At 42.0% G+C, this 61,823-nt stretch overlaps 2 protein-coding genes across 2 annotated transcripts; one reads left to right on the top strand and one right to left on the bottom strand.

Annotated features, from left to right (window-relative positions):
• The first annotated feature begins 13,543 nt into the window (after window positions 1-13,543).
• Window positions 13,544-15,247, top strand: STBD1 (starch binding domain 1). The gene is made up of 2 exons (XM_074588727.1): window positions 13,544-13,870; window positions 14,004-15,247. Exons 1-2 carry the CDS (start codon window positions 13,615-13,617, stop codon window positions 14,798-14,800), a joined length of 1,053 nt encoding a protein of 350 aa, XP_074444828.1. The 5' UTR covers window positions 13,544-13,614; the 3' UTR covers window positions 14,801-15,247.
• A 2,922-nt stretch (window positions 15,248-18,169) lies between these two features.
• CCDC158 (coiled-coil domain containing 158) lies at window positions 18,170-50,692 on the bottom strand. The gene is made up of 21 exons (XM_074588726.1): window positions 50,478-50,692; window positions 45,049-45,293; window positions 44,505-44,614; window positions 43,923-44,250; window positions 43,506-43,582; window positions 41,469-41,583; window positions 37,947-38,066; window positions 36,263-36,460; window positions 34,504-34,986; window positions 33,561-33,750; window positions 32,168-32,320; window positions 31,608-31,720; window positions 31,192-31,350; window positions 29,390-29,482; window positions 27,901-28,026; window positions 25,743-25,906; window positions 25,191-25,250; window positions 24,808-24,875; window positions 23,092-23,304; window positions 21,106-21,207; window positions 18,170-19,941 (listed from the first exon to the last, which is right to left on the bottom strand). Exons 2-21 carry the CDS (start codon window positions 45,229-45,231, stop codon window positions 19,865-19,867), a joined length of 3,132 nt encoding a protein of 1,043 aa, XP_074444827.1. The 5' UTR covers window positions 45,232-45,293; window positions 50,478-50,692; the 3' UTR covers window positions 18,170-19,864.
• Window positions 50,693-61,823: the final 11,131 nt, after the last annotated feature.

Genomic DNA, 61,823 nt, shown 5'->3' with positions numbered 1-61,823 from the left:
ATTCTTCCCACACAGTACAAATTAGCTGCTGGCAGGAAAGTAGTTCACTATAGGGCAGAGCTACTCTACAATTACTAGGTTTAACAGACCTCAGAAAGGCCTGTGAACAAAGTTACTGCGTGTGTGACGGCAGCCTTTGCTTTTAGTTTAGCTGCATAGGGATGCACACGAAGTGCGTGCATCGGACAGGCCACGCTGGGATTTGCGTTTAGAACACCGTTTGACTTCTAGATTTGGGACAGTGACTTTTTAGGAGATGAGAGATTTGTCTACAGAACTTGGTTTTGCTTCTGAGGAAATTACTACTTTTAGCTGTTACGAGAACAGCAGCAAAAATGTTCTTCCTTCTGAAATGTGGTCCTGCTTGACTCCCGTGTTTTTGACACTCTCCGGCTAAATAATCGCAGTCCTCATGAACTGTAAGCCATACATACACACACACCTCTACACGCACATCATAACTGTGATATAGATCATGTAGTACATTTTAAAATGACACATATACCGTATTCCTCATAATTTGACCTATACCCAAATTAGCAAGTGCAGCGACTCACACCCATCAGCTGCTTCTGGTTTGGTTTGCTGCTTCCCTGACTCATCAGCTGCTTCTGCATATAGAGCCTCATGACTCAGAGGCTCTACACTGTGCCACCTGCGGAGGAGGACACAGCATTGCTTCAGGCCACCTTTTCCTTATTGTTCTTTTCACCCAGATTTCTCTCCTCACTCAACTCCACTCTTCCAAGCTTCACCTTGGACCTAAACAAGCCCCCATCCTCTTCTCCACACCGCATCGAGCACGGATCCACCCCAAGTCCTCTTTGCTCAGTCGCACATCTCGTTTCCACCACTGCTGCAAAGCAATGCTAGAGCCCTCACTGCTGAGCCACCTGCTAAGGAACCATGCTAGGGGGTGGGCGAGGGAGGAAATACGTTGTGGGGTGGGAGAATGTTACTGGAGGCCGTGTAAAATAGGCTATGACATGCGCCAAGCTGTGAAACAGAGATCTTGCTAGGAAAGGAAGAAGAACAAGCTGCAGGGCATGCACTGGAATGTACGGGAGACTCTGGCATGTGGCACTGTCTGGATAACCTGAACAGCGTAACAAGTTTGCTGAGGACCTGGCTTGCAGTGCCAAGCCCATCTAATCACTACACCTACTGTCCAAGCTTTACTACCTGAAATCAAGTTATAGCTGCTAGACTGCATATTCCTCCAATGCGGATTGCAACAGCCAACAACCAAGTGCTTGATCTTACACTCTTGCGCATTAAATCCTACCCTCCACCCACTTTCTGCCCCGAGGACACCTCAGGAGCCATTCTGGGTTAGACAGCTAGAGCCCAGGGAGACTGACAGAACTTCTCCAAGCCCTCGGTTTTCTATACAGTCCTGAAGCAGCTCCAGGACCAACCAGGTTTGCTTGTTCCGTTGCTGATGAGCGCTGCAAACAGCCCTGGACTCCTGGGAACACCCTCTGCGTGCCAAGGGACAAGCACAACTGCAGCAGCACGCAGGGAGGAACCACTCTCAGTTATTTCACTCTCATTTGAGAGAGATCTTTCCAGAGTTAAAGACAATATAGTTACTGTTCTTCCTTGAAGCGAGCATCAATCCAGCACTTGAAATGCAAAACCAGTCCAGGACTGTGTGCCCTCTTGCTGTATAAACCTGCTGCCCCTCATTATTACTTACAAACAGAAAGCCAACAAAGCCTGTATCACCATGAAAATACATTTCCCATCTTATTCTAGGGAAAGCTATAAGGGGCTGGGAGGTTTCTGAGACACCTTGCTAACACGGTCAGATTAGTCACACGGGTCAGTTACCAGTCCCACACTTTCCCATCAGTACAAGACACTAGAGAGCAGAGGCTTTACCCTCTAGCCTTGAAAACATCTCATGATAACCCTGAACATGACAGAAGTAGTGAAGAATCTCACATTCAAACAGATTAAAGGGTGATCATACCCTTTTTCCTATATTACAATACATAGAGCTCCTAAAAAACTGAGGATTAGTCTACAACTGTCAGTGGGACTTCAGGGCCCAAATGCCGCAGCAGTGGATAAAAACTCAAGGCCTCTGATTTGACAGGAGCTTTGTACGTAGCGCGGAAGTGCAAAGCAAATCACAAGTCAATTTATTTTGTAGTGCTGCCAAGTTTACTTCGGCATTTGCTGGCGGGAAGGGAAGGGACAGCGCGAGAGACCTGTTATGTTTATTTGCCTTATTTTGGATTCAGCCTGACTGAGCACAGGTTGAACGATTCATACCCAGTTTTAAGTAAGTGAACTGTTCTACAGAGGGCGCATTTAAAATTAGCAAATCAATGGCACACATTTGAATGACCTGCGAGCCGTATTCCACATGAACACCACTCTGACATTACAAAGGTGAAGGGTGTTCCACTGGAACATGACAGGACAGACTCTGGGGAAGCGGATTTGGAATGTGTTGTTGCCACATCCGTGCTGAGCACTCCACAACATTCTTCTTTTGAAGTCAAAGACAAACTTTCCATATACTTCTGAGGGACCAGGTGACTCAGTACTTTTGCAAATCCCATTGCAATGCTCTAGGAGTCTTGTTTTTTTCTTTTCTTAGCCTATGCTCAACTTCTTATTGCTCTGAAAGAACTCAAGAGCAGATTCTGCAGCTTAAAATGTATGCTGCTGCATTAAAACCTAGATGCACGCTACCTCTACGTACTGTTTTACTGAGTAAAAGTGGAGGTCTTGCACAGTAAGCAAGGGATTTTTACAGTCTCTGCCAACTGCAGCTGACCGTGCCAGTGCATTTGAGGGAGGCTGCAGACCTGCAATCAGTGTCTGCTTTGTTTTGAGCCTGTCTTATGTCACAGGCTGGTATCTTCCCTCGTTCCTGAAATAAACATAGGTATTGAAGGCTGCAATTAGATGATTTTGCTAGCCTGCATTACATTATTATTTACTCAGGCAATCAACTAACTCTAATTAAAATGCTGAAATGTAAGTATCTTTTAGCAGGCAGCGTCAGTGGAGCGAGAGCAGCACAGCTGAGCTCTCTGGAGTCTTACCATGCACAAATCCTGCAGTCTCAGTCCTTAAGCACACTGCACTTATTGGCACAGATGAGGAAAGAGACTGAAATGCCTCACATTGGGAGTCTCTTCCTGATTCCCAGTGTCTACCGCACTTAAATGCACACTTGGTAGCCAGAAATAAGACTAGAATGAGTCATTCTTAGCCCCCAGCCCTCCTCCCAGCTAGTCGGCAGCAGCCTTTAGTAAACAAATGCTTTATATGTCAGGCTTGATACAAACAGCTCGTGTCTACCAGCTTATACAATGAGGCTGTGTGTGTGACAGCCCTCAGCTCCTGTCCCGGGGCAGGGCAACACTAGCTGAAGGCACGATAGGCACTAGCTTGCCTGGAAACATGCCGGACGGCAGAGGTCTTATGTGACCAGTGCAGGAAAAGGATGGAGGAAACGATGTTCAAAGAGCCCAGACCAGGGAGGTAAAGAAACGAAGGAGCTCCTAGGGGCTTAATCCTGGTAAGGAAGCCTATGGCATCTCCGTTCTGTGGTGCCCTTAGGAACAAACTGTCCCCTTCGGCGGATGTAGGCTGTCACCGAGCCCCACCAGAGGAGGTGCAGAGCCATGCAGAAGATCAGTGGCTCAGAATCACCGCCCCTCCGTCCGCCTGCTGAATGCAATGTTTTGGCACCACGATGTGACCGGCACCTGCGCTTATAGCAGGATTTTATTCTAGTACAGTAAACAAAGTTCACCAACTGGTTGGATGGGCAGGTCGCCAGCCTCGGTCTAGGAGTGCAGCTGTTCACAGCTGTTGAGGGCAATGCTGCCTTCAATTATTTGCACCATTTCTTCAACGCAAAAGTGGCACTGAGAAAAAAACATTGCTGGGGAAGGAGAGAGTGAATGCTGCCCAAGAACCTACTGCGCTGCCTGTCCACCTCCACCTTCCTCTGGAAGGCAAAGCACCCAGCACACTTTTGCTATTTCTAGGCCCGTGCATCTCACAGAATCTAGCTCATCTGTCCCCCATTCCTCGTGCAATGTTGCGCTTAGTTGTGCCTGCCTGCCTCAATTTTGAGTATTTAATATCTTGTAGCCAAAAGTAGCGCTGGTCCCTAGGATGGGAACCATTAAGCTGGACCTTCAGCGCAGTCTGCAATACCTTGTATAGGTAAGCTGTATCGCTTGACACTGCAGTCAGGGAAAAGCAGGGAATACTTTGGGGAAGCAAAAAAAAATCACACCCCTGGTTGGTTCTAGCATGTGACCCGGGTCTTAAGATGGTGTCACTGCATCAAGTGCTGCCTTATTAAGCACAAATTACTGTCTCATGTCTCGCCTTTTCCTCTAACATGAGTGGGTGAGAAAGGACTTCATGCTTTCTCCTGTCATCAGACCAAGCAGCACATGACTAAGGGACAAATGACCTCCTCCTTCAAACATTTAACTCAGGAAAGAGGAACTTGCGGGAACAGTTTCAGAATAGGGTGTGCAGATTTGATGTCAGCAAAACTGTATTTCAATGAAGATACTCCCATGCAACTCTGTGATACCAGATCTGTAATCAAGCCTGGTCGGGCTACCACCAGAGCTTATAGACCATTTGGGACAATCCTTTCCCAAGAGAGCTGTAGAGTGTGGTAAGCAGCAAGGCAAGCACAGAAGAAAAAAAAAGGCAAATTCAGGCAATTGAGAGCTTCATTTTGAATTGGATCATGTGATTTATAAAACGATCTAATCGCTTGCAGCTTTCAGGAACGCATCATCTAAACAAAGGGGGCATGAACACCCATATTCAGAAATTCTATAAAGGTTTGGCCATCTGCTGAAGACGAAAAATACCTTAACCTCCTGAGAATGAAATACTTGCACTCAGTGATACATGAAGAAATGTAGAAGAATATATAGCCAGGCTGGGGGTGAGAAAAGCGCTCGGCAAAAGAAAGCAAGCTCACCCGGAGCACTCTGTGACTTATTTCTGTTCCACTCCCCTACGTGTCCTTGGCTCATGGGATACTTCATTTAGATAAACTTCAGACGAAGCTTAACAAAATCTTTCTTTAGAAATGCAGATTGTTATGCCTGGCACTGAATCCAAGGGAATATTTAAGACGCTATATAAAAGCCATATTTCTATGAGCCTGCTGATGACACCAGTGGCATGGCTTTAAAGGCTCCTTCAATTATGACAAAAAGCTTAATTTCACCACAGTAAATAAACATCACAGCTAGGCTAAGAGAATACACGTGGGATGCTCCAGCTGAAAAAAGTAATTTGCCTGTAAAGCTTGCCAACACAGGTAATGCACTGTAAGAAAGAGTGTAAAACGATACCACACTCTACAGCAGCTCCCTGCTGAGTGTCCTCTCAAAAGCTGTTCTTTCCCAGGAGCTCAAAACGCATTTCTGGTATTTTCTCAGAATCAACTGTTTTCTGTCTCCAACTTAGAAGATAATACCGGCCAGCTACAAACACAGATCTCCTTTTTTTTTTTTTTATCACAAAACTCGAGCTTGTATTTGTCTTCTCAGTGCTCTTCAGACTTTGAACTTTGATAAATTTCTCTGTTAAAAGTTGTTTTGAAATAAATATTTGGATGTCTTTTATGCTGCATTTTTCTATGGGCCTGACAACTTAAAGAATCTACATGGAAGTCAAAGCATAATGTCTCTACGACATTAGACAACTATGACAGTCTAGCAGCATGAATTTGCTGGAACGTTTTATTTACGATTCAATTTCTACGAGCTACTGGGTACCACAACTTCAGCGAACCCTGAGATGAGCTTGAGACACTTAACATTTCACAGAATTTAGGCAAATGTATTATACGATGTTTTATGCTTTGGGCTCTGTGCTGCTCCCCATCACTTGCAAAATAACGTCATGTAACAGAATAATGTCCTATTATTGTTTCAGCCTGTTTCTGTACAGTACACTGGCCCTGCTACTCTGCCGCACGCAGAACTTCCACAGAAGAAAAAAGGCATTTGGGGGCATTTCACATTATCTCGAAAGAGTGCAGAGATTAAAATATTGTGCACAGGGAAATACTCAATTGAGCAAGATCTATAGATCTGCAACTCCGATCCCTTTCTACTGGGCTCCAAGAGGAGATTTCCAGTGGTTCGGTGTTTCTTTTCTCTGCCTCGCAGTATCTTGGTCTTTTCTCCCTCCTCCTTCAAATCCTCAGAAGGGATTTGCTTCTAAGCTGGGAGGAAGGTAAAAAGCATCAGGCACCAATCATGAAAGGGCATAGGAAATGCAACTGTACCAGCTACGGAAAAGGAGAACGGAGAACAACAAAACAGAAAGCACGACTTTCAAAGAGAGTGACCAATAAACTGGAAAAAAATGGCAAAAAATGGCTCACAGAAAACAAATGTACAAGGAAACGGGATTTAGGGAAAGGTGTCATTCCTTGATATTACTGGCACAGTACATGAGTTCAGAGAAAGCACAGGAAATGCAGGAAGAGAGTGGCCTGGGCAAGCAATAAGCTCTACCTCAAGAAGGAATTTCAAGTCAGATTACTATGGGTAAGTAGGAAAGAACAGCATTAGACCTGTTAGATGTTTTGAGTCAGCTAAACGAGGATGAAATGCATTATAATATGGAAAAACAGTAGAACAAACTCAGAATCACAAACTGTTTCCTTGAAAATTAATTGAAAACCTATGTACTTCCGAAGAATCTATTCAATTTGCAGATGACACACAGTTAGAAAACACTACAAAGGTGTTGAAGGGCTTCAAGTGGATTCAAAATGACCCCGACATGTTGGACAAAACCTGGAAAATAAGTGAAAAAAGCAGAGCCAAATGACTTCTCCCGAGCAGAACTTCTCAGCTGTGCAAATACAGAGTGAGGAACAACTGGCTAGGCAGGAGTTCAGCCAGGGAACGACACGGGGATTTTAGTAGATTGTCAATGTCAGCAACGTCCTGGTTGTGCAAAAAACAAAAGGAAGTATCCTGTCATAAGAATAAAGACGAACATGAGATAACCCCCTGTGCTGCTTAGTCTGGGTAAGACCACCTCTGGGGGTGATGTCTGCGTCCAGGTTTGGTTACTGTTCTTTAAGAAAGATGTAAACAAATTCAAAAGAAAAAGGGGAGAGCTACAGGGATGATTACACGCCGATGACCAACATGCCAAGATGGAGCAAACTGAGTTTCTAAAACAGGTAAGAGATAACTGAGGACATGCATGAGAAGGTCCAACCAAGTACAAGGGTGATAAAAAGAAACGGGAGATACTTTGCTTCCCATGTTTCTTTGGGACAAGTAAGCGAGTTCAGGGGGAGCAGACAGATTTAGATTAAAAACTAGCAATGATTTTCTAACAGAAAGGACAGTTAAATAATGAAATACATCGTCCTGAAGGCTCTGGCTTTTCCGTCTTTCAAGATCGGCTTACACATTTGTCAGCAGATTGATGTCGTCTTATGGCAGAAGGGTAAAACAGACCAGCGCTTCTTGATTGTTAAGGTAAAAAGTTTTTTTGAGGAGAATCCACAGACCCTCTTGTATTTTACAATTACTTTGGTGGCTATGGAGAACAAAGCCCTTAAGAGATATCTAAGCTTTACTGTCTTACAATACTTTGATTTTACTATTAGAATTATAAACATTCAAATTTGTAACTGGCAGCAGTTGCGAACCTGTGCCTGCTGACAGGCAGAAACACATTTGCCATCCATGTGGGTGTCGGAGGGGAGGAAGTTAAAAATAAATGCATTCGTGGGTGACCTCCAGGCCACCAGCAGCTTGCAGACACCAGCCTGAAACTGGGCTCCTGAGGTCCCTTTCAGCCTAGTGCCTTTGATTCCTTGGACACAAGGAAAGGCTCTGATGATGCCTGACTTCCCTTCACCGTGACCGTAAGCCACATGGACTCACACGCTGATTCACTATGAGAAACAACTTTCCCCACTCTTCCCTGGCTGCCTTCCAGATTTTAAGGGCTGATAATGTAAAGCAGGTCTGGATCTGAGGTATCCTCATTATTAACCGCTCTGAAGACCGGTTCTGAGGACGGCACTCCCATCGGTTCTAATCTGCCTGCTTCTCTGCTCTCCCTACGTTCTTCAGTGTACTACTGCAGAAAGCAACTTCTTGGTCACCAATCTAGGACAGAAGGTATGGAAAAGCTAATAGCAAGTGAGAGAAACCCTCTCTTCACTGTCTGGAAATGAAGAGGTTTTACTGTCAGACACACTCCTCACGTGCCCCCTGCTGGCTCCCGTGAAATGTTGCACAGAGAAGAGCCTTCAGCGTTCACAGACGAGCTACCGGCAATGAATAAAGGAAGAGGATGGTAGAGAAAGGCAGTCAGGGTTACGGTTTCTTCCCGGAGTGTGATGCAGGTCCGAAGTATATGAATACTTTGCCCCTCCCATTTTTCTACCTGGTTGGGTGGGGACCCAACGCAGAAAGTGTCAAGCAACTGCCAAAAAAAACCCCATGGCAGCTGAGTCTTGAATTTTAGATTTTAACCTGGCTTCTAGGGAAAGCTACTCTAGACTAAGCTTTGTGATCTACGGTTAAGATATCTATGAAATGATGTAGTTCCTTTTCCCATCTCCTTTTAGCTCTGCCTTTGGGCACATCTTCTCACTGGGGACAGGAAGGAGAGACGAACAAAACACCTTACTTCTGTTCTTGCTTCCACAGCTCCATCTGTGCTTCTCCCTTCCCACTATATCCCCTCCTTGCCTTCTCCACTCTACTGTGCATCCTCTTTTACTACAGAGATATATTCCCAGGCAAATCTGACCATTTCCAGTTAAATTGTCTACTCCTTTGGCTGCAAATGAAAAAACAACTCACTAGCAAATGGTCGGGTTAGAAAACAAGAATAGCAGACAGGACAGAAGTCTTCTATCAGGTATTCTTCACACTGAAAGAATCAATGGTGCTGAACATGATTATACATTACTGCTACTGCAAGGGGTAACTACCAAAGCACACTTAACGCAGCACTAGTATTTGGTGTCTACTCTATCAATAGGAAATATGATTAAGAGAGAGTTACTGCACATTTATTCTATATTTTTCAGGAATCACGCCAGCCCAAAGTTGTTAAGAGCAGATACGGCGCCTGATACCTTGACCCTAAAACATGGAAAAATCAAAATGTAAGCGAACTTCCGAAAGAAACAGGCTTGGTTTTTCACTCTGGGACAGCGAGAATCCACAGTGTAAGGCCTGGCCATGAGCAAACACCGACAGCTCCTATTATCAGAAAGCCGCTACCTGCTTCCAGCCTCACCTGTGACCTGTTCTCCTTTCCCCCCTCAACAGAGCTTCATAAAAACACCACGGGGCTTTTTACACACGCTGTCCTTATGCTCAGGGAGAGCTCTCTGCAAACCTCCATAGAGCTTCCCCTGCCACACTCTCATTCTCAAGTTGGCTGTGGAACTTCCAGGTGCCCCGACAGTACTGCCACAGGGAATAACAGGGCTCCTTAACTTGCATTATTTCTTTCGTGCTTGTTCATGTTTCCATTTTGTTCTGTTATAAAAGTAAAACTGGAAGAAGTACTGTACACACACAAGGCTTGTATAAGAGCAATACTCTCCAACATCCCTAATACAGCAGCTGTGGGTACCACGAATCCAGGTGGATCCTGGCCAGGATCCAGGCTCGAAAGCGCTCCCTAAATAGCATCCCCTACCGCCACTGTCAGAGCCAGAATAGCGGGATAGACGCACCACGGGTCTGATTCAGCGGGACGTTCCTCACTCGCTCTTAAGCTGCAGCTGAGATTCCCTGTCACCACGCTAGATGGCACAGCCTGCAGAATAAAATTCAGAAAGTTCATTTGAGATAGTGCACAACGGCCAGGACTTCCTAAAAACAGCTACGGCTGTAGAGTTGTTTGCAGAATTGTAATAGTAAATACCCACCCTACTGTTTTGCTTTTGAAATGTGAAAAGGGGCAGGTCTGAGGCTCCTGATCTTAGGCTAGTCAGCTGGCTCGTAGTTCTGCAAAGTCACATGTAGCTTTTCAAAATAGAGTCCAGCAACTGCTATCACATTTACTGAATAAACAATGGTGCAATGAAGCCTCGGTGTTCACAGAACACTAACTCCCAACCTAATGCCACATCAGAAACAACCGCATGAACAAACTAAAATTTTGAATTAATTAGAAAGAGAACCGGTAGCGTCCCTGAGACTTTGAGAAACTGTTTCCTTGCCCCTTTATTGTACTGTTGCTTTGTTTGGTTCAAATGAAAGCTTTAAAAAAATACAAGGTACGTTTTGAAGCATTTCCATTGATCTGCTTTGGAGGTTCTCTTAGGAGGCAGAGGTCTCCATGTTCTATGGGATGTGAGCATTTCAGGAATTCCCAGAGAGGACGGGCTACCAAAAACCAGGGGTAAGTTACCGTCTGCAATGGTCTCTGCATTTGCTTCTGAACAGGAACCTCAGTCCTCAGCATCCTGTGAGCTCTTGGGCCATGACTCTTCTCACTTCTGTTCAGCATCTCTGCTCCTGACACTTGATCAGTGATCAGTGACTCCGGAATTTCAGCCTTACTATTCACCAAGAACCCTGTTTTTAAAAAGGGAAATAGAAAATAAATTATAGACATGCTAAAAGGAGTTCCAAAGCACAAATTCACTGCTACTGGGACAGGGTGTCATTGTCACAATCCTAACCGAGCCACCTAAAACTAGTTACGTGCAGCATAAATCCACATTGCCTCTGAAAGGGAAAGGTGTGCCTTTCCTTTAGCCACCCATTCCTGCTTTCTCCCCTCTGTTGGCACAAGTATTTGTGTGGACGAAAAGAAACATTTTTTAAAAATTTTCTGCATTAATTTTCAGCTGGATGAAAGCGAAGGCCTGCACAAAGTGAGGACAGGGGAGCCGAAGGGTCAGACAACTTTTCTGCAACAGTGTGGATTTATGCTGGATTAAAGTGCAATCCTACCAGGAGGTTTGCAAATTATGAAGCCTTTTAAGGTCTGGCCGCCCCCATGCAGCCACTGCGATCATAATCATTGATTACTTGCTCACAAAAACCTCCCTCACCTCCACACTGTGGCTGTTCCGCAGCAGATGATTGCAAGGACGGCCCTGGTCTAGGAGCCCACAGCACTCAAAGTGCATTTGCATCAGTGGATGCTGATGGCCCCTGGAAGCGACTGGGCAAAAATAGCACATACCCTCTGGGGACCATGGAGGACTTGCGCTGGAATCTGGGTTACAAAACTGTCCTTCCCTGACTGGCTGTGCAGCAAACTTGTCTGTGGTGGGTCCTTTGTGACTCCTTCTTTTTGTAGTCATTCAAATGCGTTACTAGCAACAACAATTACTCTCCGAGTACTCACTCAAAGCAATCTGTTCTTTGCTTTAGTTTCTTCTGCAGATACTGGATGAAAAAGTGTCTGGCAACAGAAGAGACACGTATGAGCATGAAGATTAATAGAACCAGAGGAGACCTTTGCTCTTTTCTTGCTCGTTAAAGCAGCGCCCTGTCTTTCATCATGTGCATTTTTGTGTCGTCAAAATAAACTGTTCCTTCAGGATTTCTGTTATAATCACTTCTACATGTGTTAGTTTGGTGTCTTTTCCTTCCTAAGCTGTTTCATCAAACGTATTTAGGAAAAAAATACTGGGGTTAGCAGCTCCAAACACTACCTCTTCATCTGTGCTGAGGGCTGGCAGAAGGATGCTCTTTTAGCGTAATCATACAATAATTGATGATTTTTGTCTGCTCTGCTTCAGGGAGATGACTAGGAATCTTAAATTGCAGTACACACATACTACCTAAAGAACAGCAGCGTGTAGGTGCCTTAATTGATAATCCCGGCTGAGCAAGGTGGTGTACAAATACAGAGCATGGGACTGTCTCTGTTTTGAAGATGAGAAAAAAGGAATAGAAGTAAACGAAAATATCATATACTATGCAAAGAATTTCAGTAGTTAACACAACCCATTACAGTCAAGTGTCTGTTTTAAGTGGCAACGCTAAGCTGCACCTTGAAGCATCAACAGTGGTAAAAGAGAGTGCACCCAAAGCCACAGTCACTGCGAAAGCGCCCAGGCAGGTCCTAGATTCTCAGCTCTTCTCTTTCACTGTATTATTGAGCGGAAGATCTGAGCGGGGCATGTTTAGCACATGCCTGAACGCATCCCACACATCAAAGTACCAAAATAGATATTTTTACTTAAGCACAAGCTCAGTACTTTGTTGGAGGAGGGCTTCAGAGAGGGTGGCTTAGCTACTGTGGTAAGCAAAGAAAGGAAAAATATTTAGATCATGAACTCTGTGTATTCGCACAGGCCACTGTGCACTACATCAGTCAGGGAGACTGCACACTTGTGCTTCTATAAATTCGAATGACATTTACTGTCCTGTTAAGCTGAGGTAGCGCTGCTCTAAATGACACTGAAAGATTAAGAAGTTCACACACTGGAAATAGACTTATTGGGACATCCACTTAGCCATTCTCTTTTCTAATGAGATGGCGGATAAAATCTCATCAGTGGGCTTTGGAAATCAAGTAATGACAACACCTTTGTTCAGATAAAAAGAATGGATTGAAAAAAGACAGTAGTCAAAAATGAGTGGAACTGTCTACCCTAACTCCTTCTCTGGTGTTAATCTTTGGTGTTAATAGTCTACACTGATAAACATTTTCAGTTTGTCACTCCAGAATTACCAATTCAAAATACAAAGTCATAAGCTGCATTTACTAAATTTCTTTGTTTCCTAGTAAGATTTATCTGTATAACCTTTTAATTTTGAAACAGAATTTGACATCATCTCTTCAAAAGGAAACTCAGGTAGTAAAATGAGGGTAAATTAAAATAAACATCAAATACCCTCTGCGCTAATGGACTCTGAGGTCCCGGTAGTCCAAACAAGCTTCCTGAGCATAATACGGAAGACAGGAGAGCAGAACAATGTTAAGAAATCCAATTGTAGTCATTAGAGTATGATGCAGAAGTTACAAAATTAGTAATAAATTCATCTCACTTCTCAGGGATACCAGAGAAAGTCTGGATTTTCATCAGCACAAGCATTAAAAGTACAAGCAAATGAGTCACCCTCAGCACACCTGTTAGAGCATATAAATCTAAGCCCACTGGTTCTGCTGGGATGAAACTTCATAAACCTCCGCAGTTACTACAGCTCCAATGCTTGCTTTCATACAAAAATAGTTAAGAAACTCCAGCATTCGGTTCTCAACTTTTGCATGTCACCTCCCTTCATTTTTGCATTATCTGTGGTTCAAAACACTTGCAGCGCAGCGACCTTGTGCAGAGACAAAATGAGGACAGAGAAGGGAAAAAAGGGAGAGACGGCAAAGAGGAGGGGATGTGGAGGGAAGAGAAAGCAAGCCTTTCAACCTTTTCTCGCCTAACTTGCGACTTTTTTAACTCTGACCTGCCTCTTCTCTGCCTTTTAACTCTGACCAGCCAGGCGCCATGGGGAGCCCCCTCCCGCCCCGGCGGCGGCTCCTCCCCGGGGCCGGGACCCGCCTTAAAGCGGCTCCGGGCGTGGTGGTGGCGGCGGGGAGGGGGAAGGACGGGAACAGCGGTGGCCCCGCTGCCAGCACTCGGCCATGGCCCGCGACCGCGGCCCTCCCGTGCTGCGGCAGCCCGCCGCCCCGCCGCGCTTCCCACCGGCCGCCGCCGCCGCCGCCTCCCTCCCCGCCGAGGCCCGCGGCTGGGGCTGGCTGTGGCCGGGGCTGTGGCCGGCGCTGGTGGTGGGGCTGCTGGCCGCCCTGGTCGCCTGGCTGTGGTACGGTGACGGGCGAGGCGAGGAGGGAGGCGGCGAGGGGTCCCCGCAGGCGAGGGGCGAAGCGGCGGCGGCCACAGGTACCGGGCGGGGTGGTGCGGGGCGTTCGGTGTGTTTGGGTCTGCCCGAGCCTGCAAGTGAGGGCTTGGTTTGCTGCCGCTGGGCTTATCTGCCTTGTTTAAACCATTCCTGTTTGAATAATGTCGTTTTTAGAGGCGACCGGCGAGCAAGCGCTGCTGGAGACCAAGGCTGCTGCCGTGGCCAGCCCTCGGAAGGCAGGAGAGGATCTGGCGGCTGTTCCAAGGAAAGAGCTTAACCATGTTTCAAGCAGCCGAGACTCAGACAAACCTCTGGAGATGGAGCAGCTGCTCCCGAAGCAGGGTGCCACCGACACCAGGGAGCATCCAGCCAATGGGCACGGCAGCCAGGCAGGCAAGTTGAGAGGCCCGATGGGACAGGCAAGTGATGGATGGTGCATGATGAACTTGGCAGGAGCCTCTGATGGTGTTTGTAAGGGCAGAAGCGAGGAGCAGCCGGGTCAGCCAGCTGAGAGCATGGACCATGAAGAATGGGAAGTTCTTTCGGAGCACCTGGCCTGGGAGGAGGCTGGCAAGAACGGCAGCGTGGAAGACCCCGACAGCAAGGAATGGGAACAAGGAGACTGCCCCGATGGGGACTCGAGAGCAAAGAGAGTTGCGGCTGTGCCCCCCATGTTTCAAAATATCCACGTGACTTTCCGCGTACACTACATCACCCACTCTGACGCTCAGCTGATTGGTGTTACTGGTGACCACGAGTGTCTTGGCCAGTGGCACAGCTACGTTCCCCTCAAGTACGACAAGGATGGCTTCTGGTCCGAATCCATTAGTTTGCCAGTAGACACCAAAGTGGAGTGGAAGTTTATCTTGGTGGAGAACGGGAAGGTCAGACGTTGGGAAGAATGCGGTAATAGGACCCTGGTGACTGAACACGAAGATAAAATTGTTCATCGGTGGTGGGGACACCATTAATGGGATTTTGGAAGCCGCTTATCTGATGGCAAACCTGCTTAATCACAGAGCCCCTAAACTTTACCCCTTCTTCGGCAGGAGACCTCCTCAAACGCAGGGCTCTCCAAATTCCTTGTCAAACCTGGTGAAACTGCGTGCGCAGCAGATCTCTGCCATGCCCTTCAGGAAATCATTTGGCCACCTGAAAAATGAGCTTCAAACGTGTTCTGAAGGTGTGCAAGGTAGGCTATGAAGGCACGAGCAGCATTCCAAACAGCTGCCTGTCCGGGGAGATCTGGACCCTGGACGTGAGTTTGCGTTGCTTTGAGTGGGGCTAGGGGATGCATCTTTGTACCGACTGCTTAGGGCTTTTGAAGCACGCTAGGAAGTGTGGTTACCTACACTGTAGTACCAACTTAAGTGTTCTAACTTATGTATTAATAAACAATAAACACTTTCAGACTGACAGTCCGTTACAACTTGACCAGCGAACTGACTCATTTTAGTAACTTGTGATGGAAGCGAGTTACCTACCTGAGATCTTAGTGCTAAAGAATTCCTGAAAAGTGGCTGATGCTCTTTGGAATAACAAAGTGTTAACCCAAAAGCACATCATTCTCTACCCCCTACTATCCAGGCAGCACCAGACAGGTTTTCGGTCAGATCATCCTGCTGAGAGGAGAGCAAAGGTCAGAAAGGGCTGTCTGGGCTTAATGAATTACTTTGTCGGGGTGGGATCAGGCTTTACAAAAACCTGGACTAGGGAATAGGATTGTTTCTGAAACCGAGTTAGGTGGTATATTCTTCCTAGCTAGGAACAATACCACAGTATTGTAGGCAACTACTAAGCTTAAATTTGTATGTTTGGTTGGTTGTTTTTTTTCAAGACTAGGCTTTTCACCCAAAACTTATTTTAAATTGTGGCCTTCTGGTAAGCCAGATAAAGTAGAATACTTCCAGCTTCAACCAGTTGATATTTTTATATATGAGAGAAGCAGAAAGCTGCTCTGCTTTTCCTATTTTTGGTTACAAGTACACGCTGCTACTTCAGCAAGCTCCTCTTTCCATGGTGAGGAACCTAGCTCTAGCTTACAAATATCATTTCCCTAGAGTCAACTTAGTCTGAAGAGCACAGTTTTGTAGTTCTGGAAGTGCAGAACTTAGCGCTTTGGTTTGGAACGTTTACTTCAAAAGCACATCACCGATCTAATTGCCTCTGCTAATTCTTTCCTGCTTTGCACAGCGGAGCAGTCGTATGTGAAATAGAATGGGTTTTGGTGAGGGACTGGGAGATGAGCTTCAGAGGCTTACCTCCTGCATCTAATGGTTAACGGACATCCAGTTGGTGGGACAATACTAGAGCTGCTGCGAAGATCAAGTGTGAAAAGGTGTTATTGGGACTTCAGCACCAGCTGCTCCGTGAAACGAGTCCACTGAGAGTGGGCTGGGGTGCCTGTTTGTTCAGGCATAGCCACCAAATAGCAAAAGAAAATCTTGGGGGGGGGCATCAAGGAGAGGGTGAAGAGGGAGACTAAGGCAAATGAGTGCATCGCCAAGGCGGAGTTTTTGTGTTCTCATGTCAGCTCCATCCTCTCCTGATGGACGGAGCTGACAACTCCGCAGGTGGCTGATGCCTCTTCGATGGTATTAAACACAGGCAGACGTGCACACACTAGTCCTCGATTCTCTCAACAGGAAACTAATATGGGACTTAACTTACTACATGAGCTTAAAAGGAAAAGAGGACCTAGTCAGCATGCCCTGGGCTGAAAAATAAATATTAACACGAGGCTCATTTCATTTTAGGGGCTACTGCTTCACTCTAACAAATAATTCTACTGCCTATTATGACTGTTCTTACTGTGTATAAACAGAAAGCTCTGAAGTTCACTCCATGCCATCACCCCTGAGCACGCGCAACATTTGTGTGGGTTTCAGTCAGTAACAACTGAAAAGGTAAAATTGTGCTGGAACTAATGGTTCGGTACCTTAATTACATTTTTTTGCACTTAGCTTTTCTAACAATAAATTTAAGTGAACAATGTACCTAATAGACAGAGGTACCGTTGAAATAGAAGCTGATCTTCAGAAATCACTGAAGTCAAAGCAAAACATATTATTTCAAGCTGTTTACAATTCTTTTCCCCATTAATGCAAGCCCTTCAAATAGCGAGATACTGCCAACTTAAAAAGCAACTGTCCAACAGTCACTGCCATTTGAGTGTATTTATACACACATTGTCCGAGAAGATTAACTGTGGTATTGGATTAAGATATTCACTAGAAAGCCACTTAACCTACACCAGAATAGATTCTCTAATACAATGATCAACGTGTTTCAAACAAGCTAACCCTGAGAAGTCTCTCAAATTAAGAACAATTTTTTTTTTTTAATTAAACACACTGCGCTTGAATCCCACAGACAACGCATATAGTCCTCCTGATTGCATCACCTTGCTGAACGCTCAACCAAGGTTTCTACAAAGACCTGCACTGCGCTTTTGCTATAATCTCTAAATTGTTATGCCATTCACATCACTGCATGCCCAGCAGGGTCTGTGCTATGTAAATTTAATGTTATTTGTACGGTGAAAGCAAGAACTCCGGATTTCAGTATTACTGGAGAGGCTGATTAGGATTTTTCTCTACGGTTACAGAGGTGATTCCTCATTATTCAACAATCTGTTCACTCAGGCATGAAGGTGGATTTAAACAAAGTTGCCTTGATGCATAAAAGTGATTATGCTGGAATGGGCTGGTATCTGTCTAACGCAGTGTCCTGGCTGCGAGACCAGTGAAGCTCCATGTGAGAAACAAGTTCATGTTGACACTCCTACATGGATGTAACAGCCTAGCAGCCAGCAGCTCGGGATATCTAAAAGTAAATAACAAACCGTGTCGCTCCCAGCTTGCCAAAGCCAGAAAACTGCAAAAGGCAAAATCTGCCTTTTAAGTTCTCCTGCTCATACTGCCGACAACAAACTCCTGACCAATTAGACAATTTCATTACTTTTAGGTGAAATGCAATCTACTCCTATTTGTGAAGTAGTTCAGTGTACAAATGCTAAACGCTGCACCTGGATGTTAAGCTGAGCAGACAGCGCGAGGCTGGAATGGGTACTGGGCATAAACCAGTTTACAAGTCACATATAGAAACTTGCAGTGCAACTTGTTTGCTTCCTATTCCCTTGGCAGGTGCCTTTCCAAAAACCATGCCCATTCCACATTCTCTCGGGGAGTTAAACTTACTGTTCGGAGTCTCTCAACGTGATCCATTCAACAACAATATTAGGTTGTCGTTAGGTTTTCTCTCTAGGGGGCTGGCTGCCACCTGTGGTGTCCTGCTGTGGTCAAAATTTGCCTAACAGTCCTCCTGTCATCCACCTGTGTGACACGGAATAACAAAGTGCTATTTGTGCTGCAAAGTCCGGGATGTATATATGTGCTCTAGGGACACGAGACCCTTTTGCCTCCCCAGGCCAATTCTCTCCCTTCTGCTGGTGGCAGGGAGGAAGCCCAGACCTGTTCCCAAACCCGCTGGATTCCAGCACAAGGATGTTAAGCTGCCTTTTTGCTCGGCAGCTCTCTCTTCTCTCTTGGCTATTTGTACCTCTCCACCTGCTCCCTTCCGTTTTCACAGGGCTACAGCCTTTTGAAACTCTTTTTAGCTTGGCTCCTTGAACACGACTGAGAGCGCACTTTTCATTGACCTTTTCCAGCCTGCTGGGCTATGGGGTAAATACACGCTCTCATTCTCTACACCTCACCCTTTTCTTATGGAAACTTTGGTAGTCAAATATATACATATATATATATATACACACACACATATATATGTGTGTAGTGCCAAATACATATAACAAGTCCAAACTGTGGTACACAAGCCACCTGAAATGATCTTGTCAGTTTCAATGCAACCAATTCCTAGGAAAGCAGAGATGTCTTTATTAACGTTTTGACTCAGTTTGCAACACTGTTGCAAAAAATGACACAATCAGTATGAAAAAATGCCAGGAAATAGACAATTACCTGAATTAAACCAAACCAGTGTCCATAGTAACTGAAGACAGCTTAGGAACAACTCACTAATCTCTTCTTCCCCCACAACAACACCTCAAACTAAGAAAACACCAGCGATTTGATCTACTCTGAATATAGTTCTGTTGCTTGTGCTCATGAAGCTGCTTTTGCTGAGCCTGTAGCTCACCTTGTAGCTGTAGCTACAAATCATTCTGTTTGGACAAAATCACCAGGTAAGCTCCTTGAATTCAAGCATGGCATTCCATGCTGCCGCAAATCCAAGGCAATAATTGCTTTTCAAAAAGCAGATCATGAGGAAAAACACGAAAATACTCGTCAAAATATGAGTGCTATGCTTACAAAGGTAATCCCAAGGCAGACTGTGGACTCTCCATTTGTACTGTGGATCAAGCCAAACATGCCAATAAGCAGTGAAATTTATAGAAAAAATACCACTCGATGAGTCCATTCTGCTTAAAAGAATCACGGTATAGGATGAAAACGGTGCAGTCTTGCAGTTGCAAGTATGTGGTTCAACGCTTTATCTCAACATTACCAGGAGCTACGGGCAGGTTTCCTGATTCTATTGCAAATACATGGCAGTTCCGGGACATCTAGATGAATCAGAATTTATTGAAGTAATAACATGAAGTATGGAGGGAGGGGAAACCAAGTTGAATGAAACGAACAAACAAACAAACAACAAACCCAACAAATCATTTCAAAACCTAACTTCCTAAAAAACAGGACCTGAAATGGTGTGCAAGATCCAGAACACGTGGAAGAAATACTGGAACGTGAAGCAGTGAGCAGTGCCCTGGGGCCAGTGTCCCTCACAGCACGCAGCTATTGAAAATGTATGCCAGTGAGAGAGTCTGTATTTAGAATTATTTCTACTCCTCTGTACTTACCACTCATTTAAAAGTAAAAAAAATGTAAAGAGTGTCACGGTTCCAGGCAAGAATTACAAAACTGTAAGAACTTTTATTATTAATCTTTAAAAATATAACATATTTTAAACACAACGTACATACGTGAAAGTAATCACTAATGTATAAGGTGTCTTCACTTTGATAGCTTCTTCTTCTTTTCCTTTGCTTTCCCTGTCTTCATTTCCTGAGTTCTGGTCATCGATGACACGGCTGAAAATAGCAGCAAGAATGGATTATCTGAACACCACCTTACGTTAAAATGATTGGGGCCTCAGGTGCAGACACCCGAAGCTTTCTAATACCCTCCCGCACGTTATACTTATCAAGCCCTTACAAATGCAACTGTAGTTTGCAATTCTTTATATGCAGGGGCTTAACAGAAAAGAGAAACCCTAGTTATAAACAGGCACCGCCTCACCCGCTTTGTGAAGCCAAAGCGCCAAATGCTGGAGTAGGGGGACAATGCTGCTATTGATTTCAGAATCTCTCTTAGGGGACGGTGTGAAATCAATACCTTTGGTCCGACTCTCATGGAAACGAATCTCTTTTATATACTAACTCTTGATATATTACAGATATGAATATATATTTTTATGTGGATATAAAAAACAGGCAAACTGAAGATATTAATGGATGGCAAAGAAAAAAAAAACAGAACACTCACACCAAATAATTTTATTAGTTTTACTTCAATCAGGCCACTTGTATGTCCCTGACATGTGTGCACTGTATGATCTGGGGAAATAACAATTTCCCAAGTCTACGCAGCAAGACTTAAAGGGGCAAAGCGGACGCAACTGGAATGTGCAATAAGAAAAAGTGCAGAGAAAAGCAATTCCATCCCACTTGACATCCTGCCGCCACAGGAGTTCATGAGCATTTTACCAGTGACTTCAAAGAGAGCAGGAGGAGAACATGGAAAGTTCTCCATCGTCACTGTGGTCATCTCAGATTTAAAAAAAAAAAAAAATAGAGCAAGAAAGGACACGCTTCTGAGGGCACTGCTGAGAAACTATGTTTTTGGAGTCTACTGCTGTCAGAGTATCTGTCAGTTCCCACGAAAGAGTGATCAGCTTGTTAAAAATTTCATTTAATTGGATATGACAGCACACGAGGGCACCCGTGATTTGAAACGTTAAGGATCTTGAAGCTTATTAGAGTTAAGGGTCTGAGCAACCGTGCATTGTGGCGTTAATCTAATTACTCTCCTAGAAGCAGGATAATGTAGAAGTGGGTACTGCTAGTAAAACAGGCATATCTAAACGGACCTCATGCAAAACCACAGGTAGCGCGCTTTGGCAGGTAACAAGAACAGCTTCTGGACAGTATGGGTATTTCAAATAAAATAGGGATATTTTTGGTAAATTCTGGCACCTTGGTTTTTTATCTGCAATGATTCCACCAGGTTTTGCAGGCTTTTCATCTTGTCCTGTAGCCTCCTAGGTGTATTCTCACTAGTTTCCATGGGCTGAGAAGCTAGTGAGAAAATTATTCATCAATATGTTATCACAGATTTAAAAAAAAAGTCATTATAAACTATTTAAACATTCAATCTAAAGTAAAGTTCTTAGAAAACAAGATTTCAAACAATAAAACTTCCAATAGCAAAGAAAATGAGTAAGACAACAAGGTTATTAACTTAGCTGTATTTCTGTTCAAGTGAAAATACAATCGCATTTCTATTTTGCCTGTGAATTACCCCATTTGGGGAATGAAGAAGTGATTTATGTTATTAAAATAGTATTTATGTCCACAACCTCTAAGTCCCTCTTTGCCAGTAAAACTGCAAGGGTTGTACAAAGGAAAGCAGCAGCGTCAGTTGCATTTTACAGGCGGAAGACTAAGGTACAGAAAGATGTAACTTAACTAAAGCCAGGAATAAAACCAGAAATTCCAAGTCTTTGAAGATCCAGACCAGTGCAGAATTTATTAAGCATTGTGTTTGCCTGACTGAACACTAACACCCGTACACTGACAGTCACACCAGTACTTTACACACAATTAGTCTCCTGGAGCCTTTTCTGACCAGAACTTGGGACTGTTTCATTTTTGCTAACGGCATCAATTCTCAAATAAAAAGAGTCAAAGAAAAAAAAAGGGGGGGGGGAGGAGTCAGAGAAGGAGGTAACTGGCTGACCAAATGAACAAACAAATCAAAAACACCCCCAAAGACAACAACAAAAAAAGTGATGCCACTCGCCTCTCTCATTGAACTGAGCAACGACTCAGGTTGAAATTACAGAAAAAATTCCCACCTGAGAAGCAGGAAACATCAGTCCTTTTGAACTCCTTGGACCTACAGTTAGATTTTTGCCTGTACCAGAGCTAGCTTAGAGCTAGGCATGCAACGTCTCTATTACACTCCTACCTGCAGTGCTCGTCTGTCCTCTAAGAGAAATCATATTTTCAGACCTTGCAAAATAGAGAATCATACTGTTTAAAAATAGCATTCGGTAAGTATTATTTGAAAATGTAGTTGCTTACCTATTTTTCCTACCGCATCTCCTCATTTTAGAGTCTTTCTGACACTTACATGTAATAAAGCGGTCCTGACAGCCTGGCTCGCTGGCAAGTAATTAATAGACTACCTTGAAAACCTTCATCATCATCACATGTACCTTGTGATGCAGGAAAGGTTATTTTTATCACTTCAGAGCTACACAGACATAGCCTTACATCAATATTTTCAGTGAACCCCAGAACTTTTCTAAATGTGTTACAGGAACAACTGTTACAAATATGGCAATATTTGTAATATTTGGCAACTGCGTTGCCTGTTACTGCAAATATTGATGCTACACATCCCTACAGTCTCTTTACCTGAATAAAGCAATTTACCAGTTCTTAAATTTAGTGGTGTATGGAATTATCTTCTCTTCTCTTCGTACGATACATTCATTAGCTGCAACATTTTTACTCACAATTCGTTTACACAGAAAAACCCTTCTACTTGAAGACAATGGGGACAGGGCGAAGACAGTCTGATGTAAGCAAGAACAGGTTACTTTTAGGTAAGTGGGCCAGAACCACTAAAGCAGTGCTTTAAAATGAACCATCAGTAAATAATGTTTCAATAAATCTGCATACTGTAATCACACTTGCTGAAACCACAAATGGAAGATCAATCCCGTGTCAGCCCCGTACGTTTGAGAATCACTAGTGTTTAACTTCAGCAACACAAATGGGTTCTGTAAGTGATGCGTTACAAAGGTACATAAAAAAAATAAATGCCGTATGAAGTAGAGGTACCACAATCGTAACCTATAAAAGACTGTAAAGGGAGTATGTCACTCCCTCGCTGTGCTGGCTGGGAAGAGACCCAGCCAAGCTCTTTGGATCAGTGAATGGGACCAGACTTACTTATCTGGGGGACCGAGGCTGCACTCTCTGGAGACAAAACTTTCTTTGCAGACGGTCTGTGCTCTGGTGAAGCGCTGGGGCCAGCTGCAAGGTCGTCGGGTGGAGAAGTTAACAGCAAGTGTACTGGAGACCTTTCTCTGTATCTCTCCTCCTGAGAGACCTTCTTGGGGGAGACTGTATAACGAGGAGCTGCTGAGAAGGTGGATGTACCTCCTAGGAGGTAGCCAAGCAAAAAGCAGTGAGCGCATACCTGAAGAGAAACCCCCACACCAGCTTTGACGTTAGTTTTGTAACAGTTAAACAGTCGGGTTCCCTTCATCGCACTCTTTCGTCCTTTCCACTCCTTATTAGTAGTCAAGGTAGCAGGAGACTACAGCCTCTTTGCAAAACATGCTTGTTTCTGTCGAAGTGATTGTCATGTGAAGAATGGCCACTAAACCTGTCCAGGAGAAAGCAGGGCTCGCTTTTTTTCTGCTGGCTACTCACTCTATATTTGCTTCCAAAACAGTGCGATGGGAGCATCATAGCTGCTAACAACCCAAGACTCCCCATACACCACCTGACTTGGATCTCATTACTTAGGTCTAAGAAGCAGAAAAAACAATGCTTACGCAGGTCTGTCATTTCCCTCCTTTCCAAAAACTAATTGATAGGCTTTGAATTCCTGGCAGAGAGAGTCATAAGGAAGAGACTCAAGATATGCAGAGAAATATGCAATCAGACTACGTAACAGATTTTCACATACATGGCACACAATGTGTGTGTGTAAAAAAAAAAAAAAAATGTCACAAACGAGGGGAGGATTTACTACAATTCTTTTTTTCTTCCTGCAGTCTGCTTCCTTACTCCTAATGCCCCTTCTGAGACATCTTGAAAATAACTCAGGGAGTTTCTAATGAACTCCCCTTGTTCAACTACTTCTCGAATCTCCTACATAAAAAAATCATACTTGCAGCTATTTTGGAAGCTAGGAAAAATCCCTGGATGTTGCAGCAGGTTTGCTAGAAAGCTGCCAGTAAGTACCCAGGACATTTTCTTTAATACTCAGAAATATAAAAAGAGGACCCGTAGCACTTACTCCTCAAGACAAACAGAGGAGTTCCAGCCTATCTCCGAAGCACAGTGATTAAATAATAATAGAGAACAATTAAATGTATCAGCATCTGAAGGCAAATTTCACAGAAAATTCACAGAATGGATAATCTATGGTCAAGAAAACAGAAGGCGGCTAAAACTAGTAACTTCAAACCCTGATGCTCAAAGCCATATCCTTATATTTCTGTTTAAGTTGCTAAATTCATGTTACCACGTTTTAAAAGGTACTGGACCACCCAGTACTTGGAAGGAAATCAAGGGTATTTGCAACGAAACTCCTCTGAAAAGCACATCCGTATTTAGATACCTGAATACAGAATTCAGGAGCTTAAATTTAGGCGCCAAACTTTGACAATATTATCCATGCTAATTACAAAAGACTATTGCTATTCATGAGGAACTACCATGGAAGATACCCATTCTAGGGGTGCTGGTTATCAGCCTCCATGGAGCTGGAAGTGCAATAGAGACTTTGTTATACCACCTGCTAAGAGGTATCTGAGTAAATGACCTAAGAAAATATACTGTACCTGGACTAGATTTTTTTGTAATATTCTCTAATGTTCCAGTTTGACATCGATAGGGCACATTCATCCTTAAATGTGGCCAGTGAAAACTTACCAAGGGTTGCAAAGGGCAGGGTAACATCTTGGAAGTGAGAATCTCCAGTGTGTAAGCATGAAGGATCCCTGCAAAGAAAACGATGGCAAAACTTGCCTTCTGGATGTGTTATGCTAAGAACGTGAAGCTCTCATATGTAACCTCCAGATCTTATACATGTAAATTAAAAGCAAACAATGTAAAAGAGTTCCAGAGCTCATTCTTAGAGGGATCAAAGTAAGACCACAGCTTTGTTTTCTAATTCCCAGGAAGCTTTTAGCATTATGAATAAAACAATACAAACAAGCTCAGGACTGATGCTGTATTAAAAAAGCCTTAGAACCTGAATGGCAAATGAGTACTTTAATAAGCAGGTTACTCAGCCAAGTGAAAGCACTCCTCACCGTCCAAAGGAATCCTTTTCCACGATGCTTTCAGTAGCAGAGTCTCTAGCTGCAGTCTCCCTGCATGGGAAAACATATCGCAGTCAAAATCACAGCAAAAGCCACGCCAGTAGGATTGCTGCATTTCACATTTTTACAAAATAAGCTTGTTTTTCAAGCAGAGTGCAATGGCAGCCACATTCTAATAGTGAAGAAAAGGCATTGTAAAATTGTTATACCAGCTCACTAAAAAAAGTCTATTAGAGCAATTTACATAAGGCAGAAAACCAAGAATTCTAAATGAAAGAAAAAGCAGAAATGCCAAAAAACAAGCAATAAAGGCAAATGGTGTAATCGCCTTCTATTTCCCTACCACCTAAAGCATCTGAGGAACCCGGCAAACAGCAGAAGCTTTGTAAGCTTTCAGACTATCTCAAGCTAACTCAGAACCCCAACTTTCTTGCAAAAAGACATCCTATACTGCTCCTGAAGCACGTCGATGGCCAGACCCTAGTTTTAGAAGGCAATACAAGTACACAGCACACAACAGAAGTAATAGTCTATTACTCTTACACTGTATTCCTCCTGGTTGCTAAAGGTGATTTTCTCCCACCATCGCTGTATTCCTTGCCAAGATCCACAGCGGGAATGTCATTGTCTAAGCTTGTTAGTTCTTGAAGGATCCTCTTTAGATCCTGCAATGGTTCCTCTTCCAAAATGCCTGGCTTGGAAGGCATCTGAAAAAAAAAATTAAAAAAAAAATTAAAATCATTCAGTTACACGTAGTTCTAAAGGTACTCTCTTTTTCAATGCTTACCTATACTCATCCAAGGTCATATGTTTTTTCCTCCCTCTACTCTTGCCTTACCAGTTAGAAACAGGGCGGATTTTTTGTAATTTTAGTTAAGAAGTGGTAGAGGCTAGATCGTGATAACTTGACGACCGTCAAAATACTCTCTGAATGATTGCACTCTTGTCTGGAAAGTTATGTGACAGACGTGTAAAGCAACTAAACATGACTGAGGGAGAACATAGCTAACATCTACGTTTTGAATAAATGTAAAAAGGTTATGACTACTGTTTCAAGGTCAAAAACATTAAAATAAGCCTTTAATTACGAAAGCTTCCCCCCACCCAGTACAACCATGACCTTTGTCAGTACTCAGAACCAGTAATCTTTGCTTACGTGACAACTCTGTTTTCTCCTTTTTAACCTGCGATCCCAGGTATTACTCTTTAGTTCACAAACACAGCTCTAAGACAGAAATACTTGTATATCAGGGTGTTTTGCAGGCACTGATTTCTGTAACAGCTGAGTTGTCTGCAAATATAAACCACTTTATTATCACGGCCACACTCTGAGATGAAGTGCAATATTATTCTAATTTTACTGATGAGGACTTGAGGCAAAGGTCTCGTTCAGAGAATCATTCTTTCTGTGAAGAACCGGATTTTTCAGACTACTCAGCACTTCACATGTTCAAAGCGCTGGCTCCCACTGGCTTAGGCTTCACCCGTGGATGGAACTGGCTAGAAACATTTCGCTAACATGTTTTCACTGAAAAAAAAAATATGTCATTTTCAATGGAAACACCCCAGATTCAGCAAAGCTTATACAGAGAAGAAATCCTCAGCTTCATAATAGGTCAATGTGATACTGAGTCAGAGCAAATCCTTCTTCCCCACATCCCGGCTAAGAAAGGAAGCTACTGACCAGGTAGAGTCTCTGTCTCAAGTGTTGGAGCAGCTTCATTTTGTACAATAACTAATCGTGTAGGAACCAAAAAGATTCAAGTAGACCCTGAATCAAGCTCTCCTACAACCTGCTAGGTCATCACTGTGGCACGACATTAAAATCGGTCCTTTTTCCTACTTTCTCTTCAGAAGTATAAATTGATGAACTCAAAGAAAAGAGAACAGGAGTGCCTGATGCTGCAGGAATTTCACAGAATTAGCTGTCCTTTGTTCCTTGATGTAAATGTTTGTCACCACATCAGAAAGTAAACCAGAAAATATTACTGAAAAACATCTGCACTACCTTGTAGTCTCCTACAGATTTTGAGGTAAAAATGAATGAAAAGACCTCTAGTGCCTTGTGAAGAACTATACAAAATCTGTACAGAAAATACCAAAAGATTACTTTTTTTTTTGCACGAGAGATTTGAGTTGATGTTTTCTGTAATGAAAAATTAGAACGACACTAGCATCTAATTTAAATCTAAATGTAGACGTACAAAAACAAAAGGATGGAAGGGCATTTATGTGTCTTTTAGGATAAAATTGGTCAAAATCAGTGAAGGCCAGCTTGGAGAAAGATTTAAGTGTTGAAAGCTACTACAGGTCAGTCAGATCATGAAATTTATCAGGAACTATGTACAAGTCCACTGTCACTGCCAAATGCAAGTCATTTACTAGTTCCAGATCAGTACCTTGCATTTCAATAGTTTATAAATGCTATTGGTGATAAAAGTGATATAAATTCCTATTACAATCTATCGATTTTTTTATTGTCTGGTTGGTTTTTACACGTAGTTTGCAAACAGAAAAAAAGAAAATCTGAAGGCCATAATGTACGAGGAGCTACAGAAAATGATTTGGTCTTTGGTGTTAAGAATTCTCTCTTGGACACTACTAAATGAGATGCTCTCCCATTTAGGCATTCCACGTTGTTTTTCATTTTTGGAATATCCCCGTTTCCTGTGCAGTTTCCCATTTTGAGGCCAGTACTCACAGGAGGGGCACAGCTGGCCGAGTTCCAGGAAGGTGGCACAACAGCAGAGCGCAGGTGGGAAAGAGGCACCATGCGCCGCAGCTTGCCTGAAGCAGAAGCTGAGGAGTAGCCCGGGCCCTGCAGTTCCTGCAGAAAAACATTAGCCAAGCAGAATAACCAAGCATAGCTAAGCGGAATAAATGGGTATAGACAGCAGGCCCTCTGTAGCAGGGGATCTCTTTTAGTCAAATCTTTTATAACATGCAACATTCAATTCTCAAAAAACTTCCTGTTTTTTATTAGGTATGCTCAGACATAACCCTTTTAGTCACTGAACTGGGTGCAAGAGTGGCAGTTCCATTTATATCCAGAATTTTAACACATGCTCTGGAACCATTCCAGCGGAGGGCATCTCAGGGCCACCACAAAATTCAACTGTCCCACAGTTCCTGCACGTTTTTTTCCCCACTTGGGTGAGAATTTCTTTCCTTGGAATACAAGATTCCCCACCTTTGCTGTTGTTCACATAAAGTCATTTTTGTATGGCTTATGCAGACTTGTATTTTGAATATAACATCGCTTTTTACTCAAAACTAGCAACTGGGATGGGTCACTAAAATTAACGATAATTTCTTATGACAACTACTGTTCCAAGCGTACCATTTGTTTATAGTAGTAGTTTCATTGCAGCCTTAGTCTATGGTTATAACGTAAGGCAAAGATAAATAATATTCTCTATTAAACTCATTAGTAAAAATAGAGCTTGGACTATATCTATTGGGCAATAAAAATTCTGGGCTCTTTATAGAGATAATGGCTCTATATTACTGCACTAGTTTCTCTGTACCCTGTCTTTCACTAATGCTACATAGCTCCACAGATGTCAATTACATGTCTTCCTTTTCCTGTCCCAGATGCCTCATGACCGTATTTCCTTTCCCCTTGCCAACACCTCTCTCTGCTTCTTAAAAATTAATGATTTTTTTGTGCTAACTAATTAGCATAATCAAATTAAACTCCGAGCCCTTGTTTCCGGACTGTATGTTGTACCTTTAAGGTTGCTGGTTTCATTTCAGGCCTGAAGAAGGATGTGGGTGCCTGAAAGCTTGTTAGTGCTTTCTGTCTCTAACAGTTACGCTAGTAAAAGGCATCCCTACAGACCTTGTCTCTCCAATTAGTTTTTTCATAATAATGCCATGAACATTTCTAGGTTTTATTTGTCTAAGGCTGCAAGAAAATGCAAGAAAATGCTGAAACCAAAGCTTAGCAGCTGAAGCGTATGGTCCAATATTCCTGTGGCTGTTTTAATTTTTTTTTTTTGCACTTACTGTAAATACTGCTTCAAAGTAACTCAAATTACGCACATGACTTGCGCAGCAATGAGGTATTCCACGCAACAAAAGGTTTCAAAACACAAACTTTTTACAGTACTTTGCAATAAACAGGGTTAAACCTAAAGCAAAGTAAAGGCATCTAACTTCATACCCATGCTTCTCAGTAACGTGCTTACTTTTACATCTAGAGTATGCTGCAGTCTGAAGCGCATAGCTTCTTGTTGCTGACACTGGATTATGCACTGACATTCTGCAAACTGCACAGATGCCTGTAAGAGAGGAGCGAAGAGGGATAAATTAATTTTGCTTACTTTTCTGTGGATTACACTCTTTCCTGTTTTCTTTCCAATAAAGAAACAAACAAGGTACTCATACGGATGCTGTATTCATCTACCACGATCAGTACAGAAATACTGCAAGACGACCATTCTTGATAGGCTTACAAAAGCAACTGACTGGTTCTACGGTCCTCGCAGCCATAACATGCGCGCCATAATGTCAAAGAAGGGAGCTAATCCTGTCAGGGACAGTCCTAGACCTACCGAACACCTCTGGGATTAGCACATTCAACTGTGTTAACGAGGCAAAACTATACTCAATGTTTTTAAAAAGGATGGCTGGAACTTTATTGACTTCTCTTTGTTAAATTGTCATATGGTCTTTCTTCTTTAACGAGTTTACTCTGAAAAGGTGTAAGAAGATCTAATAATGTAGCTATTTTACACTGAGCGAAAGATAGCAAGAAGAAGAGAGGAAGCCCTAAGCCAGAGCACAAAACGAGCGAGAGGTATCTTTACAAACCGGACTGCTTTTATCACTCCAGCAGGAGTTCCCTCTTTGGTTTTAAAGCAAAAACCTGACTCTCTTTCTGTGCTTCTTTATGACTGGCATTGAGGCACGGGCAGGCTCCCCGAGGCACTGTGGGTATGCAGTTACAAGCAGCAGCTTTTTGAACACTTAATTCTGAACAATCCACGATAAGCAAGATGCCCAATTACACTTTTTGATGCTTATACAATAGATGCTCTGCAATGGAATATACTAGCATCCTGGGAGAGGACATACCACAAATTTTACAAATTTCTAAGAATTGTTATTTAGTGTACCATATGGGCTAGTTTTCAGGGAGCACCTGCCCCCACTGTGTCTCAGCTTCTCCGTCAGCCAGCTAGTACTGTGCACAATGACACATATTACAAAGTTAAGTTTCCGGCATCAGGCATTTAAAGTAAGAAATGCCACGCTTGGGAGGAGGTACCGCAATTACTTTTATTTTATTATTTTTTTTAAAGTAATAAAGGAATTTGAGAACACCACCTTACATGGAGATTTACATCCTGAAAAACTAGAATTCTGAGCAGCTGAAAAGGACTCTTCCTTCCGGAAAAGCAGCAGCATACCTGTAGGGCACCTGGGATTTACGTACTAGTCAGACCAAAATGTAGAGCCTAGCCTTATGAGTCCGGTGTATCAGCAACAGAAACCTCAACTAAAAAAGGCAAATCAAACAACACCGTGTTCTTAAAAATTTCCCTCACCCTGAGGGACCCACAGCTGGCTAACTAAGATCCCAGAAAGACCGAGCATGGACAAGTGTGTTGAGTCAGTGTGTGCTCACATTCGTTTCCAGTGGAGTCCCTGTTTTATTGAACAGTACTCTCTTGCCAGGGAAAGGAGCCGTGCCAAGAGCCAGAGGAAGGTCCGGAAGGTCAATCTGCTTTAAATTACCTGCAGTTTGTGTTTACCTGAGCTAGTAAGGAGTAAATCAAGAATTCTCTTAATGAAAATAGAAGTATTTTACCACTAAAAAACCAGAAGACAGTCTTAACTACAGACACCTCTTCAGGTATCTTACAGTACACGTGAACGGGACCTACTAAATACAACCTAGGTAAGAGGTCAGACATTCTCTCTTCCCCAGCGATTGTAGAAGAAAGCACCCCGAAGTGTCACTGAACTGAACGCTACCTAAAATTACCTTATCAAGGGCTGTCTCCATCTTAGCTATTTTTTCCTTCTGACGTTTGTCTTGTGATCTCAGGATGTCCAGCTCCCCAGCAATCTTGGTATTTTCTGCTGTAATATAGCTCAATTCTTGACTTAGTTTACTATTCTTTTCTCTGAGGTAATGCTTCTCCTGAATTCAAAATAAGGACAACAAAGTACAAGTCAAGAATTTGTAACTACTACATTATCAGCACTTGTCTTCTGCAACTTTTTTGGAAAGATTTGTATTAATCACCCATGCTACCAGGAGGACAGGGAACGAGGCCATTACGTCAAGTAAAATTCTCTTTGGTCCTTCTTTGGCCAATTGTGCTTTTGGACATGCATTTATCTGAAGAAAAATTTCTCTAGATACAGTTAAATACTTTTACACGGAGCTCTTGTGACCTTAGCTGCATTTGTCATTGCCTCTTCCAAGAACTTGATCTTGATCTGTAATGCATCTATCTGTCCTCTCTTGGCCGTGATCTGCTTCTGCATTCCCACTGCAACTTTCATGGCTGTAAAAGACAAGGTTAGTTCTCAATTAACAACATTGATGATGCATTCTGAGTTCTGCCAAAAAACTCTGCAAGTCAGTTATCAGCAATATATTAGAATAAGTTGAACCAGGATCCCATAGTCACTTATGTTTGGAAACCACCCATTAGAGTCAACTGGAGTTTTGTCCAAGGTGGTGGCACCAGACTCATCACGCACACAAGACGACAGCATTCCCTGGCAGCATGCATAAAGATCACCTGAGAAAACTCAACTCATGGTTTAAGTTTTACAGTATGCAGTAAATGGTAAAATAAAAATATGTTTTCATCTGCAATATTGTTTATTTACTTCAAAAAAATATGTGGAGTATTACTATACATCTACTGAGGGATCAATACTCACAAAAATCCTCTTGTTAAAAAGACAAACGCGTGTGATTTTTGGGAAGCGCAATCCCTAATTACCATGGCCATCAGATCCCTCCATAATCTTTAGAGCAGTCCTGGTCTGTTCCAGTTCAGCTTGGGCAGATTTCAACTGCATTTTCAGTCTGTTTGCAGTCTTTTCCATCTCCTCGATTTTATCCTGGTAATCTCTCTTCAAATCTTCCAAACCCTCTGGTGAAAGTAAGTAAAGATTGAAATTATAGTGACAAAAATCATCATTCTTTTAGACTAAGATTAGTGATCTGTTGCCTACTCTCTTTAAAGGAGCATTAGATGTGCAGATAGCTAAGACATAAAGCAAATAACATCCACTGATAACAAATGCGTGTCAGCAAAAGCTTCTGTTTCGCCAAAACCAAATGTGTTCTCTGGTTGCTTGCCAAAGCAACAGTTCAAGAAAGTGATATAAATCCACATTTCTGAGTTCCTGCTGCTAGAACCAACTGCCTATTGTGAAAGTTAACGGTATTAGTGAGGTGCATTTTGCCCTGGTCATTCTTCTCTCCAGCCACACTTATAACCAGACTTATGTCTGAACTGATCTGATTTCTCAAGCATTCTCCCGCAACTCCGCTTCTTAGATCTCCCTTCAACTCCTCCGCTACAAGTCAGCCAGCTTGGCCCTAATTCTGTGGTCATCTGCTCCAATAAGCCTTTCTTATACCTCATTCACCCTGACAGTACCATACAAATCTACGACAGACCTTCCATGTAAAATCACAGTATCTGTTTAATTCTTACAAAACTTCACGACTTTAGAAGTATAGCTGAGTTATAAAGTTACCAATGGCTGTTTTCTGAGAGCACAGGGAGCTGTAGAGAGCAAACGACGTGAAGAGTATCATCTGTCTGTCTGCAGCGCAGATTTCACAGAGGATCTCCCTGAATTTTCATGGTTGCCTTAGGTCCAGCCCCTGATTTTTTTTTTTTTTTTTTTTAAATATTATCTTGATCAGCTTCCCCACACATTAGGTAGGAAAACAGTGCTAGGAGCTAAAACATAAACTTTTAAATAACACTGTAGCAAAACTACAACAAAACACAAACAAAGTTCCACTGTAATTTGACCACAGATGGTTAAAGGGATCCACTAGTGCTCTTAAATGAAAAAGTGGTCAAGTTTCTATTTTGTAATTTACTAGATCTGCTCCGTTGGTCTCCAGAGTCAGGAGGTTTAAGTGTTTTTGCTCAGTGTAGTGAGGCCGCCATAAAGATTGTATTCCCATCACTCTGTGCCAGAATCCCAAACCATGACTTAGCTCCGGGAAGCAATCTGACCGCCCTGTGCTGGTAGAGACCCTTCTGCTGTATCAGCAACCTTATTTGGATTCAGCAAGCAAACTGCTCTTCTATTTTTAACATCCACCCGATTTAGCAGCTATCAGAGCTGAGCTAAGTTGAGGCTCCCTACCTGCAAGGCCTGCCAGCTCCCTCCGACCGGCCTGGAGTTCATTCATTAGTTGGTCTTTTTCCAGTTTCATATCATTAAGTGCATGGAGTCTCTCACCGCATGTGTTGACCAGTTTAACCTTTTCCAGTTCCAGCTCGCTCAGTCTGGCCTCCATTTCACGTATTCTGGCTTCCTTCTCATCCTTTGCAATCTACTTACACAAAAACCAAAAGTAATTATGTGTAATATATGTAATTATATAAAATAACCACAAAGATGCGCAGACATCGTCATTACTTTAAATCTCAGTTGCCAGAGTTTGGGGCAGGAAAGAGAGACAGACTAAAATAAACAAATCGTTTTTGTGAAAATTGCTAATCCAGGCAAAAAGGGGCACAACAGAATCTGATGCGATGGCTTCACAGCCTGTTTAACCTTACCAGGTGTACACAAAAATTCTTTCCATCCTCTTGTAGCGCTACCTCCATGTTCACCCCTAGCGCTCAATTATCTTCTCACAGAAGAGGATGCAGTTCCCTATCTGGAGTGAAGTCTTTCAGAAGATGTTGACCTGTGTAAGACTACCACAGCCTGTAATTCTTGTCTGAGAAATAACCAGCTCAGCTTGGAATTCCGAGTGCTCACTCTCTGTTATTTCTTGCTAACACTTCGTATTTCTGGTTCTGTTACTGGTGTGGACAATTCTATCGCTGAGGACGCACATTATATTCCAGCTTTCATAAGCCTTTTGGCAACTGCTTCACACCAGTGAATTATTCATTTTTGGTGGTAATGTGATAGCATTATTCTTCTCTGACCACTAACTCTTCTAGTGCTGTTGGGATTCAAGCTGCGTTGCCTGACCTGCTTTAAAACCACAGCACTAGCACATTAAGGTACAGATTTAAAAACAGAAAACATTTACTGTCTTACAGAGACATAAATATAGCATCATTTTGCACACCTTAAGTTCTTCTACTTTAAGTTTCCAGTCATTTATGTCTTTTATAAGCTGAGATTTCTCAACTGCCATTGCTCCAGCAGTTCGACTGTGCTGGCCCACGATCTGGGTCATGTTATCAATTTGCTTTTGGAAGATCTCAACAATCCTTTCCTTCTCTAACAGCTGCAGTTTCAACGTTTCACGCTCTGACTGTACATTGCGTAAACAGTCCTCTTCGTTCTTTACATGCTGGAGCTCCTGCATCCTACTGCCGAGCTGTGAATGCAGCTTCTTGATTTCCTCACTGGTAACTTCAAGGGCTCTCTCTTTCTCCTGCAGACGGGCCGTCAGATTTGACGCTGTTTTCTCAGCAGTCTCCAAATCGATCTGTTTGGCTGCAAGATCTTCTTTAACTTTACAGAGCGTTTCCTTGGCTGACTCCAGTTGCACAGTCAAAGATGAGATTCTTCCAACGCTTTCATTTTTTTCCTGAATTGCAGCCATCTGAATAACAGCAATACAAGGATCAACCAAGAGAAACGTTCATTTCTACCTTCAGAATTTCCTGTCACGTTTCTAGTTTTCTATAGCTCATCTTAAACATCTGACTTTTACAGAAAAATTAGGTCAGCATGGTCTGGTCTATAACAACGTGTGATTCTTCTGGTTTTCTTTCCTCTGTCTCCATTTTAAGAAATGAAGTATCGCTTAGAATATTGTTTTTCTAATCATAAAAAATTAAAAATGTTTAACTGATGTTAAAAAAAAATTAACAAACCGGCAATGTTAGTAAAAAATTTAGAGCAGTTGATGTTAAATAAACTCAAGTGTTAAAACTCAACTGACTGCACTATAAATTGGGAAAAAAAAAAAAAGAAACATGTATATGAATAAAATTTATTACTAATTTTCCTGCAGGCAGCCATGTGCGCCATTTAAAGCACCTAGTACAGTGACTCGAGAACCACTGACAGTACAAAATAGAAACAGAAGAAAAGAATGAACTTCCTGATGGTAAGATTTTAAAGGAAGAAGGAATGAATTGACAAAATGTAGAATGATGCGTGAGGTACCACAAGCCTGTGGTTTGCTAGAAAGTAAAGGAATTAACTTGATCTTTACTCACTATACAAACTGGGTTACCTAATTACAGCTCGTTTTTGAGGGGCTGATGTCTTAAAGAAAGGGGAATGTACTGTAAGTCACTGTTTAACAATCTACTCTGTCAGAAGTAGTTCTTTCTGACATAGCACTGCATTCAGCTTAGGGTTACAAACACAAACTTCATTATGTTTTCATTAAGCACTACATAAAGTAAGGCATTAGGAAGGCCTTTAATTCACTGATTATTCTTACAGAGGTGCTCGCTACTGAAAATAGGACCTTCAATAGTTTGTTTGTTATGTCTGGCAGCATCAAACTTTCTGGAAATTTACAAAATTGTTGTTTCGGAGGTTTACAGTCAAAATCAAACGCACTATCAGCAGAACACTCATTTTCTCCTAAGCCTAGTATGTCAAAAATAAAAATGGAAAATAATGCTTCTACTTCCTCATCAGTAAAGAGAAATGAAGGCTGGACAGGTCAGATTAATAGAAAAAAAATCTACAAATTCTGACTGTCTCATGTATCTGCATCTTTGGAAGGAAAATGTTGGCACATGAGCTCCAGAGGCCACCCAACCATGGTAACCGGAGTTAAAGTATTCCTGTCTGAAGTACAGCCCCCAGCGCGCGCATTTTCTATCCTGAACACCATCACGCTGCAGCTGCTCACCAACCTGGCACTCCATTTGTCTGTGACATTCAGTCCTCATTTCCTTCACCGTGTTTTCCATGCGCTGCAACTGCATGTTTTTGTTGTCCAGTTCTCTCCTTAGATGGTCAATGGTGACGCTGCTGTCCGTGTTCCGATCCCAAAATCGCTTGTTCTGCTCTTTTTCTAGACTTAGTTCTATCTCTTTTTTATGAAGCTCAGTCTACAAGACATTAAAGTCATCTCCCGCCTTCAATCACATTCAGGATTTTTTTGTTCTTTCTCTTCACGTTCGCAACATTCAATTACAGTCACCTATCTGAACAGGGACTACTGCGTGGATTTACACTTAGCAAAAGAGAGGAACATTGGCTAGACTAGTCTGATACCTCCTACAAGTTTTCTTCCAACAAAGCAGTAACTTTCAACTTTAGATATTGCTGCTACAACGCTATTGAAGCCTTTCATGTCATTTATATCTATCATAAAATCAGTACAAGCTAGAAAATGAAAAAAGATTATACTGTGTCTACATCAAATGAAAACCAATGAAGCACTACATTACATGCCAAGGAGAGCTGCTCTTTACCACTAATAACGATTGTTCATTGCTCGTTTCATTTCATCCAGTCATTTGTCACATCTGCTCCAGAGCTTATATCTTTTCCACACGAGACAGAATCGTAACAGTACATAATTTAAATCATAAACGACAACTTAAAATGTAAATAATATTAAAACTGATGAACATACACATTTCGGAGCTACTAATTTAAAAAATATGTATTTAGAATGTGCCCAAACTGAATTATCAATAGGTTAACTTCTAATCCTAACTTTTGCTATTGTTAACTAGCTGCATATTGTTAAAGTAGAGAACTAAGTAGGAAGCTCAGAGAATGGCTGAATGAAAACATGAGCCGACCACACAGCAAAAAAGGAATCCTAAAATTAGATCCCTAACCTTCAATTACGCAATGATTATTCTGACTTCAGTCTTCTCTAGAGCTACGTACAACCTGTAGGAAGAGATTTACACTAACATATCCTTGAATAGAACACCATAAGGAATGAAATCATTTCAACATCTCCTTCAAAAGCACCGTGACACTAACTGGCCAACAAATCTAATGAAACCACACAAACCAGTATCCCAAACTTCAGTCATTAAGGAATAATCTTATGTAAGAAGAAAGGCAAGGCTAATTATAGTACATTAAGCCAGTTGTGATGAAACCAGACCTGTGTGGCAATTTTTTTTTTTTTTTTTTTTTTTTTTTTATACTGTATGTTCATGTTGTGAATATTCTCAATCAGTTACAAAGGAATGTTTAGTGCTGTTAAGAAAATCTTGGACAGGTCTTGCAAAATATGTTAAAGGACCAAGGTTCCTTAACACAGCAATCTAAATTGTGCGGTTAAAGCGAAGGCGGTTCAGCATCTTTAATATGATTTGCATAGGATTCAAGGATTTTGAATTTATGACAAAGCTAATCTTAATTCTGAATGGCCAGTATTGCTAACGGCAAAGGCCTTTGGGGAAACTTTCTTCATAACTAATTCAAATTTTTAGTAAAAAATATTCCTCAAACTTAATTATAAGGAGGCTGCTGCCCTTTGGAAACAAGCCATGTGCAAATCTGAACATCAGCAGTAAGGAGAGGCTTTTAGAAAGCAAGATTTTTTTCAATACTATCACTTGTTTTTACCAACAATTGATGAATCCGGTCATTCAGGTTCCCAGATCCTTGGCTGAGTTGATCCTGTTCTGTCTGAGCTTCTGCTATTTCCGAATGAGCTAGGTGCAACTGCTTCTCAAGATCTTTGACCTAGAATCAAGACAAATATTCATTAAGAATTACCTTAACGTAATCTATTTTAAATAGTACATTGGATTTCTTCAGGTTCTACTTGAAAGAAGTCCAAACGTAATCTTCTAGCTCAGGAGAGTTATTCCCTAGGTGTACTTATAATCACATTGACTTCTTTTAGTGATTAAGTTCGATTTCATTGCAGAACTAATTGAGGTTCCCAAGAATGAACTGTCTTCCACCCTGATACACAGCTCTTCAAAAATTCCTTACCTACACGGTAAACATTGAACGGAATGGGACAAATGCCACTTTAGCAAAAAAGGCTCAAGCTCCTTGCTTGATTTGCAGTACTACTAGTTAGAAAAGCCAATATAAGTAAAAGTATAAGTAAAGTGCAATTTATATGTAATCATTCAATGAGAAAAAACACAAAATCTCCTACAGCGCTCTTCTAATAAACCCTTCAGGATCTGCAATCTCTCTTTTGGCTAACACCAAAATCTGGGCATTTTCCTTTCTACTTTCTTAAAAATGTTTCTTCAGTTTGTGACAAAAGCAATAATCTCTTCCCTTCCTCTTCTGCCCCCCACCCCCTCTTTCCTTCAGCTGATTATAACGATAACTTAATTCTTTTCAGTTAGTAAAGGAACATTTATGCAGGGCTAGTCCCAAAACCTCGTGTCTTTCACCAAATGGGGGCTGGGAACATTAGGATGGTATGACAGGATGTTTTCAAGGAAAAGTTCTGAAGATGTTCTTATGAAGTTTTTCTTACTCAAAATCAACTAAAATCAGTAATCTTCTCTTCCTAGAGCTCGAATGCCTAAGCAGAAGGACACTACCAGGGCCTTTTCTTCCTTATTTGCCTGAGGTCCTTTTAGAAAGGGGTTTCTCTCATCTTGTGGAGCCCTCCATCAGGAGAAGCAATCTCAGTAAATCCTAGATTACTTCTCCCTGAATCCCTCTTTACACAACTACTCTGTATTTCCACAGAAAATCTAAGCCTGAAGTACACCCTCTAGGGAGCTCGGTGACTGTGTACAACATTATCAATAGGGCTTTCAGAGACAGTGACAGAAAGAGCTGTCCTCACACAAGGCCTTTCCTGTACAACTAAGCTAATTTAGGGAGAATTTGGTCCCAAGCATATATTCAGCCATATTCGCTTTGTGCTTAATGATACAGTGAAGTTCTTCAGACACACCCAGGCCTAACAGCAGTTTTTATGTAGCTAAGGCAGGGAGGTATATTCCTTCCCTAGGAATACATTAAAAAAAAAAAAAAATCTACAGAAAACCATGTTTTGCTTGAAATAGTAATCACTTTCTCTGAAAGGATGCAACTTCTGGCAGCGTATGAGATGATGGACCCATCTACAACACATTTTAATAAAGATATTAACACAGACATATCCAAACAGAACACTTACGTATTTACATTTATATCCACTAAGACAAGTGCCAGATTTTCTGCCTGCTGTAACTATCTGGTACCAACAACTTACACTGGCCTTAGTTTTCACCTACTCCCTTGAAAATTTTAGTTGCTAAGGTGTTTTCCTACCACAGAAGCTGTGGAGGAGCGCTTGTTGTGAAAAAAAAAAAAGAGACATACAGTTGTAAAAGCTTTATTTAGATTCTCTCTCACACCTTCCCAGGAATGACTTCACATAACGGCCTGAGATCAAATGATCTCCCGCTACCAGCTTCTCTCTCGCTAATGTCTACCCCAGCAATTCAGTGTATTACACTTTCTGTTCAACAGCAAATTTTTATCGGACCAAGTAGTATATTTTCTTATAGATATACAAACCCAGCATTTTCTGGAGTCGGGAGACTGAAAAATAGCCTTAAATTGATCCCCAGTTTCCAATTTTACATCTGTTATGAGGTAAACAGTATGAAAGGGAATATGCCTAACAAATATACACTACAATTATCGCTATGCATGTGATATGACCCTATGCTGTGCACTGCATGATTCAAATCAAAAGAATTCAGGTAAATAGACCTAACATGAAAAGCATATCGTATATTGTACTCTTCCTTGAGCATGAAATACATTAATGGAGATTAATTTACAAATTCTCCATAGTTCGGTTATGATGCTGTGAAGTCACTTTTGGAATTGACTAGTGTGAGTTTTGATACACGTGAATCAATGGAATTGATAAATGTGGAAACCTACAGAAGTGATAAAACACACTGGCTTTCCTGCTCTGCTTTACGGTGCAAGCACACGTACAGCATGGCTCCACAAGGCTTGACCCGCACATCCCTGCCATTCCAGTCTCAGACCTTTTTGGATCAGAGACTATCAGCTCTGCCAAACTTCACGGCACTCCTGTGACCTTAACTTTCCCTTTCCAATAGTATTTAGAGAAGGATGCCTAAATCCTCATGACTTGTAATCTAAGATGGATTTGGATCCATCAAGCATTTCTGCATCGTCAGCTCCACTAATTTTCAAAGGGAATGGATAGCAACTGTTTTCAGGTCATTTTCTAAGGAAAACATGAATTACCTTTCCCCAAATGTCAGAAAGAATTTAAAGATATTCAAATTGTTTATAAAACTGGAATCCAAAGCAGTGAAATAAGTAAAAGACACAGCAGATGTGATATGGAAATGGGATATAAATGCTGCAGTTAGTAACATGGCAGAGATTCTGGGGTGGGACTGTAAGAAGTTCTCTCCATTTGTCTGCAGCAATTCCCTGCTGCAGTACCTGGAAAAAAGTCAGCCTTTGGAGAGAAGCGTGGTAAAAAAAGTTTGTCAAGACTAATGTTTTCTAGTGTGGCTAAGAAATGGCTGGAATACACAGGTGCTGGCCAGCCTGTCTTTTTCTGCCTGTATTATATCCTGAAGCCTTTCGATTTCAATGAAACATTAACGATTCTTAACTTACAATGGAGTACCTCTGTGCACCTGAGTGCTTCTCAAGCGCTGCTGTAATCTCCATGTTCTTCCATCCATCCTACCACTTACCAAAGCATTCTTCTGGGCAGTAAGACTTAAATAAGAAGCTATTTTTACTGCCTGTTTTTTTGCTGATATATTCTCCAGTGGTTAGTGAAACAATGGTTCTTGTCCTGCATGTGCGAGTGATCTATGTAGTACGGAATCATTCTATGCATTTCCAGAAGGCATCATTTGTGGTATGCTCTCTATACATTCGGCAAAATTATTCTGTGTTCAATAAGTTGTGCAAAGCAATTTTGTGTTACAGAAAGATAACCTGTTCTTAAAAATAATTCAAACAAATAGAGTTAAGGATAATGTAATTTATGTTATTGTCCAAAAGGTTCTTCTGAAGCAATTCCTTATCAAAAGACTTCCCTTATGTATCCAAAACATTTCAGATATCCACATATCCAGTTTCACTGGCACTAATGCTAACACGCAAATCCATACATACCTTGTCTTCATACATCCTCTTAGCTTCTCGTAATTCAGAACGCAGCTGAGAAACTGTAGATTCCAGGTGACTCACTTGATGTGCGTGCACTGAATTTTGGTTTCTAGTTTGCTCTCTAGGAAGAGTTTTAGGTGGAGAAATTATAAACTGTAAGAACCATGAAAGTGTGAAACATTTCTGGTTGTTTCCACTGCATTCAGTATCGCCACTGAAACTCACTGCTTTGAAGCATGATTAACATTCACAGTGGGATCACGTAAAAATTGCACCTTCTTACTGATTAGATCTGCTCTCTGAAACCTAGCTCATAAAATTAGATAAAGTGAAATCTTGATTATCTTTATTCCTGATGGTAACTCGTTTATTTTCAAGCAAGTTCTAAGAAGGCTAAGGCTGCTTTCAAATGCATCCCGACTATTCTACAAGCAGAACCCAGAAGCATTTTGCTATCACCTATTCGGCCTCAACTATGCAAGCCAAATGTCAATGCATATTGACATTTAAATCTCATCTTACGTTTGCAACACTGCATGGCACATCCTCATTACCAATATATTGAGCATCGGAGTCATCAAGTGGCTGCTGAGAATTAGTGTCTTTTTTTTCTCACACAGTTGTTACCAAAGTCAACAGTATCAACGCAGCTATTTATCCCAAATGAAAATTACCCTTTCTTTAAAATTACTCTTCGTTACTATGTGTACCCGCATGCAAACCACCCAACTGTTTAGCCATTCTTGTTTGTGATTCAACCAATAATGCTGCTGGAAACTAATTTTGTATCCAAACCCACAGAACATTTAGAAGGCAACGGTCACGGTGCAATGCAGCCACCTCAAACTGCACTCAGCCACAGCTCTTGTGGCTTACGTACTCTTCATCCCTTAACTCTAGCCACATACTCTACAGAAACCATTCACAACTCAGATAACAGAGATTGCTCATTGCAAAAGCTGGTAGCACGAACAGATCTGACGGCTCAAGCCAATTTAAGCTTCCACTGATTTCGCTGGCCTTACTCCTCTTCTGAACCGCAGCAGCCTGAGAATAGAACTGGCCTGAGTCTCCCAATTCTCAGAGTGTGCCTAACGCATGGCTATTTTGCCTCCACTCTATATAGCATGGTTTCATGATTTTTTGGTTTTTCCCTTTTTTAATTCACTCAATAATTTATGAAAGGACTGCTTAACTCTTTAGACAAAGACACTAAGAAACCAAAAGTGGAGGGCAGAGTATATACTAGCAGCATAAGCTTTCTCTACGATTAAGGTTACTCTTAACGTTTTCTACACTATCATCAAAAAACATACTGAATGATCTCCATCTGGCTTTGGATATTATTTGCATTGCTGCGTACACTGTTAGCTTTACCAGGCAGTGCTGCCACCTCCTGTTCATGCTCACTTATTAGCTACCCAATCCTGTTTTGAAAAGAAAATACTGGTTATAATTTAAGTCTCGGCAAACAATAACTTCTCCACTGAAGAGGTAATAAGATTTTCCAGTAGTCAGAAATGCAATCATTTTGATGTTCTATTGTGAATGAAATATTACGTATTGAGTTAATGACCCTTTTATTTTGAACAGATTACTGTATAATGCAGGTGGATAGCTGGGGAAACTACAACTTGAACAAGGAAGGACAAAGCTGTTAATGAAATTACTAAGAAAAAGCTGATGTAACCACCAAAGTGACCGCTTTCAGTCTTTTAACAATGGAACTAGCTTCCCAACAAATTCTAGATGTCCACTTAAGTGACCAATTACACTTACAAAAGTAAGGTGTACAGATTCTTCCAAAATAGTATTTTTTGAGGCAGCAAATAAAACATGAAATTGCCAGCGTGGAAGGAAAGAGCAGCACAAAGTCTAGAGCAAATAAACGTCTGGAATGGAACAATTATTAAGTCCTCAAAAACATCGCTCGCTGCCCCCTGGGCACTCCCCCCAGACATCATCATCAGAAAAGAATTATCTGTGGAATGTGAAAAAAATATCTATTTATGTTTTACGAATAAATAAATGGAGAACATGTACCTATGTTGATGTTGCTGAAGCAGTAGTTGGTTTTGCGTCTGTGAATCTTTTTTCAACGAGTCAAGTTCTTCTTCCACCTATTGTAAACAGATAATAATGCTAACCCCTAAAGAAAAGATGGTCTAAACAGTAGTTTTCAAAGCGTCATTCCTTCCTTATGCTTCCACCTTGAACTGTGAAAACATGCACAATGCAGGTTAAATCTCAGCAATAAACCCAATCTCAAGTTGGGGACCGTGTAAAAGGTTGGTGTACCAGCACCTGCCACCTCAGCTGCAAAGCAGCATTTGTGCCTCTTTATGCCATAACCATTTCCTTGAGGCCAGTTCAGATGGGAGCTCACAGAGTTTTCAAAAATATTTCCTAAAAAACAAACACAAGTGTGTTGGCAAGAAAAGTAGCACTGTCTTCACATACCAGGACAACCTTTTCTTTGAGGTATGACACCTCTGAGTCTAAATCTCGCAGAATGTCAGCAAATGCTGTGCTCAGGTTCTGGATGTGTAGGCTAGTAATATTCTCATGCGCACAGAGTTTCTTGCCTGTGCTGTCTTCATAGTCCATTAGGATGCCACGCAGTTCCAGAAGTACCTCCTCGTGGCTGTGTACCATCTTTTTCAGATGCTCAGTTTGACTGTCAGCCTCCCTCAGCATCTCTTCCTGCAGCTGGTTGGCAGCTTCCAGCTCCTGAATAGTATTTTTTAGCTGTATTTTCACATTCTCTTGGCTCTGGGATTCCTTTTGTCTGAATTGGGAAACCAAAGAAACAATTTAAAAAACAGGATTCACAACATGGATTTTTATCCTGACCAATACATGTAATGCTTACGTTGACTAACTGCTGTTTTTTACAACTACGTAATAAACCATTTTCTAAACCAAGTCCCATCACCTCATTGCTTTCATTCCTGAGGGCAAGTTTCTCACTTAGGAGACGTGGTGTGCCTCTCCAAGGCCATAGACACACTCTCCGTAATACATCTGCTTTGGCTGTCGTACCTGGTATCCTGAAGCACATCCCTTTCCAATTGCACTTCCATCAGTTTGGTCTGCAAATCAGCAATGATCAGTCTTAAATTGATTTCCTGTTGTTCATGTAGCTCAGTGGTCTAAAGGACAAAAAAAAACAAAAACCAAAACACACCAAGATAAACCAACCAAAATACTGAATACAGATACCACCACCCTGCCCTCCCAAAAAAAATAAGGCTGAGAGCAGCACGGGTATGTGAATTAAGAGATTATTTTTGGTTTGGTTTTTTTTTTATAAAATATTTCTTAATTAACCAGATAGTCACATTGTGCTGTGGTAGACTGATTATGCACGGAACACTGTTACAGGGATCGTGCCAACAACATTATTACCCATTGCCTATTTCTGTCTGTCAAATGACATGTGGGAATCACAACGGCCAAGTACAATTTACAGCAGCCAAAAGGCTGCTCAAAATAGCGCTGGCAAAACTGTCCAAAGACTCAGCAATGCCAAAAAAGAACAAAAGCTCATCTATACTTAAAAATCTGCCCCAAATTTGCAACTCACTTCATTCAGCTTCTTCTGCACATCTCTACCTTTCTGCGAGTATTCTTCCAGGACGTTTTCCATGTGTTCTTTGCCAGCACCACTCATGTCTTTTTTCTCAGAACCAGTATGTATTTCATATTTGGAACAGAAGACGCTATGAGGTGAACTGCTACCACTACTAGAAGAGGCTGAGTTTTCCATCACTGTGCTGAGAATGGAAGAAGCCAAAACATTCTGGTTGCCGAGAAATGGACTGGCAGCACCTGAAAGGCAGAGAAATTTAAGTGTTGAAACAGGAGTCCTTACACGAGAATAAAAAGTCATCTGTACAAACTGGGCATTAGTGCTTTTCAGCTCCTATCTATCGATAGTCTAACCTAGGAATCATCTTTTTTAAGGACAACAAACTAAACGAATTCTAGGGGGTTGCACAATGGGTGGGGAACATCAGTGTTCAGAGAACACTTCAAAACTGCTCTGCCTTTACCTCGGGCTCTGTGTCAACAAGAGCTGTTCAAGATGCAGGGCCCAAAAAGCATTCAACTCGAAGCATGAACCTATGAGCGTCCTTCTAAGTCACATAATAGCCTGCAATGTTTTTAGTGATTTACTCCCAAATCTTGTTCTGAAATCTGTTTAATAACTTGTCCACGCTAGGCATACTGCCACTTAGTAAAGATTCCTCATGACTCAGAGAACGTATCATTGATGTCACTGGGAATTTGGTGGCTGCTCTGTGGAGTTTCAGAGCCTCTTTTGTTTGGCTTTCCAGTGCCTCCCTGTAGAATAGCACACAGAAACATTTGCTGAAAAGGCAGGACTGAACACAGAAGAGTATCCCACTGCATTGCATCACAAATGCAACTTGAAACGAGTAACTGAAAAGAGAAGTGAAACCAAAGAACTTTTTTGTAATGCTACTCTATTTTCTTGGTTTGCACTTATATTTGGCAACACAGCGCCACATCTTCAATTGCTGCATGTCCACTGTAGTCAACTGAACTATTGTGTTTTGACACTAGCAGGCATAATGTATAAAAGTCCAAACAAGTAAAATAACACTTCATCACAGAAACAAAACTAAACTGGTTTATCTTCTGAAAAGGGATTTTCTTTTATTTTCACATTTTTTCTCCTCGCTGGCTAGTAAAACGCTACCTTACTGACACAAAACTGTAACTGTATAGTCAATCAAACCCACAGAAATCTGTCAAATACTTAATTTTCAAGCACAATACGAAACATCTCAGACAACTTGTAGAATCAGAGAAGTGTTTGGTTATATAAAACCTCGAGCACAGAAGAAAGGAAGCCTGTGCCAAGATTCATACCATCTTATTTTATTGGAATTGATCAGGCAACAGACCATTTGCTACATTCCTGCGGAGGAGGGAATGTGCATGTACAAAGAAATTAGACAGATAAGGGGAAAAAAAAAGGCAAAATGAATTCTTCTGACCGAAAGAGAAGACATCCAGTCTAAGTGAGAGTAATAGGCAAGTTTTGGCAGATCATCTATAAGCTGTAAATAGACAAAAACTAAGAGGAAGCACAGAGAAAAAATAGCTAAGGGACAACGATGAATCTGAAATTATGGTAAAATATTTTAAGTGGCAAGTCTACAGGTGAGGGAGGAATATGAGACCAGCAAGGCAGCAGCTCCCTGTCATTCGGCATCAGTACTGTTGTGCGTGCATAGAGGGACTGCGATGTTCACAAATGACCCAATTACAACATGCACAGCTGACTTCTGTCCACACAGCACTTTTTTTTTTTTTTCCCCCCACAATGCAACAAGCCCCTGTGGTCTGCGCACTGCACTTGTTATGCTGCCTCCCTGCATTGGTATTAATGCATCCTGGTAAACCTGGATTTTCATTCTGTAACTGATAAAAAAGATTAGAGGATGCAGATGCAAACAGAGCTGCAGAGCATGGGGAAAAGCATCCCAAGGAGTTTGCTACCCTGAAAGTGGAAAGAAGGGGCATCAACTACAGGCAAGAGTGGAGGTTCTATCAACACTGTCCTGTTATTGTGGAGTATAACCTAAATGCATAAACAGGTTAAAAGAATGACTAGACAAACCCCCAGGACTAATAAGTTTGACACCTGGGTCAGACATTCATACTCAGCAAGTCTTTACATTCTACTTCCCTGAACACTGAGATACTAAGCAAAAATACCACTTTTCCCTGACCATTTTTCTATACATCTGCCACTACACACTGTTGCAGTAAGCGCAGTGGTGACACGACACTTAGATTTGATCCATCAGAGTCTGAGTGAATAAATAAATCAAAGTTTTAGAAAGAAAAATACCATTTCCATTCTTCTCAGCTGGCCATTAATTTTCAAACTCATTAATGAGCCTTCTTGGGGAGAAACTTTCAAATATTAGATACACAACTGTATATAAAAATAATTAAATCCAAGCACTGCCTTCTGGGAAAAAAAAAAAAATCACCTAAAACGCCACTTAAATTCACAAGTATCACTTTTCCAATGCTGAATGATTCTGAATCTAATAGTAGGCAGAATCCTGGACCCCTGCAAATCCAGTATCAAAGGGCAGTACTATATCCTGCTATGTGCACCGAAATCCCATTGCCAGCAGGATGAACTCATTCCATCGTGGATAGAAATTAAGCTATTATCCTGGCACACCAACTACAATGATCAGTGCAATTCATCCTTCGCTGCCAAGTGCCTTGGGCATCCATATCCTTAAATTTTGCGTTCACAACTTTCTTGTCACATTAGTATACAGACTACACCGTAGGAATCTGTTGGCTTCCATTTTCGGTAAGCATGCTGTTTACTCTAATGACAGATAGCAGGTACAAGGATTTTTCTAATTACAACCAAAACCTGTGTACTACCATAACTCCTGGATATTCTCGCTCATTGTAACAGCGCCTACGAAGAAAAAGACCCGTCTTTAGTTTCTAATATATTAAGAATCGACTTTGAGCAAAAAAAAAAAAGAATTTTGCCCACCTTCAAGAGGAATTAAAGGACATTGAGGGAGATAGATAGTTTCTCTTTTAAATTCTTATGCTTTGTTTTGTCAGGATGAATGCAGATTCAGGCTTTTCTAAGTACCTGTTCACATCGGCTATTAAGTTTTGCAACAACAATTAAGTGACAAATCATACACGCTTCCACTTTCCCATGATGTTTCCAGATACAGAATTTTTCTACAAGAAACACCTAAGACGAGATTGCAGGGGTTGGACTAGATGATCTCCAGAGATCTCTTCCAACCCTATGATTCTATGATTCCTATAAACACCTGCCTTTATCTCATCAACAAATGTTGCCTACCCCAACCTGCATGATTAAAGTCAAATGGACTTTTTCCTCACAAAAAGGTTTTTGGAGGTATGCCACCCCCCCCAAAAAAAAAAAAGAAAAGCTTAAGTCTGGGGTGAGCCCAAGGTGGGCAAGTCTAGGCCTGTATGTCTCGAGTTTTGGGAGTGTGACTGCTTTTAATAGCCCTTGGGGGACAAGTCCGTGAACCTTTTCCTCAGGGGAGGAAGGAAAAAAAAAAAGGAAACTGAAGAAAAATGTATTGCTGAGGGCAAGTAGCTTTAAGCCAGATGGTATCTGATGGGATTTTATTTGTGTTATTTGGATTTTCCTGAGTGACTCGTCAAAAAAGGGTGGATTTTCCTGGGTGACTGTGAAAAACGGAGCCCTTTATCCTACACGCCGAGTACCACAAATGCTTCCATAACGTTAAAACATTGCCTCCAACCCTCACACAGCAGCCCCTGAAAGTTCAACTGCGCCACAACGACGGGCCCTCTTTCCCCAAAGCGGCCGGCCCCTGTCACTCCCCCCGGGCCCGGCGAAGGAGGGCAAGGCCGGCGGCGACAGCGGCGAGGGCCCAGCTGACAAAATGTCCGCCGCATGCAGCCACCTGCCTCTCCGTGGCGGGAAACGAGGGAGACCCTGAGCGCCCCAACCGACCCCTCCCGCCCGCGCAGGTTTGTCCCAAAGTCCCTCTTAGCCTCTACAAACCCTTCGTACCTCCGCTCTGAGGGGATTTCTAACTCATCAGGGCGTGGAACCGCTGTTGCCTCCCCAGAGAGGCTGCTTCCTCATGGCGAGGAGAACCTTCTCGTCCCTTCTCCGGCCTCCTCCCCGGGAAGGGGTCCTCCCGCGACTGGGACCCGATCCTGTGGGAGCCGCCCGCTTCATCTCAGCCTGGCCTCGGGGAAGCTGTGGCCTGGAAGCCATCGTCCCTTCCCCGCGCAGCCTCGGTGCCGTCCCGCTTCCCTTCCCACGCCGACCCTCAGCCCCAAGATGGCGGCTCACCTGTGCCCGCTTCAGGCTGCGGGCACAGGAGTTAAGGCGCCCTCACGGCCGCTGGAGTGTGATGGCAGGTGATTTAATGATGCCCTGCTTGAGACTGGAGATAACAATCCTCTCATAGGGGGGTAGGAGGGGGCCTGGGTCATCTTCCTCGTTGTACTGGGCCAGTAAGGTAGTACATTTGGGAGCGGGACCATGAGCTGCCTGAAGGTGGGCAGAGGAGGCCTCCTCCTGCCAGAGGGCACAGGGCCAAAAGCATCTCCCCAAAAATCCCGTTTGTAAATAAAAATTAAATTCTTTTGATTTTTACACCAGTTTCTTCAGAGATGAAGTTTTCTTGAATTTGCAAATGTGATTGCCCGATGTATTTTCAGTTCTCCGTGAGAGAGGGTCAAGAGACAATCACTTCAGCAAAGAAAATGATGTGGCTGACTGTCCCATTTTGGATTTTTATTTCAAGAGTGAACATGCAGACGTCAACAGGCTGTCCCTCTTTTCAAGTTATTCCAAATAACAGCTAACAGCTTATACCAGATGCATCATGTTACAAGTTTCCAGTATGAACTGGGCCCAAAACAAAGTCATCAGAGAGCCGGAGAACACTAAGTGGGAGCAAACTCAGAAGACAAACATATATGTTTATATATTTAAATACCTGATTAAGAAGAAAAACACATAACCATTCCTGAATGGAGAACACACCACTTTAATTTACAAGAGGAAAAAAAGCCCATTCACTTAGTGCTAAAAGAGAAACCTAAAGACAAAGGACAAAAAGTGTTTTTATGTGGACCGCTGCAGACTGAGCGACAGAAGTAAGAATTAACCAGCTGAAAATAGGCCTCTGGTCTCCGCTCCTGGCTGCGCCGCGCTCCAGAGTTATCACTACATCAGCAGCAAAAAACATACGCAGAGGATGGAAAACAGCTCGAGGAAAGGACTTCTGTTGCAAGAGCAGGAAAAAAGAGGCAGCACCAAAAAGATGTATTTTTCTTCTCTCCGGAGAAAAAGAGAGAGGAGTTTAACAGTAAATATGCTATACAATATCCTGAAGCTAGATTTCAACTGCGCAAACAGTCTCAGGTGTTCACAAAGGATGAAAACCCATGGGGGAGGCGGCCCCCACCTACCTCTGACAACACTGGTGAGGTTTGTTTCTCCTGTATTTTGGACGGTGCGCCGAGGTTCTGCTCCTTGGTGTGGGGCTGGGAAAGGAAGGGGGCACCGAACATCTTACCCCTGCTTTTGCCGGGCTGCACACCCAGCTCCCAAGCCCCTCCGGAGCCGCTGGGAGCCACCTGCCCCTGCCCCCGGCCCTTTTGCCCGACTCGGTAGCCTTGGGAACAGACTCCTCCTCTGGAGCTGATCATGTGCGTGAGGGAGAGCCAATAAACGCCGCATCCAGGGTTTGATTTCTCCGCAAAGTGTCATTCAAAGTCCGGCTTCAGCGGGAAACTTGATCGCTTTTCCCCACCAGGGCTGTGGCGGGGTGCTTTCTGTGGAGTATTATTCCCTTTCCTGGCAGTAGGTGTCTTTTTTGTCTGGTGTTTCGTGGGAGTGCAGGTGCTGAGCACCCCAGCCTCTTCGCCGCTTCCCCCTGCCACTCCTGAACACCAATTACACCCTAGGGATGCAGTAACGCTTCTAGGATGTAATTCCCGACTAGCTTTTCTCCTACTTTGGGAATATCTCTGGGAAGAGAAATCTAAGAATCACCACAGGTTTGCCAGCAAGATGCAAATATGAACTTCTTGTGTTTAAAATAATCCGTTCCTCCCACAGAGAGGACTATGAGTTGTGCAGGGGGATATAGCTTCAGAGGAAGGTGACGGAGTAATTTATGCCAACAGAGGCTCTACTTCGAAAATACCCGCGCCGTTCCCACCTGCCGTTTCACATTTGGTTTAAGGCATTAACAATGGCTTTAACTGTTAAATAATCATCTTTCTTTGGGGGGGACCCCATCCATCAGGAAATTAATCTGTCTGAACCTCCTGTGTTTCTTCATATGCCCGATATCAAACATATATGTCTATAGAATTTACCCTGCTCTTTACAGGGCCGTCTGGCCTTACAATAGGAGCGTATGGCCATGGTGCCTCAGGTGACTTTAGCTGTAATCCATCTTGCAAGAAACAATTGCAAGAAATAGCTCAGCACAGAAACCTCTGATGCCAGCAGATGGGTATGTCTAAAAGCTGTCCAATTGTGTACACAGCCTGCTATGATAGAGATAAATACTACATAGCTGTTCAATTAAATGAGGTGATGGCCGCCCTGAGCATTTTGTGTTTCTCTCCTTTTTTTTTTTTTTTTTTTAAAGCATGTAACTGAGTCTCAACAAGGGAAACCCCTTTAGGTATTGCATAATAATATAGGATAATTCCAGGTAATCGTGGAATCTTTGATTAATTTAGTGTTATAATGAGGACTTATCTTTGATGTCCCTGCCTTTGTATGTCTTGATAAGTTATTCCATTTAGAGAGCAAAATGGCCCTTTCTCTGGAAGGGTTTACGGTAATATATAGAAAATTAAGAATTGTTATTGCTGAAGTGGCCTCAGCAATATAAATACAGTTGCCTCAACATAATACAGTTATAATGCTTGTATAACAACAACCTATGTGTTGTAAGGTTTTGGTGTTGTACTGCAATGACTCTTTTTTTGATTCCTGGTTCCTGATTCAAACTCTTTTTTCACCAGGGTGATTCTCTGTGCCTTACATCAAATAGGTGAAAATTCAGATGCAGAGGGGAAGTCTTCATTTCTGAATTCAGATACCCTGAATTCACCTCCTTCAGTTGTGGCAGCACTTGTGCTCTCATTAGAGGGACCGATCTATTCCTCACCTTGGCTTGTTGCTTTTCAGTTTGCTTTGAGTAGCTGAGGGACCCAGAGCTATTTTGTGCCAGAAGCAATATTATATGGAGAGGCTTTTTTATGTTCATCAAAGAAAATTCTTTCTTTTCAGACTTCAAAGACAAGTGCCTTTTGCAACACAAAAAGGATGCAGATTCATGGATTTTGCAGCTTGCTTCTGTTTCTCAGCTTTGTTCTTTACTTTCGCTCTGAGATCTGTCTTTCCCTTTCTCTGTCTGATTTTTCATATTTTACCTCGGGCCTGTACAGAAAAGCATGCTTATTCTGTGACCTGGAAGGAAGATCAACTCAAATCCAACCTGGAATCTGAGCGGAGCTTCCCTGTTTAGCCCTAGGAATGTCTAGAAACAAATTTTGAACGTTGGTAGTTGATTGCAATCTCTTTGAGACCATACAGAGTCTTAATGTGTGTTCCTTCTTCTTTTAGATGCAAGACTGACATTTTACAGAGTTGAGTGGATAGATATGTTACAGTCAGGTCAAGCTGATTGGAGGTAAGTATGGAAAAGCCATACTTTCTATTTACGTGTTTCTAATTTTTTTATATAGTAAAATTTCAGGGGGATTGTTACCCCAAGCAGGAAAGATTCACCACTTAAGGGATCCTGGGCTGATTCAGGAGGGTTGTGTCTTTTGACACTTGTGTTTTGTTCCGTCCTACTGCTCATTTAGGTGACTGGCTTCAGGATTTGTGGAGAGGAAGAAGCTGGGACGGCCACTGGTGCTTGAAGGCGTCTGTTATTATTTAAAATTCCTGAAGCTCTTCAGCTTACACAGAGCCCTGTCTGGAAGAAAAAGAGAAGTTGTTCTGTGATAAAACCAGTGAGCTCGGAAAAAGAGGCGCTGCTTTCGTTTTTCAGCCTTTTCATGCTTCGTGTATGACCATGACCAAGTCACCTGTTCACTCTGTTTGTATCTTTGAAAGGTATGAAGACCCACATTTCTATCCCCTTTTGTCCCTTTACCCTTTTTGGGTAAGAAGTTACACTTCCGCTCTTTTGATGTCCAACTGAGCCATTCTGGCATACTCCTCCTCCTCAGAAGTCCCTTCAGTACAGATGAGCTCTGCTTTATTTTATAAAACTTCTTTTTAGAAATAAGTTGTGAATTTGCTTCCTCTGAACTTACAGGATATAACTAAACAGCAGATAGATTTGAACTAAGCATAATGTTGAATTTCCCAGCCAAAAAGGCCATAACAGGTGTGTGCAAAATTTAGGAGCTGAATTTCCTTTTTTTGATTTCTAGGTTTACCTTTAATCCGACCTAATGACTTGGCAGCTCAGGGACCCAGGTAAGATCAACACCACCACTCTGAATACTTAGTAAAGATTCTGCTTCCTTTCTGAAAGGGAAAAGCATAGCAAATGCCTATTAACTGAACTGTGAAATGTGTGCATTTAAATAAACTGTGACAATTGATACTGCCAGCAGATGGGGGCAGTATTGCTCTGATGAACTTCATTTGCAAAAGAAACTTGGAATATTTGAAGGAATTCAGAAAAAGTCAGAGCAGCCACCAGCAAGGAGGTGGTGCCTTGATTGATGATAAGTATAGGATTTGATCGTGGACTCTGAAGAGTGAAATCCTTGGTAATTTCTCCTGCTTTAGCACTGTAGTACTTGACAGTTGAGGGAAAGGGTTATGACGTGACTCTATTCCAAATGTATTTTCTCTTACACTGAATCTGTGCAAAATCTTAATTCAAATATATTATTCTGTGTGGAAAGCACTTTTCTGAACACAGGTGTCTTCTACTGTGCCCCAACAAAGCGTATCTCACTCTGTTCTCTATCTCAACTGCTTGTAGAAGAATTCCTTTCTTGCAACAAACGGTGCTGAGATACTTGTGCTATTTGAGGTTCTTGCCAGAGGCAAGATGAGAAAAAAAGGTTTGTATTTAATACTTTGAAATGTTTATGTGTAGGTGAATGGTGAATATTGCTTTAATTGTATTCAGCACTGAAATCTGTTTCTTGGAATAATCAGTTTTCAGCTAAAGCACAGCAGTGCTCATCTGCAATAGTTGCTATATGTTATTAAGTTATCTTGCAGTGGTTTTGTTTGCTTTGCGTCTGGCAGGAAGTTAAATCCCACTTGTGTGGGCTGGAGGTGCTGCTGTCTCTAGCGTTCCAAAAATCCTTTAGTTTCTTTGGGCATCACCAAGAGGTTAGCATTGTGAGGGCTGGACAGTTTTCTCAATGAGAAATGCGTAAGTAACACAAGTGGGAACGGGGTTCTGTGAGCACCTGGCAGATTTTTAACTCCTGTGTGAAGTAAGAGCCTGCTGAGAAAGCAGCACAGTATCTGGTAACCCTTTTTGGGTGATTGATCAGACCTTTTTCCCTAGCTGGTCATGGATCTCTGATACATGCAGACACCTCTACATGACTTTTTAGAGCTGGATTAACAGTATAAAGGCCTAGCAAATCTGGAGGTATTAGGGGAGGAAATTATGTGCTTGCAATGGTGACAAATTTGATGGAGTTATTGGCAAAAATGATGTTGGATTCAGCACCTGAAATGAATTGCAGTGCTGGAGTAGAATTAAAACTGTAGTTCAGAAATGACATTGATAACTGTTAATCATCAGCCACTGTAGGCACTGTGAGAAATACAGGTCTTATTTAAATTCCGGTGTCTGCAGATATTAGGTGTAGTGACCAACATTTTGTATTGGAAATTGATACAATCCGAAGAAGTGCTTTGGCTTGTTAACAAGTTGGCATGTTCTTATGGGGTCTTAAATAGTCTTGATGGCTATGGATAGCAGGATGTATGGCCCCAAGAGACAGCTCCTGGAGCCTTTGCCCGTCTCTAGAAGGCCTGTTGAGGGACAGAAATGAATTGCTCTTTGTGATGACTTGGAATGAGGGTTTTTACAGTGAAACACTAGGAGTTTTAACTAGAGAAATCTGATTTGAGTCAGGCTAAAGGGTGAGTTCGGGATAAAAGCAATCTGTGAGCCTGACCAGGGTGTGAAGCTAATGAAAACTCTGCCCCTGCGAGGGAAGCAGAGGGGACAAAGCTCAATATAAGCAAGGATTGAGAATCGTCTACCATGAAAAATAAAGGGAGGGGCCTCTTTTCTGCATTCCTCTTCATGGCTATTGGGAATCAGAGCTGGGACACATGGGGCAAATAGAAGGCTCTGGGGAAACTGTAGCATTTTAAAGGGGATGGGAATAAGGCAGCATGAATAAATGTAAAGATTTCTGGTTTTAGAGTCACAGCTCCTAAGCTTTTCCCCCACAGTTCATTATGGTTTTGTTAACACAAGATCTTCACAGCTTTCAAAGCCTGAAGGAGAAATAACGCACGTCCCAGGCACTATAAGATCAAAAGTGGGGGCACCTTGGAGGCATAGGCACAACTACGTGTTTGCTCGGCCATGCCGGCAGGAAAGGGAGTGGTCTGTGGTCTATGTTCTTTATCATCCTGTTCAAGGGCTGATAAAAAACAGAACATTTTTTTAACACCTTCAGTGATACATGCTGTCGACACCTGTTTAAGCGACAAGTCAAATGCCTAAGCCTGTGTGCATATGTGCAAGACCAGATGCATCAACATCAATAAGTTCTACAGTAGACATTGGTGACTGCCTACATTAATAAAAGTATCCTAAGATCTTAGTGTTATTCCTTATTCCATATCTTGGGAAAACATTGACCTTTTATGACAGTGTAAATGGGGGAAAGAAATATGTCCAGGGAAGCTGGTCGGCTCTGTGTGGAGGAAAAGCACTTTATGAGAGCAAAATTATTAGCAGCGCTCCACTGTGCTGATTTGGAACAGGTCCATTGTATTTTCAGCAACTGGCAGTTTGGATTGTTACGATTCCTTGGCAAGTACAATAGAAAGATGGTGGTTTCCGGGGGCATAATAAAAGGGTGAGCGCCAGCTTTTCCACACTGCATTTTATAATTGCATGCTTGATGTGCACAATTGGGCAGCACTGCCTTCCTTGCCTTAATCCATCTCTCTCTCTCTCTCACTCACTTCCTCACCCTCCCTCATAGCAGCAGTAGCTGCTGCAGCTTTGGCAGATCGTCGGGGAGAGCACAGAAGATGAAAAGAGCTCAGCTATTATCTTAACATTTTTCCCAAAGGATTAATTTCACCTGCTTCTCCAGTTTTCCCGATAGACTTTTTTGCGCTTTAAAATCCAATATGTATGGAGTTATTTCACATTTTAAACCCCTCTAAATAGTTTTAGGAACGGACTTTCTCTCTCCTCCTCCCCCAGCCTTTTTTTTTTTTTTTTGACAAGTCAGAAAATTGTGAAGTAAGCGGACAGAGTAACTGAGAGCGGGAGAGGGAGAAGACGCTTCCATTCTTTTAGTGCAGTGGGCTGAGGCAAAAAGGCCATTGTAATGGTAAATCGCACGCAGAAAGGAAGAAAAGACTGATAATCAATCACAAATGAAGGATTTGTTTGGATTTTGGCAATTTGCGGGCCAGGGGCTTTTAAATCTATAAACTTTTTTTTTTTTTCCTTTTTTGCCCACGTCTTTAAAAGCACAAGTTTGATATACCGAAGACAGGAAGATAAATCTTTACAAAGCTATCATGCCCAAAATACCTGGGGGTGCGGAAAGCACAGTGCTGAAACGCCAGTAAAACCTCGCAATTCTGAAGGAGAAACAGCATGCTGAAATGTTGGTGGGAAACATCTTAAACCCATCACCTTGGACTCCAACTCTGAAGAAAAATTTTCCGTCTCAGACTCTTCTTGTTTCACGTGTTCAGGGATGACTTGTAGTGGGCTTCCGGGGAGTTTAATTTGCAACTTCATTGTTCTGTGATTGCCTGAGTGGGTTTTGTATTTGACTGAGTATGTGATAGGACAGTTGAGGATGTTAGACAATATTAACACCAGCATATCGTCTTCAGAGCCCAGCATTACCCATAAAGGAAGATATATCTACCTGGAGGCACTGCTTCAAGGAGGCGCTCCATGGGGATTCACACTGAAAGGTGGACTGGAGCACGGGGAGCCATTAATCATCTCAAAGGTATTTTCTTATTTTAAATGAAATGCGAACAAGTTAGGAGCGGTGCCCAATTTAAAGGGCAGGAGTTGTGAAATAGCACTGAAATGTTATATTTAATACTGTATTTGGCTTGGTTTTGAAAAATGTCGAGCACCTATTCAAGTCAGTAGGTTAGCTCAGGAGCTATGTATTTGAGCAACCCATGAGAGCTCCTGGCATTGCTTAAGTATCAAAGTGCAGTTTTTGTCCCACAGGAACTATCTTGGCTTGCAGAAATTGGCTCTGTTTATTTCACTACTAGCAATGGGAGTGAGTAGGGGACTCTCATGAGGTGATCTCGTGTCACAAAGTCATAGCATATCAGAGCATGTTCAGTAATCCATCACCACCCTTTCTGAAGAGAAAAGAAAGTGCTTTAAGTCACATGATGTGATGTTGGCTAATGAGAAGTGTGTGTGGAGAAGCAATAATAAATACTTGTACCTATTTGGTATGTATATGTTATGCTGTGTTAGCAGTTTTCTCACCCTATGTACTCTCTACTTCCTAAATATCTATTATATGTATGGTATGCCTTCAAGATATTTATTATTTTAATTATTTATGATTTAATATTGTCAACAGAAAACTAGTAGCATAGCTCACAAGGCTATTTTGAGGGAAAAATAATGGGAGAAACAACTGGCCAATTAAAAGTACCCAGGTACCTCAAGATGCAGATACTGAAGACAATGGATTTTCAAAACCATCAAATTTAATCTATGTATATCTAAAATATGTTTGACCTATGGCCCTAAAACTGTTTTGAAAATAGGATTTAGGTAATTCTGAAATTTTACCTCTTAACCGTATTTCTCTTCTGTGTCATCTGTCTAATGCATTCTGCTTGTTAATAGTATGCATTTATATAGCAAGCTCCTAGGTGCATATATGTACTTATGTCTAATCCTACTCCCTCATATAAACTGGGGTGTATGTGGGGAATTCAAAGGATCGGAACCAATGTCGGCTGAAAGAAAATGCTGATGCTCAAAATCAGTGTTATTCAAATCCTGCAACTCACTGTGCAAACACGGTCACGGGAAGACTGTCAGTCACTTGAACCGTTCACCTGAAATAAATAATTTGCAATTAGTGCATCTACAAGTTGAAGGTAAAAAAGGGGGACTACCATAAAAGTTCTTTCATCATAAAGGGATTTTAGAAATTTCACATAATCATCTTTCTTGCAGGACCTTCTTGGAGATAGTTTGCCATAGCCACATAAAGCAAAACTTGCATCACTGAAATGGTGTTACACTTTTCCATTTTATAAACATGAGGGACTGAAATTGCAGTCAGGTTGTTCACTTCTATTGGCAGCGTCCTGCATTTGTGAGGAAAAAGTTTCTTTTTGCTTTGACATTCTTCGGTGATGTAAAAAGCGCCACCTTTTTTTTTTTTTTTTTTTAATTGGGGGCAGGGAGGCAGAGAGGAAGAGAGATGGCTCTGGCTGCTGAACATTAATTAATCTATGGGATTTGGTTTCCACAACAACCGGGCCCCTTAATGTCAAACATGCCTGGAGTGTGCATAGTGCCACTGGGAGCTGTATGACTTGTGCCTGCCTTCTGTGAAACAGCACTGCAAAAATATGGTGTTTTTTCTTTTCTTTTTCTTTTTTTCCGTTTTTTTAAACTTGTAGCTACTGCTTGGTTTGTGCTATCAGCGTTAGCAATTCACTGTTTTTCTCATGCATTGGTGATGCAGAGCTGGAGAACTGCTTGCATGTGAAAGCTGTGCTTTCTGGAATTCACGCAGCACCTATAGCTGTTTCCTGTCTCCCAGTTGCAGCTGAGAAATTCCTCTTGTGTTTGATTTCACTATGCGCTCTTCAGAATTAATTGTAGATTAGTTATTTAGCTAATTCAGTATTTTTCTTCTCTAAGGTAGCGTAACACTTCTTTTGTGAAGTAAGTGCTGTAAAGTAGTGAGGAACTGTGGAGAAATGATAAATTGAATCATCTTACAGATTAAATCCTGTACTTGCACGAGAGTACTCATGGAATCATAGAATGGTTTGAGCTGAAAGGGACCATTAAAGATTGCACTACTTATGCAGGTATGCGCTAGGAATGATCCTGGAGCAGCCCTAAATAATAGTACCTATAAATATCAGAAAATGTAGATGTCAGGTTTCATTTCCGTTTGTTCATAATTAAGGTAGGAGCTTTGTTTCTGTTTTGGCTCCTTATTTTGCTTTGACAAATACATTATATTTATGTCTACTTAACTGTCTGTTTGCATTGACAGAGTGGTGTAAATGGCCTTAGTGTAAATAAAAACTTAGATTTCAGCAAATATTTAAGCTGGTACCCATGAAAGCTTGCAACATGACTTAAAACAGTCAAAGTAACATAGATGTATTGTTATAGAATACTAGACAGAGAGCAAATCTGTTTGAATGTAATAGTTCTTTCTAGCCATCAGGATCTGATGCTCATTTGGCACCCACGCGTATTGGCCTGTCTCAGCTTCGGACCAAAGGCTGTGATAGAAGTTAAAAACCAAGATAAGTCAATTTACAAAAGGCCCAGATGCATGAAAGCTGGTTCTCGCAGCCCTGTGCACTTCTTTGGAAAGACAGATTATCCCACCAATAATATACCAAGAAATCACCCGAAAGCAGTGGGAGCAACAGTTGGGAACGTAGGTTGCGAAAACCAGACCTATATTCTTAGCTGGTAGAAGATGCTGTTTTAGAGATCTGATTACCATAGTTTTAGTATGGCCTTCAAAATAAGAAGTTGTTATCTACCGCCTTTCAGTAAAAGGTATAGATGTATTGCTGTGCTTCTGTGCAACAAGACGGGCTGATTTCTCAGTGTGTGTGTGGCTGAATGCACAGTTAGGCACACTTGCAGTTAAAACACACTAGTAAATGCTTTGCTGAATCAGCCATGATGCTCAGCACATCATGCCACCAAGTCTAAATCAACTTGTCAGAAATGTTGGTTGTGCAGCTGACATGAATTTAGGTAGTTAAAACAGATGACCTTTTTATGCTAACGCTGTTCTTTTTGCCCTGTGGAAAGACAAACCTATACTGAAGCAGTTTTATGACAGCTAATTCAAAGTCCTCAATACAGGTCTCTTCATAAAGTGTTTTGAGGGCAGACCATAAAGACATTTATTACTTCTGATGCACATTTTCCCTTCTCCACAAAGGAAGCTGCTTTGACATTCCCTCTAGTGAACTTTTTTCTGTCTTGTTTCTGGACTGGCCGTATACAACTCATCACATATGTTATGATTCTGTCTGTATAGGTCATTTAAAAGAACATAATCATTTTCACTAAAAATGAATTTGTAAATGCTAACAGTTTGTCAGCAAAATGGAAACTTGGGGTGTTGACTGTCCTAGAGCAACACTTAGCCATCTTGGGAACATAAGGAAGTTCTGGAGCTGCCTCTTGGGCCACAGCGCTTTAGGATCATGTGTGGTATACTGGTCCACCACCTAAGCGCAAGCTTGTGAGGGAGCCTCAGAAATCAGCTTTGTGGAATCTTCCCAACATTAATTTTCGTTGTACCAGAAGGAAAGGAATGGAAGAATGGGCAAAAGTAGTTTGTTGCACGTTCCTTTTCTGCTGCGCCTCAAGGGAATGTCCAAAAACCGGCACCTAAATTGGCACCAGAATGTCACCGGTTAGCAATGGGACAGTTTCCAAAAAGATGAATCACAGGCTGCAAATTAACAAAACATATTTTTCCTTTTGTATTGATTCTGTGGTATAAAACATGTTGTCAATGAGGAGTGTAGGTGAGAGTCTGAAAGGGAGCTATAGTCTTAACATTCTTCCTGGGAAAGAATTTCTCATTTATATGAGCTTAGAGAATAGCTGTCCATCAAATTCTTTACTTAGAACTGTTCACAGCTTCTCCCCGTGTTTTCAACTAAATAAATGTCTTCTGGAGGTGAAGAGGAAAAAGAGGTTGGTGGCAGGAGTGTAGCGTCTCTAGAACAAGCATGTTATGCTATTTTTTTCCGAGCTGAGAGAACTTTGCAAGTTTGTAGACCTCAAAGAATCCAGCCTACATCTCCAGAAATGTGCTACTCATGGTTATCAAATACTCCTTTGGCAAGAAGATTCTCAAGTTTTTACTACTTTTCTTTTTTTAAGCATCACTGCTTTCTTCTTCTGTCCGTTAGTGTTTAAAAGGTAACTTGGTATCATAAATGTGTCACTAATACTTGAGAAACGGTACAAGTCAAATCCTCTGCAGTGACCTCCGCTTCTCTGTTTTCAGATCTTCGTTCATATAGTTCAACTTCCATTTTTTTTTTTATTATACCTGTTTAGTAATTTAGAGCCATGTAACTTTGGCCTACATTTGGGGAGATTTTCTCACAGTGGAAATTTCATTTAACAAGTGGTTTCTTTACCTGGAACTAGAAATTCCATGAGAAATGCAAAAGTGATTGCAGGGGATGCTGAACATTTAATTGGAACCTGATTTCCTTTAGCCTCAAAACCACGATAATACCCAGAAGAAACCCCAGATTTTCATTTGCATATTTCTTTTTTGGCTCATCCTGAGCTGTAAGGTCGATATTGC

Source organism: Larus michahellis, chromosome 5 (assembly GCF_964199755.1).
Source record: "Larus michahellis chromosome 5, bLarMic1.1, whole genome shotgun sequence".
Classification (NCBI taxonomy): domain Eukaryota; kingdom Metazoa; phylum Chordata; class Aves; order Charadriiformes; family Laridae; genus Larus; species Larus michahellis.
Note: the sequence above shows the minus strand (reverse complement) of the source record. Positions and strands in the feature narration are given on the sequence as shown.

Coding starts and splice junctions, on each gene's coding strand:
- STBD1 (XM_074588727.1), top strand. CDS start 13,615: ATGGCCCGCGACCGCGGCCCTCCCGTGCTGCGGCAGCCCGCCGCCCCG. Junction 13,871..14,003: donor CGAAGCGGCGGCGGCCACAG/GTACCGGGCGGG, acceptor TGTCGTTTTTAG/AGGCGACCGGCGAGCAAGCG.
- CCDC158 (XM_074588726.1), bottom strand. CDS start 45,231: ATGGAAAACTCAGCCTCTTCTAGTAGTGGTAGCAGTTCACCTCATAGC. Junction 44,615..45,048: donor TGCAGAAGAAGCTGAATGAA/GTGAGTTGCAAA, acceptor TTTGTCCTTTAG/ACCACTGAGCTACATGAACA. Junction 36,461..37,946: donor ACCGGATTCATCAATTGTTG/GTAAAAACAAGT, acceptor AATGTCTTGTAG/ACTGAGCTTCATAAAAAAGA.